This window comes from Clytia hemisphaerica, unplaced genomic scaffold (genome assembly GCF_902728285.1).
Source record: "Clytia hemisphaerica strain Z4C2 unplaced genomic scaffold, Clytia hemisphaerica genome assembly, whole genome shotgun sequence".
In the NCBI taxonomy this organism is placed as follows: Eukaryota; Metazoa; Cnidaria; class Hydrozoa; order Leptothecata; family Clytiidae; genus Clytia; species Clytia hemisphaerica.
Genome location: NW_027104039.1, coordinates 581,565 through 651,843, shown reverse-complemented (window position 1 = coordinate 651,843; position 70,279 = coordinate 581,565). Strand labels below are relative to the sequence as shown.

Below are 70,279 nucleotides of genomic sequence, written 5' to 3'. Positions count from 1 at the left end.
CACTCAAGCACTTTAAGCCAAAGTCCCGCAAAAGCGGGACAAAAATCAGTCTTTTGAAGTTTGCAAAAAAATGCCACATAGAAGATCTTTCATAGTGTGGTCGTGTTTGTAGGAAAAAAATAATATATAGTTGAAACTTTCTCCAGACCTTCTCTATAGGATGCTTATGCCTCAGGAAAAAATCCCCTAAAATTCCACTGGTGGAACATCCCTTTTTTGGGCAATTTCTTTTTTCCCCAGGCAAAACCCTAAGGTCAAAATTTTTTGAAAATTTCAAACTCTTTTTGAGACAACATCATGTATACCATTCGAAAGCTCTCAAAAAACTATATAGAAGACTTTTAGACGGGTATAGCCGATTTCATTACCTAACTCAAGATAATTCACGTAGAAGATGCAATTTTTGGTCAATTTTAGACCAAAATGTGGCGAAAAGTGGAACTTGCGCATGAAATATCTCAAGTTAGGTAGAAATCGGCCATACCCGTTTGAAAGTCTTCTGTATAGTTTTTTGAAATTCAGCCCTCGAATTTCAGGTCGGCATTCGGCAGTGCCGACCTAAAAGCCGACCAAAGAGTGCGTATGGTCGGCAGTTCATTGCCGACCATATTCATTGATTCTCTCGGCAGTCGACCATAAGTTATCTTTTAGGTCAGCAAAGCCGACCTTAACAGCAAAAAGTATTAAAAGAGAAAAACAATCTTTATTTGTCTTAGAGGTCTTTTATTATTCTTTTATCCTGTAACTGTAAAATGAAAGTCTCTAATAAGAACCATATCGCACTCAAATAAAAAAACAAACATTGCCGTAGCCTTTAAACAACTTTGCCGACCTAAAATATAGCTCAGATCGGCATTGCCGACCTAAAAACAAGCTTATCGGCCGGATTTGGACGCCACTTACGTGCCGACTTACTTTTACTTGAATTTCGAGGGCTGGAAATTTTCAAAATATTTCGCCCTTAGGGTTTTGCCTGGGGAAAAAAGAAATTGCCCAAAAAGGGAATGTTCCACCAGTGGGATTCTAGGGAATTTTTTTCCTGAGGCATAAGCATCCTATAGAGAAAGTCTGGAGAAAGTTTCAGCTATATATTATTTTTTTCCTGTAAATTATGCTAAACGACCCCACTATCAAATTCAGTATGTGAATAGAGCAGTAAAAAATACAATTTTTCTATTTTTCCTTTTTTTTGCAAAAGTTCTAGGAATGAAAATAAAGGGATAATGATGATTGAATACTATCCATTGATGACCCGCGGCACTATCGTAAAGTTAGAATCGCTTCGCATGCTCTTCGCTTGAGAAAATGATTGACAGATTGAAGTTTTTCACCCGCGCAGGAGTTCGCGGAGCGCTCTCGGCTCAATCCTCGGACCCCGCTAAAAATAGTAGACTGAGCTGTGATACATCATTTCAATGGAAGTTGTTGGAATGTTTACAAGGCTCTTGACAGAAAATCGTTTGTTTTATTGTCAATGATGACAGTGCGGTTATTAACTTTGTTATATCTGACAAATTGATGTTTGTAAGTGCACTTTATAGTTTTGATTCCCATTGAAGAATCATATTCTGGTTTTCATGTTATTAGATGCTGTTTTAGAGCTTTAGGTCTACACTGCAGGAAGATTAGTCTGATACAGAATTTTATAAACAGTCTGTGTGTGAACCCTTGTTGACAGACTTTCTGGACTTTAGAAACCCAGGCAAACACACATAATCAACTTACCATAAAAGCAGCTAGTTCGAAACGCAGGTCACAGGTCACAGGTCAACAGGTCACAGGTCAACAAAGTGCAGACCGGAAAAAAGATAATAAGATCATAACATATACATAACATAACATCAATACATAACGCATTAAATTACAAAAAAGTAATTTAGTAATTTAAAATGTTATTTAGATATTATAAAATGACAATTGAATAAAAAAAGCTGGTAAAATCGTAATCCTCAAAAATCGAAGTTCCAGCCTCACTGAATGACAATTTTTGACAAAAATGTTGACAGAATCACAAAATATCATGTCTTACAAGAGAAAAACACCAAAAATATTTAGCATACCGAATTTGATGATAACAATATGGCTGGATTTAAAATTACACCAATCAGAAGCTCGTGAGTTCTCTGAGAAGGTAGTTTTAGAGCGATTTGTTTTATTATATGTAACCATCATATAACATTACAAACATTACAATATGTAGTATACCTGTTATACGTATAATATGGTTTTAAATTTTCTGGTCTGCGTTATACACGGCGCAAACTGCGAAAGATCGATAAAAGCACATGGTTAAATTTTGATGTTTGAAATGGTTTTATATGGATGAAATTGCTTGAGAATTATGTTTTTGATAATTTTTTGTGTTTTCCAAACATTTTCCTCTGCAATGACATTGATTAGATTCAACCTGTCATCACTGACCTGTGACCTGTGACCTGTGACCTGCGTTTGGAACTAGCCGCCATAAAAGCTCTTTCACATGCTCTAAAGGCTATCAAAACTATTAAAAACCGCATCAAAACATCAGCCACATGTATTTAGACTTCCAGCCAACAGCCATTTTGTTTCAAAATGAATCCATGTTTTCATTTTCATTTGTTTTCCTTTTTTCTGCAGAGTCAGCTTTTTCCATAAATTATGCGCATGCATCGCAATTATCAAAATGCGTGCCAAAATACTGCTAAGTAATACGCACAAAATCTGGCCAATCAGACTGAACTTGCATTGCAGGGAAAAATCTCCCTGCAGGCGCATGGAAAATTCTAGTTGTCATCAACCATCCTGTTGTTTTGTTTCCGCAGAAATTCTAAGTCCCGAATAGCATGGATATTAAATTTACAGACCAGGATAATCAACCGTAGTGAAGCAGGTTCAGTGAAGTCAAGTTTGAAGATATTCTTTATTAGAAAAACAGTTAAAAGCAGTCAAAACGCAATTTACCTTACCTCCTGAGTTTGTCTTTGTTATGCTAAAATATAACAAACCTTTGTCATGCTGTCTAATTACAAAAACCTCCAATCACCACTTCTCCGTCATCTTGTTTCACTTTAAATGCCGTGTTTTAAAATTCCTTAGCTACATTAAACGTACGGAAAAGGTTTTCTCCAGGTTTTTTCAATCGCGGGATTAAACTACGAGGGCGGTTCCGCCCGCTTATTTTTCTTTTGGCGTTGAGCCCTGGGGATACTTAACAATAAAAGAGATTTTAAGATTAATGTTGAAAAGCATATTTTTCGATAAATTTAGGCAATACTCAACAAAAAATAAGGTGGTTTTTAAACAAATCTTTGACAAATTGGTGTTTCTTTCTGTTCTAATATATGCAAATCACGTTGAAAAAGAATATATTTCCGCCTTTACTTTCACTTTCGCTTTCGTGTTACGCGATTCCAATAGGATGAATACCGCTCGCTAACAAATTCTGATTGGCTGTAACAGGCTGTAAGTCTTTAGCTTCGGGATTCTGATTGGATCATTTCCCGCGTCACGGTTGAATTTTGATTGGTTGAAAGTTTCTGAGCGTGAGTTCTGATTGGATGAATACATGAAAAGTAAACAATAGTATGTAAGTATTTTGCTTATCAAAATCTAAAGAATTCCAGGGGGTTTTATTTACTTTGCATGACGATAATTAAGCCTACAAAACATCGAGAAAAAAAACCAACATAGAACAGGTGTATTTTGTAATGTAGAATATGATAGCGTGAATCTTTTTGAAATTCTATGTCAGGATTTTTTCTCAATGCCCCATAACTATGCCCGGGGTACCCGTTGCTAAGACCTTATGTTAAAAACGAAAGCGATTACGGCAAAAAGTAGCGATTTTCGTAATACCTCAAATATTGATACTTGACTGTACTGAGGTTACCTAATACGACCTCGGTCGGGAAACATTTCCCGTTTACGATTAGGAAACGATTTGATATTTTTTATCAAAACATATTCCCTTTGGGATATGCTTTTTAGACTTGATCTTCAAATCTTCAAATGAAAAGGAAAATTTTGAGAAAAAGGGGAAGCTATAAACATAGTGTCCTCCCCCCCTTTATAAAGGGGGGGGGGGCGAAACCAATTTTCCAATTTTGAATGGGTGAGGGGGGGAATAGAAAACAATGTTTTTAGGCAAATTTGGGCCAAAAAATGGCTAAAAACGGGTTTTTTGGACTTTGTGAAATATTGGATCATTGTTTTTTTCAGATTATTTTGCATGAAAGTAGGTAAAAGATGGCTCAAGCAGATTTATGTTAAAAAAGAATTTTTCAACCCAAAAAAACGCATATTTATCTATAAGAATCACTATTAATAAGCATACATTAATGTTCTTAGCCAAATTACTAAATTTTTTGATGAGATTGATGTTTTTTTTGCTCACAAAGTTTTGAATATGAATAATTTTGGTTTCGAAACGTTTTTTTATCAGAAACAAACGACTAATTTTAATAGATCGTCACTATTTGTGTTCTGAATGATTGTTTAACGGTCATGCTCACATAGATATCTATTATATATGTGTTAAATGCATAACCAGGTAGGTCCATAAAAGTATCACTTGTTTCTTTTGATATAAAGTGCTTCTTTAACCAATAAAATGTTCCAATTTGATGACGAGTCCAAAATTTCAACATTGTTTTCAATACAGCTCAAGTTGTAACTTTTGATTTTTGATTTCGTGAGTTTTCTAAGACCATGACGTAATTGTGTTGTGATAAAACTAAATTCAGGGCAACTATTTAGGTGAATCTGAATGGCAGAATTATGTTTGGGTGTAACGTTTCTCCATAACTTTCTTTCAAGATTTTGAAGTAGGCTATCATAACCTTCTCCAAAGTAAGTTAATTTAACCCAGATGTTTGATACTTTAGCAGTCTCCTCATTAGGTTTTCGTCTTACGTTATTCATAAGAACTTGATGAATAATCGAGTTACAGATATGCTTGGGAAGGCCATTCCAAGATGCATATTTGCGTATTTTGTTGAGTTCATTAGGTAATACGTTATCGGAACAAAGTCTGTTGGCGCGTGTTACAAGGCTTCTTATCCAGGATATACGGTATCTCCATGGGGCAAAGCTTTCAAAATTAATGTATTGGCCAGTATTTGTGTCTTTTCTGAATATGTTTAAAACCATCTGGTGTGATTTCTATATTTCGGACTTGCTTTAGTCTTATTTTACTTGAAGTTATCAGCTGGTCATGGCTTCGTGTAATTTTAGCCTATTCATTTTTGGTACAATGGATAAATGATTTAAAAATTATCAAAATTCATCTAGTCTAACATAAAGTATATTTTAAAGGGGCCGTTAAGATAGAGCTTTTCTTACGGTGTACCAGGTGTGCCAGAAATAAGTTACCCTCCTTGATTTGATATTGTAGGCAGTAGCAGAAAGATTTTTCAAAGATTGTTGTTTCGGAATCATTCAGAGGAAAGCCTAACTTAAAATTTGGTGTATTACTCAGGGGGGTACCAAGTTGTGGTTGTGGACCAGTGCCGAAAAGACCACTTAGTACCCTGGTACTAAGTTGAATTTACCACTTAAAGTAGGTATACCACCCCTTAATACCCGGTACAGTCTTGATATCACCATTGAAAAACGACATACCACCGTTAAAGTACCCTATACTAAACTGATTTTCGCCCTCAAAATAGGTATACCACCCTTTAGTTCTTAGTAGTTTACTTTCTGGTCTTTGGTTTCTGGTACTTTCTGGTACATATCCTTAAAATTTTCTAAAAAGCTTTACAACATTGTATTAAAAAACATTCCACACCACTCTGTACCACCCTTAATATCTCAGGAAAAATTCCTGTCAAGTTAGGTACTCTTAGGTGCCAAATAAATGCCCCCTGCCGCTTGTTAATTTTTCGAAAATTTTCAAACCCCCTCCGGACCTTATTAGGACCCCCCCTGTTTATTAATTTTTAAGAATATTTTCAGTTGGCAAAAAGAAGTCCCCTTATTTTGCTCCAAAAAGCCTGATTTTAGCCTATATTTACCTTATTTTTGGGTTTTCAGAAGTACAATTTCCAACCCCCCAGACTATAAGGTCCCTCCCATTTATTAGAATTTCGAATTTTCAACCCCCCCTTCCGTTTATTCGAACCCCCTCGCCCCGTTTATTTGGCACCTAAGAGTAAAGTCATTTTCAAGTCAATTTTTTTTTAATCAAAAGAAAGTTTCAATTTGTGAGAGCTACTATGTTCTGAAAACATCCTTCGTGTGCACAGAGTTGTTAAAAGCAAACTAACTTTTTTAAATGATCAATTAGGTCCATAAGATCACAAAAACGAGTGGTGAGAAAAAATTTGACCATTTTGCTGGTCCCCATGTGACGTCATCACTTTTGCTGGGGCTTGAAAATGAAAGTGAAAATCAGAAGCCCATATATGGCTCAAATGAAAGATATTTATCCAAGGATTCCAAAAAATATCACAACATATGCCTGAAAATCAATATTTCAGAAGCTATAAAGATAAATAGCTTTCAAAATGACGTCACCGATGATGTCATCGATAGTAAAAAAATCGTCAAATTCGAAAAATTTTTGTTTCGTTTGAAAGAAGACCATCTAGTGAACAAAAAATATTACTACAAAAAAATCTGAATTTCTCCTTATAAGCCCCTGTCAGCAAATTTGTAATTCATTAAATTTGCCTGCGATAGCTTCGGGCACGCCCTAGGCTGCACGCATCCCCTCTGATATGATTTGATATAGGGGTTGCGTATCGTCTAAAATATTTCTGTCTCAACCTTTTTTTCATTTTTCTTTTTTGATTATGCGTCATAGCAATACAATGACTTCTTTTTTTCTTTGTTCAATGAATGAAAATAATTATGAAAACAACAGCACAATGGCTTCATTTCTTTCTTTCTTTGATTGGATGTGATGAAATTATGTAAATTTATGCAAATTTTGGTTACCCCAAATTTGAGTTAACTCTCGGACGAGAATTTCATACACGATACGCATCCCCTATAACAAAATAAATTCTGGAAATGCGCGAAGCCTAGGCACGCCCAGGAATCTTTAAAAAGCTTGAGAGTCAAGTCAAACGTATTTAACAGAATAACTTCCTATCAAGTGAAATTCAAGGTTTTCCGTAGTAATATTTTTTGTTCCCAAGCAGGTCCTCTTTCAAATGAAACAAAAGTTTTTCGATTTCGATGATTTTTTAATTGCCGATGACGTCATCGATGACGTCATTTTTTTAGCTATTTTCCTTTATAGCTTATCAAACTTTCATTTGAGCCATATTTGAGCTTCTAATTTTCACTTTCATTTTCAAGCCCCAGCAAAAGTGATGACGTCACATGGGGGCCAGCAAAATGGTCAAAATTTTTCTCACCACTCGTTTTTATGATCTTATAGACCTAATTGATCATTTAAAAAAGTTTTTTTGCTTTTAACAAGTTTGTGCACACGAAGAACAGTGTAGCTCTCACTTTCAAATTTGATTGAAAAGCTTTCTCTTCAACTCATTTTCTTGCATATTTTCGTCAAGAGAAAGTAAAAGAACATTTTTTATGAGGCATCAAGTTAGTATCTGGTACTCAAAATCCTGCAAAATCACAAAAAATGTTCTTTTACTTTCTCTTGACTAAAAAATGCAAGAAAATGAGTTGAAGAGAAAGCTTTTCAACTTAGTATCATGTACTAAGTTGTTTTTTACTTGCCTTATCCGACCACCACCTGGCAATGGCCCCCACACACAACTTAATACCAACCCCCTGTATTACTTTTTAATTTTACTTCATTGTTTCAAAAGTTGTGTTCAATTTTAAAAATGTCAAAGAGGGTAACTTATTTCTAGCACACTGTTTTGGGTTTGGTCATAAGAAAGACCTCCCAGCCAGGTCATATCAAAGATCATAAAATTGTTCTTGATGGCATCTCTTTATGTTTATTGGAATAATCCGCCTGATATGTGTTAAAACATGATACCATCACACCATTTTCTTTTCTAGATGACACCAAAACTGAAATAACAAACCGTCAAACACATAATGGGCAACTCTAGTGGTAAAGACAGTGTGCCAATCAAACAAGATATTGATGATGGAGAGGATCTATTGGACCTGTCTGGCCCTTGCAAAGTGAAAAATATCCATATTGATGGTCTTAAGAAATCTCGCAATGAATTAGTCACTACAACTTTAGAGGACCTGTTTAAAGCAAATACCTTTGAAGATGTGATCACCAAAGCTCATTTATGTAAGCTGAAATTGGAACGATTGAGAGTTTTTTCGAATATTGATGTTTTCATTGATGTGGCGGATGAGTATAGTGACCAACATGAGTTTGATGTTTTTTATCTTGTCAAAGAATCACGAAGTTTTCAAGCCTCCGTTGGTACTACTGTTGGTAATAATGAAGGTAATATGGTGGTGACCGGAGCTGTTAGTAACCTCAAAGGAACTGGTGAATTGGTCAAAGCGAATATCTCTTACGGGACTGCACAGACCACTTCGTATGAATTCTCAATGGGTAAACCAATCGGCTATGATCCAGACAGGAGATTGTCTTTTAAAGTATTGAAATCTATTTCTGATTTGAGTCAATCTTTTTACAAAGATACGACCAAAGGTCTTGGTCTGGATTTCACTATCCCAAGCTCTATTGGTCTTCATACTCTTGGATGGGACTTCAATTGGCGTGAAAACAGCGTTTTGCCGTCAGCTCCATTCGAAGTGCGCGAGTTTTCAGGCCATTCTCTCAAATCAACACTGAAGCATTCGTTTGTCAGCGATGGACGTGACGATTGGGTGTTACCTTCACACGGACATTTGTTTAAACATTCAATCGAAGTCAGTGACTTTATCGGAAATGTACGGGCATGGAAAAGTAATGTCGAGTTGCAACTCAATAAAGAAATCTTCGACCGAGTTGTGTTGGCGGGCTCCTTCCAAGCTGGCGTTACTCAATCGCTTGACGATAAACCGCTTATGATCAATGACCGCTTTTTCATCGGTGGTCCTTCTTCTATTCGAGGATACAAATTCAAAGGAATCGGATATCAAGCCGAAGTAGATGGAATTAATTCGGCAGCACTCGGTGGTGACTTATTCTGGATGTCTGGCCTACATGTCTATACGCCACTTCCGTTTTTGAACTCAGGTAAAGACTCTTTCGGATCATTATTCCGAATGCATTATTTTTTGAATGCTGGTAATCTTACCAATATGAATCAAATGAATGCTAAAGACTTTGTGATGAACCCTAGATGGTCTTATGGACTTGGTATAATGTTTATGTTAGGTGGAATGGCTCGTCTAGAGATCAATTATTGCTTACCTAAGAATGGCAGACCTGGTGATCAGATATCTGAAGGATTCCAAGTTGGAGTTGGTTTGAATTTCCTTTAATGATTTCCCAGAAATTATCACTCGTCATTTTGACCATTTTGACCATTTTAGCGCTTTTTCTCTGATGGATTACACCCAAATCGGAGTAGGTTAGAATCTATGTTCAAGATTCTGGAAAAAGAGAATACATAATAGATTGCACCTTTACAATCGTCATCGTTTTGACCATTCTAGCTATTTTATTTTTCTCAACAACAAGTCAAACTTGTCGATATAGTGCTCAAACTTAGCGTTTGTTGTTTTTTTTGTTTAGTGTATCAAGCCCAATGTCGATGCTAACGAAGTCTTTAATGATAGAAAAGTTCATTTACTTGCATTTACTTCAACTTTGTCTCTTGAATACGTTGAAATGAAGTTAGGTCTTTTTCGTGCGAGTATATTTTGAATTTAAACTTCCCTTATAGTGATCTCAGAAATTATAAAACTCGTGCTCCGTTCTTCTGATTAGGATGGGTCTAGACTTTGAATTTTAATGCCTCTTAGATTAGAAACTATTTTTTGTTCTTTTTTATAGTTCTTGTTTTTTTCTTAGAGTGAGTACTGTATGCAAGTAATTTTTAGAATTATTTTGACAATTTATTATATTTTTTTGAAACAACTAGAAATAAATCATAGGCATTTTGTCCTTTCTCTAGAATCACTGTCTTGCTTTAAAATATTTATATCCAGCCTTTTTTCCTTCTTGCGTATTTAACGATATTTTTTCGATCAAATTTACCATAGGCTGCTTTATCGAACAAAACATTCGAAAGTATTTTTCATGTGCATTTTGTATCAAATTAGATTCCAATTCAAAAGTTTTGAGTCTTTCTAGCAACTGTGTTGAATTGGTTAAAGTAAACCCTCTCCTCTTGCAAGTTAAACCATTGCATAGTATGTTCCTTATCATTTTAGCATCTACTCAACAATATTTCCTCTTATCTCACATTCAGCACATAGTTGCATAAACAACTCAACCAAACAAAAACAAACTACACTAAACTTACGAACAATGGATGTTTAATTCTAAAAAATCTTTTATACAACAATCAAAAGATTTGTGCTAAAGAGAAAAACAATTTGCAATATTTTGTATGTTATAAAATCATCAACATGCTGCTGTTTGTTTTCCTTTTGTCTTTCAGTGTACAGAAACATTTGGTCAAAGCCAGTGAGGATGCTACCAACGATGAGATTCTTCATGATGATCGACCGATCATCGGCATCTTATCGCAAAAAATCACGGAAGAGTTCACACCGTACGTAACCCACGATTCCACTTATATTGCTGCTTCTTATGTGAAATGGATCGAAGGCGCCGGTGCACAAGTTATACCCATTCTCTCTACTTACTCTAAAAAGAAAGTTTTGAAATTGGTTCGATCAATCAACGGTGTCCTGTTCCCTGGAGGAGCTGCACCATTAAATGATTCGAATTACGCCAGAGCTGCAAGATGGATTTTCAATGAAGCCATACGTATTAATGATTTTGAAAAGCGACCTTTCCCTCTCTGGGGTACGTGTCTTGGATTTGAAGTATTGAATGTTTTAGGAAGTGGGTTAAGCCCTAATGAAATATTATCTGAATACGATTCTGAGAATTTACTTTTGGAAATTGATTTTACCAAAGAAGCGTTTGACAGTCGTTTGTTTCACACGATTGATATGGGATTGATGAGGAAAATGATGTTCAAGAAATTGTCCCTTCACATGCACCAGGCTGGCATTAACCCTGATGTCTATGAGAAGAATTCACGGATTCGAAAAATGTTTAAAGTGTTAGCATCCAATTTGGATAAAAAGGGGAAAGAATTTGTGTCTGTGATTGAAGGTATTATTCTTTTTCTACGTTATACCTTTCTTTTAACTATCAAAACAAAGAAAATCAAGTACACGTTTTATTATAAGAGCATCCAAAATTTTTGAAGCCTTAGAATGTTCTTAACATTTTAGCCATCGAAGCCTTATATTCCTATATATAGTTTGTTCTTATAAAAAAACGTGTACTTGTAAAAAAAGTTTTGAGTTGCATTAAGATTTGGTTTAAGCTATCGCAGGAAAAAAAATTGACTATTGCAAAAAATATTGTTGCTATTGTTTTCGAAAACCCGCAAAGCTTCTGATTGGTCAACCGCTGAAATTTTATTGTAATGTCACGTGACCTAGGAAAGATTTCCTACCTAACCACGGCACACTTTTCAGCCAAAGCACGACATGTAGCCCCTCTCGGGCTTTATAAATCTATAATTTTAACCTCTACAAACCGGTGTGATAGGGTTTTTTCTTCTTCATTTTTTGGGATTCCGGGACTCAGTGAAAATTATGACAGGAAAACGGTATTTCGTACCCCTCCAAACCCCCCTTTAAGGAATCTTTTTTTTACTTCATAGAGAGTCCACCTCTATTGATTTCAAGCTAAAAAACAACTGGAATTTCGGATTTTTATAAACAGGATGTTTGTATATTACCGTGGAATCCGACCTCATCACAAACAAACCATTCCCTTCAGATATAGAAAATTGACCCCCTCAACTTTAAATGTTATGGTTTTTTGTTTGGAGAAGCTTATAATATATTTAAAATTTGATCTCTTTTCAGGTAGAAAGTATCCTTTTTACGGCACTCAATTCCACCCCGAAAAGAACATATATGAATGGACGAGAAACGAGAAAATCAACCATTCCCCAGATGCTATACTAGCTGCTCAATATTTCGCTAATTTCTTTGTCAATGAAGCTCGTAAAAGTTACATCGAAAATATGCCAGTGCGACGGTTGAAACACCTTGAAGATCATTTGATGTTTCGATATTCTCCAGTATATTCAGGAGGTTCAAGTCTTTTCGAGCAAGTTTACACATTTAAAAATCAAACCATCAATAACAGAATCAAAGCTAAAGGGAATGCTTTATAATTTTTTATGCATCTCAGACTATTTATGATAAACATTCATAAGATTTATGGTACTGTATTTTAACTTTTATGGTACTGTAGTTTAACTTTTCAACGGACATTTTTTGTTTATATTAGGTGATCCTGGTTATTTTTTTTCTGTAAGCATACTTTTTTTATAAGAATGGTGTTTTTCTATTTCATCATTGATATTCTCAACTTTTTGGTCATCCTGAAATATTCTTAGGGTATTCTTAGGTTAGGACTCATAACCAACCAAGATACCTCACGCGAAACTTTGGCATTTTTGTGAAACTTTCTAGCTATGATGGGAAAAAATTGGCAATTTGCAGGTATAATGCTCTAAAAATTCTTAGTTCCAGTTGTCAAATCCCATGATGATGGTATTTTCAGCATATTCTTAATTTTTTTTGCCAATTTCATCATGGAATTTCTTTATTCGTTAGATAACCTTAAATGTATTAATTTTAACGTGTACTTGTGGAGGAGAATTCTAGACACTTGTAAATCAAAAAATTATTTGTTATCTTATTAGGACTCAAATAGTATTATTTTACTGAACTTTGACATTGTGGTAAACATTGTTTTATAATTTGTATTGTTAATGTGATGTAACTCACTACATGAACACGATATAAACACCACGTGAAAAGAAAACGGAACATGGTATGGACATGCAATTTTGTAATTCCTTTTCTCAGACGCGATGATGCAATGCTTAATTATTTGCTTGCCTGTTTCTGTCAAGCAAGACTTATTTGTCATTTTGGTTACTGTACTTGAAATGTTGTTTTGTGGTGTTATTTTCAATCTTTTCTTTTATATGAGAGTAGTGAACCATCAATTAATAGCCCTTTTAATAAATCGTTTTGAGTCACAGATCTGTAATAGGCAACTTTAAGGTTTCTCCAGCAAAAAAAGTGAAGCAAAAGTTTGACTTATTAAATTGTGTGCCGATGGATAGGATCAAGCATTTTAATTGTTTTTGGAGCGCGAGATCACAAAAAGTAGGCGGCAAACGCTATTTCGCATTCTAAAACCTGTGAAATTGCTTGTTGTCACGTGATTTCTTTGGTAGGAAATCCTACCAAAACTTGCTTCACTTTTCGATAAAGCCCTTCGGGCTTTACAGATCTGTGTTTTGAGTGCAAGGACTCGTTTTGAAACCATTAGGGAGCGGTCATTAAGTATGGCACATGGTAGGGTGGAAGATATTTGGGTAGGGTATGGAAAAAAGATTGTAAGTTTGGAAAGGGTATGAAATCTTTTGACAGCCAATATCTCGTCGAAATACGACGAGTTGGAAAGACGTTTTCAGATCGTTTAAAAAACCTTGTTGTTTTTGTTTTACATTTCCCACAGAATATATTTATACTCTTTCATGGAATTGCACTAATTTTTAATAAAGGGAAATTTTGAAAATATTAACTCACTTTTCATGGAACGAGACAGATGATGTGGAATTTTTTGGTTACAACAATTTTGCTCTTGTAGACACCACTTTTGCGTCGGTATTTCATGTACTCATAAACCTCGTTGGTAGGGTATAAAAGTTTTACCTCTCTTTTTGTCAGGGTAAGAAAATTTTGTGCGAATTTTTATCAGGGTATATACTCTCGGGTACCTAATAGCTGGGGGGTTTGGAATAAGCGGGGGGGGGGGTTGGAAAAAATCTCAAAACTTAATAAGCGGGGGGGGGGGGGTGGGGATGGAATAAAAATGTCCTGGGTGGAAAATTTTTGAAAAGGAGGCTAATACAGCAGAATTAGGACAAAAGAGGGAACTTTCAAAAACATTTTCCCAAAAATCAACAAGCGAGGGGGTTGGAATAAGAATGTCCTGGGTGGAAAATTGATTAGCGGGGGGGGGGGGGGGGGTAGACTGGAGTCGTTTATAATGCATGTAATACTAATAATAAACACAAATAATGATACGGGATTTAGTTTGTATAAACGACTGGAAGAATCCGGTGCTCCAGCCTTATAGATACCGGGCCTAGCTACGCAGAAACTTGCGTAGCGAGAAAACAATTTATTAAGCAACAACAAACTCTCAAAATAAAATCAACTCAAATGAAACATTTTTAACACACAAATCCACACACATTTTCTTTTCAAGAATTTTTTTTGGGCAGGAAAAAATTAGGTACCCGAGAGTAATTGAAAGTCCCCCTAAAAAAATATCTTCCACCCAGGTATGTGCTATACTTAATGACCGCTCCCTATACCAAGTAAGTATTACTTTTCAACTAGAGTCAAATTCTTTCTTATGAGCTCCTCTAGGAATCAATTTAGCAATTTTTTGAAAATTACTATTATATCATTGCTCTCCGATGGGCGAAGCCTGCTCTTTTATAGAGCTTTAGCGTGGGCGGTCACCAATCCGCCATCGGAATATCAGATAACCTTTCCTCTTTGTTTCATCTGGGTTTTACGATTTAAAAGGGGGGTCATTAGCTTCCTAAGCCTGAGGTCGTAAGGCCTTTGCCGTTTTAAAATCTTGAGAAATTCTCCAATTTTTCAAGCTATATGGCCGGCGGATATCACTGGAAAACTAGCTCCTTTGCTTATGCATATTAAATTCATATAGGGGCCACATAGCACATAGTACGGACGCACTAAGGTGGGGGGGGTCTTTTCAAAGTCAAAAGCGTATGCTTGCGTACAGGGGAGGGGAGGGGTCAAAGGAAAATGTATGTACGCAGAGAAAATTTTTTTCATAGCCCATATTTAATTGAGTGTAATTGACTAAGAAATAATGACGTTGATTGTTGAAAAGTTCTAAGCAATAAAGAGTGCACTGGGTGGTGGTGTCTAATACCCAATCATGGTAACAATAGCCCTATTCTCCCCCGGGGGGGGGGCACTCCAGGTAAGTGACCTACCGGACGTGCGTGCGTGCGGCCCTTAAGGGTAGGTTTTGTGGACTTTGGAAAGTGCACTGTAAGGGTTGTTGATTTATTATTTGTTGAAATACCAAATTTTGAGGTACCTTAAGGGAAGAAATTTTCGCGAAAAGAAATTTTTGCAGAAGAAATTTTCGCGGAATTTAATTTCGCAAATTTGGGCGTAATTCGTGAAATTAAATTCCGCGAAACACACCAAAATGGCTAAATCGTGAAATTAAAATCCGCGAAATTCGATTTTTTGGAGACGGCGATGAAGTTTAATCATGACTTATCATAGAAACATTCATATTTGATGTTATTATTTTGTTCTTAAAGTTTGTTAATGTGACTGAAATATGTCTTGAAATCGATGAAAAATATGAAAAACATTTTCTCTGTAAAAAATTTTTTTTTGAAATTTCTCATCAATCGCGAAATTAAATTCCTTGAAACTTTTGAAATCGGCTCATTCGCGAAATTAAATTCCTCGAAATTTGCCATTTTGAAACTCTGATTCGCGAAATTAAATTCCGCGAAAATTTCTTCCCTTAAGGTAAATTTGAAAAATTTGAACAAATTTTGTACTGAAAGTGAAAAGGACAAAAAATTTCGAAAAATTGCATTAAAAGGGTCGATTTTCAGCAAAATCTTTCCTGCGCTGTAAGGGTCCGATTTTAGAGACCTAATTTTTGGCCGAACGTACGGTCATTTTAAAAATCGAGTGCCCCCCCCCCATTCTCCCCACGGTATTATGAGGGGGGGTTCGGCTCATAATGCCTGTCCGGACTAGTCGTCGTGGGTCGGGTCGCCGACTTTCGAAGGTTGTCGTGGGTCGGGGCGGCGCCCTTCGAAAGTCGTCGTGGGTCGGAGCGGCGCCCTTCGAGAGTCGTCGTCCGACCAGGAAGTCGTTGGGAGGGACATCGTGGGAGCCTCTCTTTCATTTTATTCGTCCTCAATTTAATCTAACTAATTAATCTGGTCTTCAAAATATTATTACTATTTAAAATATTGGTCCGAATTGGCCCGCCGTCCTTCGAGAGTCGTCGTTGGCCCGCCGTCTTTCGAGAGTGGTCGTCGGTCCGCCATCCTTCGAGAGTGGTCGTCGGTCCGCCGTCCTTCGAGAGTGGTCGTTGGTCCGCCGTCCCTCGAGAGTCGTCGTTGGTCCGCCATCCTTCGAGAGTCGTTGTCGGTCCGCCGTCCTTCGAGAGTCGTCGTTGATCCGCCATCCTTCGAGAGTCGTACTGCGTTATACTTTGTACTTTACTTTATTCCCCAATAAGCTCTTTACGATGTCTTGTGAATTTTAACCGAACAAAACCAAACAAAGAAACTTTTGTGACCGACAAAATATCGTGTAATCGGACCAATATTTTAAATAGTAATAATATTTTGAAGACCAGATTAATTAGTTAGATTAAATTGAGGACGAATAAAATGAAAGAGAGGCTCCCACGATGTCCCTCCCAACGACTTCCTGGTCGGACGACGACTCTCGAAGGGCGCCGCTCCGACCCACGACGACTTTCGAAGGGCGCCGCCCCGACCCACGACAACCTTCGAAAGTCGGCGACCCGACCCACGACGACTAGTCCGGACCGGCATTATGAGCCGAACCCCCCCTCATACGGTTTTGTGGTGGGGTCCGCCGTCTTTTCAGCTAGACGAAGTGACGTCACCCGATCAAGGTACGGAAAATGTCAATCGGCCAGTCGGGCTCATCTTTATATAGCTGGACCCGACTGTGAACTAATTCCACGAAAAAATGGCGGACTATCTTGCTGTCTCTGGCTGTCTTGCTGTAGAATTGATGTGTCTTCTGCTGTCTTCTGTGTGGTAAAAAAGCTGTCTTTAGACTGTTAGAAGCGGTCTTAAAGTATCTACTAGAGGGGGTGAAAGGGAGCAGTCATTAAGTATCTTCTATAGTAGAGCCTATTAACATAGACCTTTTCGCCTTTGCGTCCGCCATATTGAATTGTATGCAAAAATACAGGAACGAAAATGCCGTGGTTGGATTTAGTTGGAATGTATGCAAAACATATGCAAGTTTACACAAAGATTAAAAAGACAACAAAGCATCTTATAAATAAATATTATAATCATTAGAACAATAAAAGATGGAATTTCTTAATCCAAAAGGAAATATTTACAGAACAACAATAAGCCTTTTAGGAATTTGTTCTTAAAGACATTGCATATTCTGTTTTCATGCCATTAAGAAATTCCACGAAGACGGAGTACACACATCAAACTTTCAAAACACGCAAACTGAAAGCAGTAATTATGACGTCACACTTTATCAATGTTTTGATTTGATCATTTTTGGCGGCTCTATTCCCAGGAGAATAATTTGCCGTCAGCCGAATAAGGATTGTTTTTTACCTTCGCGGGTGATTTTTCAGTTTGAGATTCTGTCTAATGTTATGGTCTTTTGAAGTGCTTGTTCTAAGAGATGAGTGAATATAATTGTTTTTAGTTTTCAAGAGAAGCAAATTTAATCTTTCTTCTACAAGATTACACTTTAATATAATGCCAATTATGAATGTAAGTTTTTATTTAATACTTTCTTTTTGCATGTGTTTTGCATACTTTCTAAGGGAATTTCACCACGGCAATTCGGCAACCATAATTTTTGCATACAATTCAATATGGCGGACGCAAAGGCGAAAAGGTCTATTGTTTTACTTATACTTGCAACTTGGAAACTGGCCAGACGATCTCAATCGAACCAGTCTAACCAAATCGAACGCAATCGACCGATTGAAATTCGATTGTCGAATCCTAATTGACAGTCGAGCACACTGTCATATTTTAAACGACAAAAAAATGAGTAATCACATCATTTAGCGCCACGCTAAACAAAAGAAAAAAAAGAAAGATCAAAGGCTTAAAACAAAAAGTACTTAAAACGTCCAATAACACGTCGTGGTGAAAACAAAAATACGATATTCATTTAGCGGCTCTTATAAGGAACACATTGATATATATATTTCTGCTACCCCACAACTTGCAGTCGAAAAATTGAGCAAAATATTGAAAATATTTCTGCGGTGAAGTTTTTCAAATTTCCTTATTGAAATCTCATGTTTGGCACTCCTACACGGTAGAAAAAGTGAAGAGATGAGAAATATGACGTAAACACGATGCAAAGTAGCAATTATATTATAAGTGATTACGAAAAGTTATTCTTTCAGCAATGGTAAGTTTTTTATTACGTCTAATAGGATGACGTCTTTGCAGATTCCTGTGAGAGTTACTTTAGTTATCCTTAAGTTCAAGGATATTATCTAAGGCCCTCTTTATATCACGATCAATAGGGGATAAAAGCAGTGGCGTGGTGGAAAAATTTCTCTGGGGTGGCCAAGGCAAATATGGCGCCCTTTTTAAAGATTTTTTGTTTTTGGCGCCCCTCTCTATACGCTCATTATGAACACAAAAAAGGGAGTGTGCGAGCGAAGCGAGCCAGAAAATTTTGAGTTTTTGAGGTGATGAGGGGCGCCGTTTTTGTTTTTTCATTTGTCAATCTTCGATATGGGCGCCTGAAAAATTCTTCTTGGCGTCCCTTATTTTTGGGCGCCCCTTCTCAAAAGAGCTCCACTGGGGGGCCTGGCCCCCCTGGCCCCCCTGTCACCACGCCACTGGATAAAAGCTTGCTTTTTTATGCTTTCTCACAAGCATCAGAAGCATTAATGTATATTAAGGCAACGTAAAAAGCTCGGTAAAATAGTGGGAAGAAATATTATTTTATCAGGTACGTATTATCCCTGCATCACGGAGTGGTATTTTAGCTCTCCCGCCTCCCGCACCCACCTGTGTCACAACAAAGGAAATATACCATATTACATCCCTGTCTCATGCGAGTGTGCGAATGATGTTTTGCTTTCCTATCTCCCTGTCTCACAACGAAGGAAATACACATTATGTCCTTGTCGGAATACACATTACATCTCTGTCTTGTGCGAGTGGGATTTTTTACTTTCTCGTCACATTTGTCTTAATGACGCGACTTAGAAGAATACCGCTATTATTACCCTAAGTCGATTAATTTTCGCATGTACTTTTTTTTAGAGAATTGAGAATTTTAAAAAATTCGCTGTGAAGCAGCCTCTTTTTCACTAGATTTCACCAAAGGATTTTATACTATTTTAATATGTATCTTTTCTTCTAGTAAAATAATTTTGTCATACACCCCTATTTAAGGTCGTTGACTTCTATCTAAAGATAAGCTCAATAATCTAATGAAGCCCTGAATATACCGCAAAATTAGTTTCATGACAATTTTTTTTTATTCATTCGTTGCCTTTTATAGGGACCACTGGGTGAACCGATAATCGAGATCGTTCTCGGGTAGACATGACTCTTAATTGTCAACTTGACTAAAACACGACAGAAAAATCGTTTGTTCACCATCGAAGCGCGAAGAACTATGCACCCGATTGTATCCACGGAGATTATATATACAAATTCTTTTATTACACTCCTATATCAGTGACCCGGTCAGCTCCACTCAATGATGAATTACCCGGTGAAAGAAATTGCATAGAACCCAAATCAAAGATCTTATTTATGGTCTTACCGTCTTACCCCGGTCAATCTCAGTTTTTTCAAGAATTCTTGAATATTAGTTGAAAGTCAATTTTTCCCTACCAGAGGAAGTTAAAGGTTATCACTTAGTGAGCTTTGTAGATCCTATATTAAGACCCGGTGGGTTTTAAAACTTCACTGGGTCACTGAGAAAGGGGTGTTCTATTATATATGAAATATAGAAAATGTACGTCTATGCGTGTTAGTAAATGTCCCGGGAAATTGGGGGTTTATGAATTCGGGAGAGAAAAACTCCATATTGAGTAATTAAGTCATTCTGAGGGGCTCAGATAGCCGATAGAACTTTCCAAAGGAGATAAACTTGAAAAATTTGGGGGGAAGATGAAAATTTCGAAGAGTTAACAAAAGTACACGCCGTCGCAATTTTTCCCCGACCATTTAAAACCCCAATTTTTCTTCCCCGTTAAGATATTTTGCACTAGAAATTTCCCGCTGTAGGTCCGCACCGGGTTCTGTGATACGAGAGTGTTGTGCAGATTATTATGTTCTTCAATTGCTCGCTTATTCTTCTGACATGTGATCTTCACAGCTTTGGTAAAAAAAACAAACGCAAAGCAAATGCTTGATGAGTTTTTTTGTTCTTATAAAAAGTCTTCGTTTCTTGCTTCATCTTGATTCCAAAGAAGACAGGCCCTAAAAATGAAATCGGAAAAATGATCAAATTATATCTAATCTCACTAATTATGCCAATTAACTAAGTGTTAATAACATTTTCAAGTTTCAATTTATACCGTTGCAAAATCAATTTGCTTGCGTGTTCTCGAGTTTTTGGATATCGTCGGATTTGAAGATTTCTACAGCCAATTCGATTGACTTCAAAATATGCCAATTTTGCCCTGTTTGCCAATTATTTTGCATTCGATTGACAGAAATTTGGCAAAGTTGGCAAAATTTGAGTGCCATAAATGCCAAATAAAAAAGATGTGGTGAATCTGGCATTCTTGGCATTTTTGGAACTTACCTCCATACGTCTCCATACAAAACACTGTTCCCCCAAGACCTGTGTTCTTTTCGCTCCAATTTTGCCACTTTTGCCAAAGATTTTGAAAAATAGAAGACCTTCCAATGCTAAAGCAAAACAATGCGATCGGCAATTTTGATTGGTTAAAAAACCGTTCGCTTTACAAACGCCGACAGAAAACTGCTGACTAAGCATCACAAAACGGAAATCATAATGGTGGCGTAGCGATGTACAAATTTGCCATGAAGCTGTGATCTTTTGACATTGAAATTGTGAATTTGGCAAAGTTGGTAAGTATGGCAAATTTGGAAGTCAATCGAAAGGGCTGCTAGTGTTTTAATTGCTTTGATAGATTCAAAACACAAGTTACTCTGCGGTGGAACATTATGGTGTTCTCATTCGATAGGTCTTTTTGCTTTTCTTTTTTGTATAGAGATGACTTGAAAAGATCGCTCAGTACTCGACTGATTGAACGCAATCGAATATCAATTGAATCTGAAAATTGCGGTAATATTCGATTGAGATTCGATTGCGTTCGACATACAATCAAATTTCAATCGGTCGATTGCGTTCGATTTGGTTCGACTGGTTCGATCGTCGCTTCCGTTCAATTGAGATCGTTGTTAACTAAGTTAATGTTTGAATCTGTAAAAAATAATTTAAAATCAAAACAAAACAAAAATTTTATAATTTATGCAATTTCAGTAAAGATTTTTCAATTTAATTTAATTTATTCATGACATCATAATTTATTTTCACTAGCTAATTATTTATACTAATTTATTCATGACATCATAATTTATTTGACCTTTGACCTTGACCTCACTTCTTAGGCTACCATTATGATGAGTCATCATGTTGGAATTGGCATGCCAACGTGGCCAGACGGTGTCAATCAAACAACTTCGAACAAAAATCGCAATCGAACCAATCGAACGTAATCGAACGCGATCGAATAATTGCGATTCGATTGTTGAACGTAATCGAATCTCAATCGAACGGCTGATTCCTGGGTAATATTCTATTGTGTTCGATTGCGTTCGAGTAAGGTTAGATTGGTTCGATTAATAGTTGACTATGTTCCATTGGTTTAATTACGATTATGTTCGATGAGTTTGATTGCGATTAAATTAAATTGGATCACTCTGTTAGAGCTTTTTAGCGTGGGCTGCCGAGCGCTTATTAAGTATCGTACGAAAGCGAATAAAATCTAAATCAATCAAACGTACTCGAACATAATCGAATACAATCGAATGTAATCAAAGCAATCGAGCGGCAAATCCTGGGTAATATTCGATTGCGATTCGAATGCGTTCGACAATCGAATCGCAATTATTCGATTGTGTTCAATTGCGTTCAATTGATTCGGCGTGCGTTCTGCGAGCATTCTACGAGCATTCTGCGAGCGTTCTTGGCTCAATCCTTAGACCATGTTAAAAATGGTTGACTCAGCTTTGACAGATCATTTCGATGGAAGTTGTTGGAATGTTTACAAGACTCTTGACAGAAAATCCTTTGTTTTATTATCAATGATGACAGTGCTGTTATTAGTTTTGTTAGATCTGACATATTGATGATGTTTGTAAGTACACTTTATAGTTTTGATTCCCATCAAAGAATCATTTTCTGGTTTTCATGTTATTAGATGCTGTTTTAGAGCTTTAGAGCTACCAGGGATCAAATTAGCGTATCGCATTTCGCAATTTGTGATGCGTTTTTGGATTACTTACAAGCTAAAAATTGAAAATTGATCCATTTTAGGATGCAAAATCATGCTTATCAAAAAATTGCGATGCACTTTCTATCCCTTATTACGTGGAAACTTGGAACTTTCCCGTGGGTGCGATTGGTTTTCGTGAAAATTTTCGTATTCTAACGCTAATATAATCTAGATAGGAAACGAATATCAAGTTTGATTCTTTTTTTGTTTGTATTTCTAAATTTCACAATAAAAAGAACTATTTACTACTTATTTTCTTTAACAGGCGCTGAATCGACATTGAAATATTTAATGATGTCATAATCAATGCCGTGCATATTTTGTCGGCACCGTGCATATTTTGTCAACATCCTTTTCATTGGATAAATACCACTAAAATATACAAGAGAAGTAAACATAAATTTATTGCCCGCGAGCACAGCTTAGCTAAGCGCACCTCTCTTATTCATTATCTAAGAATTGGAACGGGCAAAGATTTTCGCGCCGGCTGATAGCGGACAAAGGTTATTTGAAGATATTTTCAGTTATAACCCAAGGTAGAACAAACTAAAGATAGAAAGGGGGTATTTTTTAGTGCTCTATACGATGATCGGTATTTTTTTTGAATTCTATGCGCCCTGTTGCTAAGACCTTTGATTGAAATCGAAAGTGAAACCAAAATAATTTAGCGCACACTGCCATTCGCGTAATATCAATAAAGTGAAATGATTTCTTGACTGCCGGGGGCGTTCGGAAACAATCGTGTTTTTGATGACGTCACAAGCAGAACGAAAAGTTTTATGAAAGAAAATATGAACATATTATACACCCATCAGTTCGTCACACTAGCGTCCCGCCGAAATGCGTATCAAAGATTAATGCTGCAAAAGCGCCATATCGCTACCTGACTCTCAAGCAAAAAAATGCGCCACAAAACTTCTAAAAGGATTCATGAAAAAAAAACCGGCGTTTTTAAATGAAACTAACATCCTCAAAAACTATGAGAAATTGCCTAAAATTTGAGCCATAGATAAAAAGTTTGAGCCAAGCCAACCTTGAGAACTAATTTGAGGATCAACTTCCCAAGAGAAAGATCTACAGGGGAGACGGAGCCCACCTAGATCCGCGCACTGCCCAATAGGCTATTTCCTGGAAATTTTGCTGCACCTCAAACACTGACCCATTTACATGTCCAGAATTGTTTTTACTTTAACGTATAATTACAAGGCCTTAAAAATCGAAGCGTTGTCTCAGGAATTTAATGACAAATTTTGGTTGGTTGATTTTGGCTGCTGCACGTTTTATTTTGTTTCAAACTTTCAAGTAACCCACAATTCTTGCCTTAATTCTCTAAAAGATAAAATGCGTTTGCTTTAAGGTAAATATTTGTGGCATTCTCTAACAATACCCACAATTTTTTTCCAAATATCTTGTTCCCATAATGTACAACAGGGCCAAATTGAAAAGTGGTCAACCAAAACACAAAATCAAAAATCTTACAAACAAAATAAGTAGCTGTGATTTTTTTTAAAAATAACCCTTACATTTTCCAATTTCAACTTTTAAATCAACTGAGTCGCACTTTTAGTCTCTGTAATCAGGTGATTATATCGAAACACAACTAGTGAGGTTTGTCACGGAAGGACAAGTGTTAAAATATAATGGACCTTCTTTTGAAAAATAAATGATTAATCAAAAATGAAATGTTGTTTTAAAACAAGTACATACCCTAGTTAGTTTAATAGGTTTGTTCATTTTGAAATAAGTCAAACAACAAAAAAGTACTGCAAGCAGAAACTTTTTTCAAATATCGAATATTCCTTCCGTGACAATTTCAAGACAAAAAGTTTTTTCACCAGTTTTGTGCAAGTACACTATTCTTGATATTATTGCAAGTTCTAACTATTGGTACCCCCTAACAAAAAATGAAATTACATTCCAAAGCAACCTCCTTCATATTCACTTACAAGGTCTGAAATTATTGTCCTTCCGTGACACTTTCAACTTGTCCTTCCGTGACGGATTAAAAATATCTTGTTATTTTTAGAAATCTTGGACTTCAATGGGTCTAATTTATTGCAGGAGAGTGTCCTACGAGGTTTAGAACCATTGGGAACCAGCTCAACCCTGTATGGAGCTCAGAATAAGCTTAACTAAGGCTCCAGTACAGCGCTGTAAGCTCACAGCGTAAGCCCAGGCGGCTCTGGAGGCCTAAAAACCGGTTTTCTGGCAAAACTACTGTTCCCAGCGGGTTCTAAACGCTCAAAATCGCTTCAGCACCATGGAAATATGCTAATTAGAGCCTTTGGAAGTAGCTCACTTGCTTGCAAGGTTGCATTTTTACGTTTTTTGCTTAAAAAAGCCTTAAAAACGCTTAAATAGAGCTTTTTAAGCGTTTTTAAGCTATTTTAGTGAAAATTTGTCGGTTCTGCCCCCTTCGCTGGACTTCAATGGGTCTAGTCCATTGCAGGGGAGTGTCCTTCAAGGTTTATGACCATTGGGAACCAGCTCAGCCCTGTATGGAGCTCAGAATAAGCTTAAAAATAAGGCTCCAGTACAGCGCTGTAAGCTTACAGTGTAAAGCCCAGGCGGCTCTGGAGGCCTAAAAACCGGTTTTCTGGCAAAAGTACTGTTCCTAGCTGGTTCTAAATCCTCTAAATCGCTTCAGCACCATGGAAATATGCTAATTAGAGCCTTTGGAAGTAGCTCACTGGCTTGCAAGATCGCGTTTTTACGTTTTTTTGCTTAAAAAATATAATCTTTCCTGTAAAATTTCCTAATTATTATCACCATTATAATTGAACAATAAAAATACAGTTCCAAGGTTTTGAAATGAGCTGAATAGTAAAAATGGCTATGATTCATGATATGATGTGTCACTTCACTAGTTTCAGTCAACATTTCTTACGCTATTGCTGATTTTGAAAAATAGGAATTTTTTCCTTCCGTGACGGTGTCCTTCCGTGACACTGACCTTTCTCAGTTGCAAAGGCCTGTAGCCATTGAAATTAATTTTTTTACTCAGTTCTTTTTTCAATGACAAGCAGATAGACATAAGTTTCTTCTGGTGGTATTTTGGTTTTAAAATTATCTTTAAATTCACAGGAATCTGAATCAGCATACTTTTGTCTTTTTTAATGTCTTTGCTGCGTCCCTTCCGTGACAAAACCTTCAAAGTTCAATTATTCAACGAGGAAAAACTTTTATGAAATTTATTTTGGTTTGGAAGTAGTAGTACTATGAAGGCTTTAATTCAGGACTAATACTATTTTCATTAAGTTTACCATATTTCAAAAATAGACCAAAAAAGGCTCTGATTTCCTTCCGTGACAGAAACGGGACTTTTCAATTTGGCCCAACATGTAATACAAACCAAGCCATGTTGTAACCCACATGCCATTGTAACCCACAAAACTTTACCTGTGAAAAACTCATAAAATAATACCTAGTTACCCACATCCTTTTAATAATTATATCATTGGAAAGATTAACAATCAGGCTCTCTTTCTAAAGTCATTTAAAAAAATGTAACCCACATTCACAAAAAATTATAAAGAAGAATGTGAATCAAATAAGAAAGTCAAAAAAATGTCACAAAACCCCTCTTAATTTTTGAAACTGTTTGGCTTTCAGTTTGTTCATTAAAATGATGTGATCTACTTTATCGAAAGCTTTACTGTTGTTTATTGTACAAAGAACTTTGCATAAGTTTCAATGAAACGCACACTAACTAAGTAAGTAAGTAAGAATCCCCTGGGGGTATTAGGGTTGTGAGCTGACGGGGGTGTGAGAAACTTTTGAGAAAGTGTCATTTAAGGTAATTTTTATTTTTCTAAAATAAAAGATTGGTCTGTCTCAGGAAAAATTGAACATAATACATTTATCTAGTAATATATTTATTTTAAAGAGTATAACAAAAAAATATGTAAATTTTTAACAAAAGACTCTTGAAAAAATTAATTTACAATGAACACTGATGATGACAATATTTTTGGGGAAGATGAATCAACTCAATTGATTACAACTTCTGGCAAGCAAAAAGAAGCAGAAGAATACGAGAAAATTATTGATTCTGTTGGTTTTGGTTATTTTCAATGGAAACTCCTCTTCATATGTGGATGGGCGCTTGCTTCTGACTCAACAGAAGTACAAGTGAGTTTCAATTGATTGAACTGGGGTTTGTTGACACATTTCTCTTTCTGCTTGCTTAGCATTTTATTACCGTCGTTGTCAAAGCAGAAGGAAAATCTCAAAATGAGTCTCTTAATATATTACGAATCTTTCTGTAAGATGAACCTTTGACAATGAAATTGGCCCATTCAACTTATAGAGGAGAGGTTCATCCACATGGCCCAAAGTCGAATCTCGCTGTGTGTCAAAGGTTTATCTTATAGAAGAATTCTCACTTTCCAAAGATACTTATTTCGAGATTTACCCTTTTGTCTTGACAACGACTTTTACATATTGATCAGGTTATGTTTTTACTTAAAGATTGCACTACTTCAATTAATTATTCATAGTTTCCGCATCCTAAATTTAGTGGGGTTTGCCGCTGTAGGGTCTAAAATATGTTCTTCAATACACAGATTGGGAATTAGATTTTTGCGTAGCTTTTTGCTTTGATTCCATGTAGTAATTTGCACGAAAAATTCAATTATAGTGGGGTCGTTTAGCATAATTTACGGGAAAACAATAAGATCTAGCTGAAACTTTCTCCAGACCTTCTCTATAGGATGGTTATGCCTCAGGAAAAATTCCCCTAAAATCCCACTGGTGGAACATCCCTTCTTTGGGACATTTCTTTTTTCCCCAGGCAAAACCCTAAGGGCGAAATTTTTTGAAAATTTCAAACTCATTTTCAGACATTATCAAGTATACCATTCGAAAGCTCTCGAAAAACTATATAGAAGACTTTTAAACGGGTATAGCCGATTTCATTACCTAACTCAAGATAATTCACGCAGAAGATGCTATTTATGGTCAATTTTGACCAAAGTGTGGCGAAAAGTGGAACTTGCGCATGAAATATCTCGAGTTAGGTAAGGAAATCAGCTATACCCCTTTAAAAGTCTTCTATATAGTTTTTCGAGAGCTTTCGAATGGTATACATGATATTGTCTGGAAATAAGTTTGAAATTTTCAAAAAATTTCGCCCTTAGGATTTTGATTGGGGAAAATAGAAATGTCCCAAAAAAGGGATGTTCCACCAGTGGGATTTTAGGGGAATTTTTCCTGAGGTATAAGCATCCTATAGAGAAGGTCTGGAGAAAGTTTCAGCTAGATCTTATTTTTTTCCTACAAACAGCCTGTATTTTTGTAACACGACCACACTATTAAACAAAACAGAAGGTGGTTGTTCCACACATTTTCCCTTTTTGGCATATTGTTCGGATCGCTATAACAGCCAAAAACAGGCATTTACGCTTTTCGCTTGCTTTGTTTACTTGATATTTAGCGTAGTTTAATTCAAAACCAGTGTATTGAATTTTCCTGCCAAACCTTAGTCTTGAGTGCTTTGTTTCTAGAGGGCTAGAAACTATAGATTGATTAATTGAAATAAACATGTCCAACAAACAAAAAAGTATTAACCAATATCATTTTATGCTCTCCCGTTCAGGCCAGATATCATTACTCAGTGCCAGATAAATATATATTTTTAAGTCTGCAGCAGTACCATAAATTTACAGTTTTGTGTTTTCACTCTATTGTTTTGTTTGAAAATCTTGATGAAGGCTTTCTTTGCTTCTTCAACTTGGTTGTTCTGAAGAAAATAAAATGATTGTAAACATAGTATATCATTTTAATAACCAACAGGTACCTTCAAGTTCTCAAACTTTGAAATATTTAAGGCATCTAAGTCAAAAGATACAGTTAACAACATAGGAAACTGTCTATAATGAGTAATAATCAATCTTTTCACATATAAAACATTGCTCATTTAATTTTAGTTCCCCCTAATCTTATGTTATCATTATGATCATCACTTTTCTCTTTTGCAGGTTGTTTCATTTGTGATACCAGCAGCATGTGATTTGGGGATGACATCTAGTGAAAAAGGATGGCTAAATGGGATCATTTTTGTGGGTATGATGATCGGAGGTTATGTTTTTGGTGGAGCTGCTGATATCAAGGTAAATGAGGAATGCAAAAGATTTAGTACTCATTTGTGCCAACCTGAATTCAAAAAATTCAGTTGATATAGCTTTCAAACTTCTGACTCAGAGTGGGAGGACTCCTTTGAACACCGCAATGATTTCTCCTGTACGAAAGATTTCCTCCAAAATCTCACACTTTCTTCATTTTCTGCATTCTCTAAAATTATTTAGTTTTTGCCGATTTCTGATAAAAGATTCAAGAAGGGTGAAAATGGGTTTACCCATTAATATTTCAGTGAATTCCCTTATCAAGAGATTGGACTAAAAATAACTATTCCCCTTAACATTTTTGTGAGGGAAAGTGGTCTGCTATCTGGGCTCAAACTTTCCACAGTACTGGACTATTTTTGAAATGTTAAATTTCTATGCTAAGTTTGTTCGAGAAATGACGTGAGTTATCATTTTTAATGGCAATTAATGACACCATTTTTTGTCTTATTATTACTTGTAACCAGGGCAGAAGGTATGTGTTACTATGGTCAATGACAATAAATGGATTGTTTGGTCTTGCATCATCTTTTGCACCAACCTTTGGATGGTTTTTATTGCTAAGAATGCTGAGTGGAATAGGGTCAGTATTATTAGTTTTTTGTGATTATGTTGGGAGTACTAAATTAGGTCAAAGCCAAGTAAATTATTAGGCGATGTCTTTTATTGATATGAGCCCTCCCCATTGGGGAATGGGTCCTACTCCTTACGATGTAGGAATTCCTCCTTTTTTAAGTAGGAAATCGTAGCCTATCCAGACACCGCTGGTTCTGTGTACGTTAGACACTCGAACTACGCAAGAGAGTATATAGCTCGCCGCAGGCATAGAATGGGCATGAGTGATACTACGCAGCACGATGACTGTCTGGCATATCACCCACACTCTTGTATCAGAGTAGTGGTACCCATTTCCCCTCACATGTAATGGGTTCATCCGGGCACAGGTGTGTTCATTTGCCAAGTGAACTGTTGTACTAAAGTGGGAATGGAACTCGGACCTCGGATATTTTACACACAAAGGTCCTTTTTAAGAGGTGATTTTATTTTAATTTGCTGAGATGCAATATATCGTTTAATATTTTATGGTCAGTATTTTATAGTAAAGAAATTTGTTGCGCTTTTTTTCATTTTGTCAATGTCAGTGGAGATCCATGAGAAAGATTGTCCTCTGCAAAATTAATTTATTAAAAAAATATTGGTGTTCCTTAAATCCAAAGTCATTAGTATACCTCTGTAATGTCTAAAATAAAAAGCTTTGAGAATTCGGAAAAAATTACATATAGTTATTATTATTTTTGCTCTAAACTTATCGAAATACTAACTTTCGATTTCCGTCTGTTTAGCAATAATTTTTACTTCATCTACTACTCCTTACCTTAGTGTTGGTGCTGCCATGCCAGTTCTATTCTCCTACTTTGTTGAATTCATGCGAAAGGAGACACGTGGTCGTATGATCACTCTATTTGCATCCTTCTGGATGGTCGGTAATATAATTACATCAGCCATTGCATGGCTGCTCATCCCCAAGGTCCATATTGGTGGACAACTTGGCAGTATTTATTATGGTAGTTGGAGGATATTTGTTGCAGTTGGTTCATTCCCAAGTCTCTCATCAGCTGTCCTTTTCTTCTTTTTACCAGAAAGTCCAAAGTTCATGATGCAAGTATGTAAACAATTTGTTGATTAGATATCATCTTTGGAGGCCCGGAAAACTCGAGTTACAAAAACTCGAGTTACAAAAACCCGAGTTACAAAAACCCGAGTTACAAAAACCCGAGTTACGACAAATGTGACGTCGTAAGTCTCAAATTATGACGTCATAAGGAGACTTCTTAACTTGAAAAAGTTAATTTCTGTCGTTATGTAACTCGAATTATTATTAGTTTGACTCGGGTTTTCTGGGCCTCTCTTCTTTGTGTTAGTCTTTTTTGGTTTCGTCGTTTAGTAAATCCAAAAAACTTAAAGCCATTGACCTTTTACATAGTTATAATGTATGTTGATTCAGCAGATTGAAATAAATAGAATCTTTTGTAATGAATAAAGAAAAATGTGGAGCAAGATTTTTTTCTTCCTTTTATTTACAAATTTGAAAGGACTCTTTTGTTAAAATTTTGCTGACATCAGTTTCAGACGAGTCGGGTGAATATATTATTTTATTTATTTTATAGCAATATATTTCGCAGGTCTATTGACCTCTATAAAACAGAACTTTTGATTTTACATTTTATAAAGTTAAAAAGTTATTAAAGGTTTTATTTTCACATAAGTGTTCCCGTTTCATATCAGACACATATTTCACATCAGGACAGTGTCTTCGGTTATATTATGCTGATTATAAGCAAAAAAATGTTTTTCTTTTCCTCTTTTTAACCAAGCTTGCTCCACATCCGTATCAGTTCAATATGAAAAGCTTGTAAATTAGAATTGATAAGTAAGCAAACGATATCACTCTTATTTAAAAACAAAACCTTTAAAGTTCTTTGGCTTATTGTGATAGAATAGAATTTGATATCTGGAATCTGTTTTGATTATTATTGCTCATTTATAGAGAGTTTGTAACTGGTATCTTTTGAGTTAGATGTCTTAAGTATTTCAAATCTTGAGAGCTCAAAGGCACCTGTTCTTATTATAATGATATACTATGTAATCATTTTGTTTTTTAGAACAACCAAGTTGAAAGAGCAAAGAAAGCATTTATCAAAATTTTCAAACAAAACAATGGAAAACACTCTTCGGTGCCTGCATGTGTACGTCTTTTTTAGTTTTTTAATGCTTTTCAGGTGTTATGCCCCCGCAGGAGCGCAGCGACGAGGAGGCACTCGTAGCTTCACGCATAGATATTGGACTGGAATCTCGATTTTTTGCGTTTTTGTGCATCGTAATCGGCTTTCCGCCCAATTAAGTGTTCCGCAAAAATATGGTGGTAAATTATACAGTCGTTAATTATATGGTTGATTACATTTAGCTTAGATTTGTAAAGGACGAGCGGGGCGATAAATCCGTAAAGCCCGCTTTTTTGTAATCGCCCTGATGTAAACAAAAATTTATATTGGTTGAAAGAAAAGTATCGTACGATATTTTGATTGGTTAACAAAATATCGTACGAAATTTTTAAGCCAATCAAAATAAGAGTGTCAGTCGAATGTTTTTTTATAGTTTCGAATGTTTTTTTAAGTTTCGAGAAGAATAGCGATTGAGTGTTCTTCAATTCTTTTTTTGACCATATAATTGAAGCGGAATAACATGGTATTCTCAGGTGATTTTGGATATTAATAACCCCTCGTTTCATTGAAAACCTCGGGGTTATTAATCCCAAATCACCCTCTAAACCATGTTATTACTAGTACAAATGTTATGCATATTTTGATATTACCTTATATGCTATTACCATTATTACGTATTACATTTTATTAGTTTTGATTTAGCATTGAAAGCTGAAGCGAGTGTTATTTTAAATGCAAATAAACCAGCTGCGCTGGAAGCTCCGGCTTAAGAGATTAAAAGATGAGCTTGTTGAGTTAGTTGTGTTAGAACGTTGCCTAAAAACTGCTAATCAGAACAGATCAGAAAGCAAAGTAATAATTCTATTGCAGAGCGAGTATGAGAAATAATCTTAACGAATATATAAACCAGCTGGAAGTTTAGCTCTTCTAAGTGATTACACATGCACTTTCTTGCCTAAAGAACCAACCCACCCCCCCCCCCACCCACTCATCCTCGACTAAAAAGCTCAAAATTGGAGCTAAATGAGATAAACATTTAGAAGTCAATATTTCCAAGTTCTTGATTTGATTGTCCAGATAAAATTTCGGGGAGAAAAATAGCCTAAATTAGAGGCCATGGGCTTTTAGCTAAGCATTATTTTTTCTGTTGGGATAATACTTGGGGGAGAGTAGGATAAACCAAATAAAATGGTACAATAGTGTGTATGTAATAACTTAGTGGTATATTTTTATATGTATATTTAAAAACCTGTTTCGGGTTTGAAAAATCTTCAAAAGGAACGGTCGCCCCAGCCAATGAAATTACGACAAAGTCCAAAAAATATCATTTTCAGTTATAACACTGTGAAACTTTCTCCGATCTTGTTTAAATTTACACAGGAATTGTGTTTTAGTATCCTTTACTGAATTCTCATAGTGATATGTTTGTGAAAAATCTGTGCCAAGTTTGAAAAATCAAAAGGAATGGTTGCCAGCCGCGATGAAATTACGACAAAGTCCAAAAACGATCATTTTCAGCCATAATACTGTGAAAATTTCTTCGATCTTGTTCAAATTTACACAGGAATTGTGTTTTAGTATCCTTTACTGAATTCTCATAGTGATATGTTTGTGAAAAATCTGTGCCAAGTTTGAAAAATCAAAAGGAATGGTTGCCAGCCGCGATGAAATTACGACAAAGTCCAAAAACGATCATTTTCAGCCATAATACTGTGAAAATTTCTCCAATCTTGTTCAAATTTACACAGGAATTGTGTTTTAGTATCCGTTATTGAATTCTCATAGTGATATGTTTGTAAAATATTTGTGTCGGGTTTGAAAAATCAAAAGGAATGGTTGCCAGCCGCGATGAAATTACGACAAAGTCCAAAAACGATCATTTTCAGCCATAATACTGTGAAAATTTCTCCAATCTTGTTCAAATTTACACAGGAATTGTGTTTTAGTATGCCGTTTATGAATTCTCATAGTGATATGTTTGTAAAATATTTGTGTCGGGTTTGAAAAATCAAAAGGAACGGTCGCCAGCCGCAATGAAATTACGACAAAGTCCAAAAACGATCATTTTCAGCCATAATACTGTGAAATTTTTTCCAACCTTGTTCAAATTTACACAGAAATTGTGTTTTAGTATCCTTTATTGAGTTCTCATAGTGATATGTTTGTAAAATATCTTTGTCGGGTTTGAAAAATCAAAAGGAACGGTCACCCAGTCAAAAAAAGATGAATACAAAACAGGATCATTTTCAGCCATACACGAAACACCACAAAAACTGCTCAGACCGTTTTCGAATTTGCACTGTAATGTTGTAATTTTAGTATTCTCTTTCGAATTCCAATGGATGTGTGTTTGAAAGTTTCATTCCATTGTCAAGTTACAGAGTTTTATGGTTTTGTGTGTCCATAAAATATCTAGAGAAGTTAGCCATATGCAAGATTTAATCACTCGAGCAGCTGACGATTCATGGCCAAAATTTCTCCAAAGTCTTTCCAAATTGTTATAGACCAGTATGCATCAAACTTCTCATAAATCATGTCCAAAGCATTATGAAAAATGATGAAAATGATCACTATCTTTCACTGAGATTTGCAGCTAAGCCCACTTTCGGCAGCCATCTTTTTCTAAATACTTTCGCAATATTATCGAAATCCAGATAATCCGTTTTTATTAAATTGGAATAGATCATCGGATTAGATAAATAAAAAAAAATGTCTTGACCGTCGTTGTCGGAAGAGAGAATTAAAGGCCCCTAGGCCGGAGCAATTATAGAAAAAGTATAGTAATTACACCATCACACGAATTACAATATTACTTGTTCAAATCAAAACAAACAAAATGTCAGACTGGTTATGATGATGAGCTGAATTCATTGACTGGAAAAAGTGTTTTGTATGTCAAATTTTGTTTCTTGTCTTTGAAACTGAATACTAAATACTGTAATTTGGTCAGAAGTTCATTTCAGCAATGAGTTCAATTCTTTTTCTGGAATCTTTAAAGAAATTTGCTCAAGTTTTCAAATATACATTTGGTGTTTTTGTTCAAACTGTAATTTATCTTTGTCTGTTATTATATTAATAACTAGCTTTATTGTTTATAGAGCTTCTTGAGCTTTAAAGACCATCATATGGTCGTAACTCGAGAAAATCCTTCTTAACTTGGTAAAACAGAATAACGGCAAAGTACAAAAAAGTTGAATGTACGCATAAGTAAAGTGGTTGAATGTGTTGTTCAGTGTGGTAAATGTATTTTAAAAACCTGAAAAAAGTTTGTTTACATTCGTTTAACTTTACATGCGCACGTTCAACTTTTTCGTGGAGTTGTGATAGCCTAAATAAATTACGCTCCAGGGTTTGGTGAAATAGCTTTAATTCTGGCTTTCCAAGTTAGGAGGGACCTTCCCAAAGGCATTTAACGGTGGTTAGACTAGGCAAACAGACAGTCATACAGAAACACCATAAAGTGAGAGTATATATAGCTAAAAACTCAAAAAGTCTACTTTCCTGAAGGCTCGTCTCTTCATTGTCTGCGCTGCGATCATATCTTAATGGCTTCAATCCTTTCAGCTTGGAGAAAAGATTGCATCATGAAAAAGTACTATGCACTTGAAAGAATTTAGGTGCATTTCAACTTTTCGACTGTACGTTTGAACGGACCACAATGACATTCCTTCATTTTTCTTAATTAGGTCAATTAGGTCTCCCCCCGTTTATTAAAATTTCGAAAATTTTCCAACCCCTCCGTTTAATCGAACCCCTCCCCCCGTTTATTTGGCACCTAAGAGTACAGTTTCATTTTCAATCACTTTTTTAGATTCTTGGTATTGAGACCCCAGATGGCAATGAGTATAACAAGAAGCGTGAAATATCGATATCTGACCCAGACATGTGCACATTCTGCCAATGTCTCTGTGAGAGTCTAAAAACCTTACAAAAGGTAAGCGTGATGTAGAATAAACTCTCACAGTATGATTCTTAACCGCTGTGTAACGAGATTCTCTATAGTATAACATGAAATCATTCAACGTATCTCCTAACATTTGCTGACACAGCATCTTTTTCCATACTCTGTGGAGCAGCGCAAGCACAAATTTTGAGAAATTTTTGTTTATTCTGTTTTTGTCAACATATCGTAAAATAGCATATCTTAAGGAAGTTGAAAGTGGTAAGGTAAAGCTGCGATGGAACTCCAAAATGATAATTCTGGTAAATCTCAACATATTGCAAGAAACCAATTTTTTACATGTTTGTTTTTATAGGTTTTGCACTCAACATACGATTTGTTTTGTAAACCGTACACGTCCATTTCAATCATTCTTCTCTTCATATGGATCACATTGTCTTTCGGGTTGGTATCTTGCAATACAGTGCGAAAATGGCTCAAACCACTTTAACTTGGATATCTTGCCTAAATCGAATAGTAGCTTACCTTATTACACGAATATTACTAGGCAAGTGTTCAACGGTCTTAAAATTAACACGCTAAAAATTAACATGAATTTTATTAGCTTTTTCAGGGAGACCACGGCTGGTTTTACCTAAGGGGGGTTTTATTAACACGCAATTTTTCAATTCGTGTTAATAAAATGACTAGTAATATTAGTGTAATAAAGTAGTTCCTTCGGCTAACAGTCTCTCCTATCATAAACCAGTTTCCATAACTCAAACAAATCTGCGTTCGCCTTGTTTGTTCGTGGTGTTTGAATTATGGAGACCCCGCTGTATTACCCTTTTGCATCATGTAGATAATAAATTTTCTGCTTCTTAAGTTCAAACTTGAGGTCGGGTATTCAGGGATACACGTTTTTTTCATAAAAAACTAAATAAAAACATATAAGGCTTCGATGGCTAAAATGCTAAGAACAAGTAAAGTAAAGAACATTTTAAGGCTTTGCACCCTTAAGGGAAGAAATTTTCGCGAGAAGAAATTTTTGCGGAAGAAATTTTCGCGGAATTTAATTTCGCGAATTTGGGCATAATTCGCGAAATTAAATTCCGCGAAACACACCAAAATGGTTAAACCGCGAAATTAAATTCCGCGAAACACAAATATTCTCACAATTAAAAAAATTAAATTAAATAAAATTAAATTCCGCGAAACACATCAAAATGGTTAAACCGCGAAATTAAATTCCGCGAAACACAAATATTCTCACAATTAAAAAAATCACCCCTAAAATTGGTCTTTTTAGGGCAAAATAGGGCTTTTCGTAGACAAATAATTCCCTCAACCGCGAAATTAAATTCCGTGAAACTTTTGAAATCGGCTCATTCGCGAAATTAAATTCCGCGAAATTTGCCATTTTGAAACTCTGATTCGCGAAATTAAATTCCGCGAAAATTTCTTCTCGCGAAAATTTCTTCCCTTAAGGTAATATTTAATTTATTTAATTTCTTAAGAAATTAAACAAAATGGTGAAAATAAGAACTTTTTTAGAACAAAATTCAAAAGTTAAGAACATCTTCAAAAATTTTGGACGTTTAATAAAAAAACGTGTAAAACAAGTGCAAGGCTTACGTTAGTACCAATGATAAAAGTTAAAATGTTTCATTTCATGATTTTCAATGTCATGGGATCGCTTTGGATTTTTTTAATTATAGCCAAGGAATGTTTAAAACAAATGCAAACGTCATTGATCAAAAATTCAATGATTAAATATGATGCAGGACTTACAATTTAAAACTGTGTTAAAATCCAATCTTCTTTTCTTTTGCTCTATCTTAGATATTACGGTCTATGGATGTGGTTCCCAGAAATCTTTAAAAGGATAAAAGAAGGAAGGGGAGGGTGTGGCGGCGCCACCCATCATAATATGGGCGCGAATTTCACCACCTTTGATAATCGAACTTGTGTTGAAAAAGTTGAAGCAGAAACTGAAATTTATTTTCAATCCTTTCTCATTGCATTATCGAATTTACCTGGTAATATTATCTGTTATTTATTGATTGATCGGATTGGCCGACGAAACCTTTTGGGTACGTACTTTTTCTTTTCATAATTTTTTCCTTCATTCTATCTTCATTTTATCTATTGAAATAAATTTCTCTGAATTGCAGAGACATTCGAACTATCAATAATATCTAGTGATACTTTAATTGGGGATTTCAATTGAAATGAAAAAATTTCAATTTTAAAATGTAGTCAAAAATCAAAAAAGTCTGCGTCGGGTAGAGCCCACAAAATGCTCCTCAGATCCTTTGATAATAAACATTTTCAAATGAAATTTGCTATCCTCGAGAGTGGCTGCTCAAAAGTTGTTATGACTAGGAAGAGATTTTAAAAAGGCTTCAGATAAGTACTCCACACTCCCTCCAAATTGAAATCTCTAAAGATTCCTAGAGAATTACAATGTATCTTTTGCTATTCATTTTACAGCTGGTACAATGGTGTTATCGGCAGTCTGTGTATTTTTCTTCTGGTTTGTGGACACTAAAATCAAGATGTTGATCATGTCATGTTTCTTCTCTGCACTCTCTGTTTGTGGTTGGAATGCCCTGGATCCCTTAGCTCTGGAAAATTATCCCACTCATTTAAGGTAGGTAGACTGAAGTTTGACTGCGTTCGTTAAACTTTCGCAATTCGTTTGATATTATAACTGTGCCTGTGTTGCTTTTGAATGGAGGATGGAATGAGTTTTTCCAGAAATAGTCCGTGCCCAGGGGGGGCACGTTGTTGTTGTCTTGTTGAGAATATCAAGTGGATATACAGGGGGGCTAAAATCTACAAGGGAGCGGATATCCAGAGTGGATCTTTACTAATAAAGTAGGATATCCAGGGGTATCGATACTTCGATACAATATCCTCAACAGTGGGGGTAAAAAATTTTTCTGGAAAAGCCTAATGGAATAGAATTTATAGTAGCACTGACTACAGTAGTAACACAATATAAAGATATTTGCAATAATCTAGAACTCTTATTCTTAAGTTAATCTTTCCATTCAGTTCGTGCGATCGACAGTCGTTTTCGCCTGTTTTCTTTGAGCTTCACGGAAAAATGGGTTCCAAAGGGAACCCCTAGTTTGCGGCACTGACATCTCAACCATGATTTTTTGAGCTGGCGATCTTCAATCAACTCGTTTAAAATATTTTTTAGATCATCAGCATTTGGACTTCAAGCATCAGTTGGTCGTGTTGCTGCCATCCTTGGTAATGTAGTCTTTGGTGAACTGGTGGACCTGCATTGTTCCATACCTCTACTGTTGGTGGCTGGTATGTTAGCTCTTGGTGGATTGTCCTCCTTAAAGCTACCGAAAACTGAAGATACTGCATTAACTTGATGAGTTTTTCTTTTAGAACTAGAAACCAGCACATGCGATGTTTTTTGAAGCTTTGTCCATTGATTTTTTTCTGTGATAAACCTATGCAGTTTTATGGGTTTATTTTTACGTCCAAGGCAACTCGAAAGGGATGTATTTATACATGGTCTATTTAAGTTGAGAGTAAACTCAGTCTGTTATTTTTGCATCGAAAGAATTCAGCTCTACCGATGTATGATAACTAGCATTACTGCCATTCGATTTTACAACACTACTATAAATTTTTTAGGAGAATGTGTTGAGGGCTAGTCCCGTACAGCGACTTTTTAAAATCAATATTGCTTACAAAAATTATTCGTATTTTCACATTCAAGGATTTTAAAAATATTTTTCAATAATTATAATATTCTTCATTATATTGAATGAATTTTTTAATGACCTTTTTCTGATACTTGTTTTTAAAGAATGTTTTCTTATTTATATTATTTTGTTTTAATTAACAATAATTGAATCTCCGTGGCATCTTATCGAAAGACACGCAACCATACTCTCGGGTACCTAATAGCCTTCCTCCCCGCTAATTAATTTTTCGAAAATGTTGCATCCAGGACATTCTTATTCCAACCCCCCTCCCGCTTATTAATTTTTGGGAAAATGTTTTTGAAAGTTCCCTTTTTTGTGCTAATTCTGCTGTACTAGCCTTCTTTTCAAAAATTTTCCATCCAGGGCATTTTTAATCCAACCCCCCCCCGGCTATTAGGTACCCGAGAGTAAACTACCAATCAAATCCGGAACTGTGTAGAATCTAATTTGTGTAGAACCTGACTGACTGAAGACGACGGTAAACAAGTACTTTACCGTCCTTGATTTTGTGGATCAAAATTTTTCCAAATCGCTTCAGTCACTACTATTCTCAATAGTGCAAATACATAAGCTCGTTAATGCACATAGAAATCAGAAATACCTTTCTCGTATATTACGCCTTGAGAGTGTTTTCTAACCTGACCGCAATGAAAACATTGCAGTTAAAGTACAATAACAAACATCCTGAAACCTTTATGGTTAGGATTCAATTCTCCTTGTCATCGGTAAGGAAACTCGTCAAAAATCTGATTTAAGGGCTCTGACCATAGTTAAAAAAAATTTTCATTACGATTTTAAAATTTTCAGATTCAGGAATGATTGGCCTAACAGAAAATATATAACATGCTATAGTTTCGTTGGTTACATCAGGCAGAAATCTATATTTTGTACATGACAAATATGAAAAATTCACTATGGTCAGAGCCCTTAAAGATAATTTCAAATTTCCTGACTTGCTAACCATGCATTTTGGACCGGTATCTTTATTATAGATTTTAGAAAATTATTCATTAATTTGATTTCACATTATCATACAATTTTTTCATATATTTAAAATATTATCGAAAACAAATTTTTTATATTTTATTGTTAATGACTATTATTGAACGTGGGGACGAAAAAAAAAACACAAATATATAAAATACCTGAAGTTTTCATTAGAGCTAGAAGTGCTCTTTGCTCCATTTTATAGAATACGCTCATTTGGGATTTTCGTTAAAAGAGAGAAAAAAATCGAACTTTTAGTATTCGAATCTTGCTATAATTTGAACTCTCTTTCAGTTCCTGTCAAGGGGAAACTCTCGTGAAATACTTTCTATAATTCGAATCTCTCTGTAATTCGAATAAATTAGACTCCCCGTTCAAATTCGAATTCGAATTAGCGAGGGTTAACTGTAGTATGATTCTGAATATTTTTCGACATTTGATTTTCATTTAAGTCTTAAATAACTTTATTAATTATGCAGTAAGCACAATTAAGAAATTTGGTTGGTATTCTAAATTTCCATTTGATGTTTTCTTTCGATTTTAGACACATAAATGAAAAACATACTGCGGGAAAAATGAACAATGAGGAAACGAGCATCCTTCAAAACCAAAGCGAAAGTGAAAGTGAAACCTCGGATGACTTTTTAAATACTAATCAAAATTCTTCGCAATTCGATGTAGATGATATTGGAGAGTTTGTACACGACCATGGTATCGCATCATCTATGGTTGTTGAATATGAGAAAGTCATAGAAGCTTGTGGTTATGGATGGTTTCAAAGGATATTGCTGCTGGTCTGTGGGTGGGCATTTGTGTCTGATTCCATTGAAATACAAGTAAGACTGATTTCTCAATACAATCTTATTTTTTAAATATTTCCTTTCCAGAAGGAAATATTTGTTAAAACGGTAATTTTTCTCCTTCTCCTCCTCCTTCTCCTTCTTCAAGTCTAACGCCGGTTTTGGTCAATTTCGTGAGTTTTTACACGAGTCTCTTTTTAAATCAAGCTCCGGCGGTTAAAACAGTATTATGTTCTTTTTTCGAGGCGGAAGACGTCATTTTTTCAAGACACGTCGTAGGAAATATGCGTACGGTGGTCTATTCTCCTTGCTGATCGGAAAACGTCGCCCGGTTCGAAAGCATATTGTTGATCGGACCATACTGCTTTTTAACAGTCATAACAAAGATGGAGGCAAAAAATAGACAACAAATGTTGCTCTTTCGCTATTTTTCTTTGGTTTTTATGCTTTCATGAGTTGAATTGGATCATGTTTTTTGTACGATTGTCTGGATTTGATGTTTCGTTTACATACTCTTGGTGTGAGAGATACAATCTCTTATCTTGATGGTCTTGGAAAAGAAGGGGACATTTTGTCAACTTTCATGTTTCACAACAAGCTAACTTCAATTTTGCTTGTATATTTACCTAAAGTGATATTGTGGATAAATCTGACCATGTTATACCTGAAAAAAAATACTTGCGACATCAAAAAAGTTTGAACTCACTTTTATGGTATGCACCACCCAACCCACCAGCCAATGCGCAATGGTCAGATGGCGATGCGATATGGTTGGTGATGAACTATGATTTAGCTAGCTTTGAGCTAAAAATTTAAACATGGAGCAAAATTGACTGGTTTATTATTGAATTTCCCTTGGTGTTTTTATCTACAACAATGAATTAACTGGTTAGTGACAGTTGGTGAAAACTCTTTTTGTCGGGAAAATTCTGTTGCGGTTCACAGAACTGTAATTTCAAACTTTTTAAGCTGATATAACCGGAACACCTTGGCCAATATGAAGAATGTTAGCTCTTAAAATTTTGATTGTATTGAATATGGAATTAAACAATTGGAATCATTGTCTTGAACTTGGTACTTGGAGATATTTTCTTCCCCATGCATTTATAATGGTGCCGTGATATAGTGGTAGTCGACCTTGGCTTCTGTGCAGGAGGCCAGGGTTCGATTCCCACTCACGGCAGTTCATTTGGCAAGTGAACGTTCCTTCGCCCGGGTCAACCCATGCCATGTGAGGGGAATTGGGTAGTCAGTTCAAGGTGCTGACGGGACGCTCAGTAGTAAGTGTCTATAGTTGCGAGAATAGGCCTCTAAAGCCTCCTGCAACTCAACCAAATAGAAATAGAAAAAAGAAATGTGGAAAACTTTGGTCGTGGAGATTTTTTCCACGTGCGCTTTTAAACGTGGAAACTTTTGTTGTGAATTTGGAGATTTTCTTCCCCGTGCATTTAAAATGTGGAAAACTTTGGTTGCGAATTTGTAGATTGTTTTCCACGTGCGTTTTAAAGGCAAAAGGTTGAAACTTTTGTTATAAATTTGGAGATTTCTTACATGTGCATTTACACAATGGAAAACTTTTGTTATGAATTTAGTTTCTTCAATACGCGTCGAAAACGTGGAAAACTTTATAAATTTGGAGATTTCTTACACGTACATTTAAAAGATGGAAAACATTTGTTATGAATATATATATATTTTCTTCAATGTGCGTTTAAAACTTGACATTTTCTTCCACGTATATATGCATTTAAAAACGTATTTAAAAAATGAAGAAAACTTTGTTCTCAATTGACAATTTTTTCAAGTGATTTCCTGGCCTGGCATGACAACTTTTTTCCTTTTTGTCATTCTTTCATTTCAGATATTTCCCCTTTTTGGCTAATATTTCTGGCAATAAGCGCTTGAAATAAAATGATATAATTATGCACTATCCCAAGGCCTTTTGATGTGTTCAATAACACAACACTCTACTCAGCAGGTGCGACGCCGGGTGACGGCTAGTATAATACTAAAATCAAACTAAAGTCCACCTACTCTCGGGTACCTAATAGCCGGGGGGATTGGAATAAGCGGGGGGGTTGGAAAAAATCTCAAATCTTAATAAGCGGGGGGGGGGGGGTTGAAATAAAAATGTCCTGGGTGGCAAATTTTTTTAAAAGGAGGCTAATAGACCTTTTTTCAAAGAGGCCACCCTGTTGAATAATTATGTAGTCCAGCAGAAAAATAATGATTAAACCATGCAGCATAATGTATACAATATACATGATACAGTAATTATGCATGGCTCTATCATTGTTTTTATGGCTGGAATACAAAATTATTCAACAGGACGTCCTCTTTGAAAAAAGGTCTATACAGCAGAATTGGGACAAAAAAGGGAACTTTCAAAAATTTATAAGCGGGGGGGGGGGGGGGGTTAGAATGTCCTGGGTGGAAAATCTTCGAAAAATAAATTAGCGGGGGGGGGCGGCTATTAGGTACCCGAGAGTAACGAAAATTAAAGGTTGTCTAGCCAATTTGGTTACTGCATTGTTATTCTCAGTCGAGTTCAGCTTGGATATTCTCCGTAATCCGTAGGTTTGAACCTTTGTCATCTTAGGAATAATCCTGCAAATACTCAACCTCGTTTGTTCCTGGGTTTGAAACTATTGCATTGCTGTGTAACTTTGTAACGTCAGTATTTTTTATGACGTATTGTTTTGAGAAGTTCCCCCTTTGAGAGGAGGAACTTGCATCAGCCAACCAGGGTATTCTCTGGCGTCAATCAGTAACGTAAATAAAGCCTGGGATACACGGGGACGAGGTTGGCAAATACTAGCAATTACATAAACGAATTTTGAAATTCTTGTGGACTTGTGCTGCTAGAAGTTATCTGAGATAAAGCACTTTGAAGTCTTTTGAGGACATCAATAATTATTCTATCATTTGTAAAGGAAATATTTATCCGCATCTTTGCGGCTCTTGTTATACTTATAACGTTTATAAGGGGGGCTTATAAGCATACTTGGCTCAAATTCGGCAAAAAATAAGCATAATTCTAAACATACTTCCAAGCTGAAATTCAAAAAAAGTGTGCAGCTTTTCTAAAACGCTGACTTTTTTATGGTTGCTTTTAAAACTGTTTGAGCTTTCTTGGGTAAAAAATTTTCACCTGCGGCGCCAAATTTCAAAAAGAACTTTCATTCTTTGAGCCGAATCAATGTCCCGACTTAAGAATACAAAATTTTCTTGAACCCAAAGAAAATCAACAAATCGAAGTCCAAGCATATAAATAAGCATAAATTAAGGCTGAAAATGAGATTTTGCTAAGAATATTGAGCCTCGACCTGATTTTCCCGTATGCTTATAAAAAATGAGTGTATTTTAATTACTTGCTTCTTGTTTCTCAATGATTTCGCATTATTTTCCAAAATCTTTTCCAAAATGCAAATGTTAAGAGCCATTTTTTTTAAGAGTCTTCAGGGTGTGATACCTCATCCTCTTGGATTTTGATGAAATTTTGACCAAATGACCCATCACACAAGAAAATAAGACCCTGAAAATTTCACCTTGATATCTCAAGTAGTTTTGAAGATACAGCGTCTCAAAGATAGGCTACTAAGCGAAAATTGACCCCTAAAAATCATGAACTCTGGTGGGGAGCAGATTTTGAAAGCCAATGAATTTTTATTCAAGTACATTAGAAAGCTGATTTACAGTGGATTTCAAGAACTTTTTGTAGGGAATCAGAAAAAATCAAATTGAGTCTCCAAAATTTTCCCCAAAAATCTCTAGCACCTCCTGTAGAGGGCTTCAAACTTTGTGTAATCTGGGTTTGGAAGCACTTTTAGCTGTCTGCTGATGGTCCTTGAGACTTTTTTGAAGCAAACTTTTGACCTGGAGTGGTTTACTGGTGGGTTTTGGCCACAAAAATAACATTTTCAGGATTTCTATTTTTGCGTAACCGTCAAAAATGGCCGAAAAAATTGCTATTTTGGCTGATCTGGAGCAAAATTCAAGATGGCGTATCTTTTTTAACCTTCTACACAAATTTTTTTGAAACTTTCAGTAATGCTTCCTTAGTAGGTCTAGTTTATAACCTCAAAAAATCTCAGTGGGGCCTTGAAGTCTCTTAAAGATATGATCGATTGAAAATTTGCTTAACTTCGTTGTTTTTTCCCTCCTAAAATGCTAAATCAGGCCCACTTAAGGGCTCTAAAGGTAAATTTTTGTCAAAAAATTGGTTGATCTTCTCTAGCCAACTAATCATTGGCATTAAGGGAACAACTGTAAAAAAATTCAGGTCATTTCCATCAACAGATGACATTTTATGACTGTTTCTTTATTTTTAAGTATAGAATATGTAAAAAAATGAGACTGACATCTGGCCTTTCCTACCATTCCAGGGCCTATATTTTCAGGAAAAGCCTCAACCTTTCACAGTTTGGTGAATATTATTCCTAAATATAAGCAGGTTACTTCAACTAAATGGGTTTAACAGTACTTAATTCCTATTCAAAAACTTTTTAGACTCATTCAGAAATCCTACTTTGACAATAATCTGCGCTTTACCGCAAAATTTCTAAGTCCAAGTGTCGTGATTAACTTTAGACTGTCCAATATTTCTTGTCCAGAAGATTTAAACATCATTGTTTGCAGTATCTCATAAAATATCACCCTAGTAATGTTGCTTAGTTATTTAAGAATCAACAAGTAAGGCTGTCAGTGTACACAAATATAGAGATATTGGACAGTCTAAAGTTAATCACGACACTTGGACTTAGAAATTTTGCGGTAAAGCGCAAATTATTGTCAAAGTAGGATTTCTGAATGAGTCTAAAAAGTTTTTGAATAGGAATTAAGTACTGTTAAACCCATTTAGTTGAAGTAACCTGCTTATATTTAAGAATAATATTCACCAAACTGTGAAAGGTTGAGGCTTTTCCTGAAAATATAGGCCCTGGAATGGTAGGAAAGGCCAGATGTCAGTCTCATTTTTTTACATATTCTATACTTAAAAATAAAGAAACAGTCATAAAATGTCATCTGTTAATGGAAATGACCTGAATTTTTATTACAGTTGTTCCCTTAATGCCAATGATTAGTTGGCTAGAGAAGATCAACCAATTTTTTGACAAAAATTTACCTTAAGAGCCCTTAAGTGGGCCTGATTTAGCATTTTAGGAGGGAAAAAACAACGAAGTTAAGCAAATTTTCAATCGATCATATCTTTAAGAGACTTCAAGGCCCCACTGAGATTTTTTGAGGTTATAAACTAGACCTACTAAGGAAGCATTACTGAAAGTTTCAAAAAAATTTGTAGGGGGTTAAAAAAGATACGCCATCTTGAATTTTGCTCCAGATCTGCCAAAATAGCAATTTTTTCGGCCATTTTTGACGGTTACGCAAAAATAGAAATCCTGAAAATGTTATTTTTGTGGCCAAAACCCACCAGTAAACCACTCCAGGTCAAAAGTTTGCTTCAAAAAAGTCTCAAGGACCATCAGCAGACAGCTAAAAGTGCTTCCAAACCCAGATTACACAAAGTTTGAAGCCCTCTACAGGAGGTGCTAGAGATTTTTGGGGAAAATTTTGGAGACTCAATTTGATTTTTTCTGATTCCCTACAAAAAGTTCTTGAAATCCACTGTAAATCAGCTTTCTAATGTACTTGAATAAAAATTCATTGGCTTTCAAAATCTGCTCCCCACCAGAGTCAATGATTTTTAGGGGTCAATTTTCGCTTAGTAGCCTATCTTTGAGACGCTGTATCTTCAAAACTACTTGAGATATCAAGGTGAAATTTTCAGGGTCTTATTTTCTTGTGTGACGGATCATTTGGTCAAAATTTCATCAAAATCTAAGAGGGTGAGGTATCACACTTTCTTTATTCTGAAGATTTTTAAAAAAAATGGCTCTTAATTTTTTTTAATGGCTAGCCGAGTTATTGATGCTTGGAAAGTGGACTTTGACTATTAGATTTCAGTAAAATAAACTGCAAATGACCGAAAGAAGCATCTTTGATAATAGAATTACAAAAGTGAGTCAAAAATATTTTTTTAAATCATGTTTTTATTTTCTTACAGGTTGTTTCGTTTGTGATACCAGCAGCATGTGATTTGGGGATGACATCAAGTGAGAAAGGATGGCTAAATGGGATCATTTTTGTGGGTATGATGATCGGTGGTTATGCTTTTGGTGGGGCTGCTGACATCAAGGTAAGGAAAGTTTCCAAGTTGATACAGAACGTTATAACAACGTTGATACAACGTGGTTTGTACGTATCACGGCCATATTGTGATAGGTCGTGTTAATAAGAGTGATATCGTAGGTAGTAGTCGTTTTGTACTTGCCGGTTTCCGTAATAAAAAGAAAGTTGTTATTGTGAACTTTGAACATGCGTTAAATGGAGGTATTTCCACTGACTGACGGAAGAAAATTTTTTAATAAATTTCACTCAATAAATCAAAGGTCACTGTCATTGGTCATTCTTGTCAATAAAAATTTATAGATTTGAATGAAGATTTTCGAAGCCATTTTGAATTTGGTTCCTGAATGTCACAAACAACTTTCGATCTTTCAGAGGGAGTGTAAGAGGGAGTGTAGTGTAAGCTACAAGTGTAGTTCCGAGGTGACTCTGTCTACGATAAAGTGAAAAAAAAGAATTATGGAAAGGGATTTATAAGGCAATGGATGAAATAAAACATATTCTAAATCTTAAAATATTTAGAACACCCGAAGGCGTGAACAATCTTTTTTTGGCGTTTTCATAAAATACGTATTTAATTAGAGAAAATTTGTGATCTTGAAATTACTAATCGAGACAGGACAGGTTTCATAAAGAGGTCCACTCATCCAAACGCTTGCATCGTAAAACTGCCTCGCCTCTTTGTTAACCGCAGAGCCAATCACAGTTCCGTTGATTTTGACCTCGAATTTGTATTCACCATTGCTCATGTATCTTTGTTGAATCCAAAGCCGGATTGTTTGGTTGATTTTCAACTCAAAAAAGTTGATTTTGAAATTATGATCATTATTTACTGCTGATGATATGACCATCCTTTGATCTGATTTTTCTAAAGATATTTGAGGTGTACGGAAACCATACAATCCAGGTTTTGCAGCCTCCACATGAATGATATTACATCTTGGTACTTTAGGATCTCCTCGTGGTATTTCTGAGCGCATGCGTAGTGAAACAGATAATTCCCACTCAGTTGATAAGCGAGGTATGAGAGCAGCTAAGCGGCCGTTCGTTACTTCAAACTCTAAAATAAGAAACACGGAAATGATGTACCCATTTAACGGTAGGCTGCATGTATCCCCAAATTAGTTTTGATATATATCAAAACTTATCAGAGGAGATGTGTGCAGCCTAACTTAACGGTAGAAAATTTGTCGGTCAATAATATGTCGTGGTCAAAAAATTCCCACACTAAAATCTCAGACCGACAAAAATATAAAAATATGAAAAATTCCAAGATGGTGATATCCCGTAGTCTACTTCACTGGACTCGATGCCATTAAAATCATCAGGAAGAAAAGTTCAGTCAGAAGTAGAATCTAGTCTAGTCAGTAAAAAATGACTTCAATGGATCGTTGAAAAGAGCACCACCCTCCAATGAAAGATTCTAAGAAAGATTCGAAAAATCTGAACACAGATTTAAAATTGCCTAAGTTTGATGTCATGATTTTGAACCAGTAGAAAAAATCTTCATTTTTTTCATCTTCATTTTCAAATTTTCAAAAATCTTTATTCTTAATTAATTAGGTTATTTCACTTTGAAAAATATTTCCAACGGTGTACAGCTTTGAAATATAGCATATGGTTGCTGAGAAATTGTTAAAAAGATTAAGTGTCCACATACTTTTGAGACATATTAAAACCCAGAGGCTTCTGAAATAACGGATTTCAAAATTGGAAAATAACGTCGCCCTCAAAAGAGCGCAGCGGTGACTATTTGAAGCCCGACGCGAATTTTATTTAAAATAAAAAGAATGTTCGTAAAAAAGAATGTTCGTAAAAAAGAAGGTTCGTAAAAAAGAATGTTCGTAAAAAAGAATGTTCGTAAAAAAGAATGTTCGTAAAAAAGAATGTTCTTAAAAAAGAATGTTCGTAAAAAAGAATGTTCGTAAAAAAGAATGTTCGTTAAAAAGAATGTTTGTAAGTACACGTTTGAAAATTTTCTCTTACCTTCATTTCCGACAAAAACTGCTGGCTTTCGCCCATGATTATTTTCTGGTGTCCTTTTAATACATCTCTGAAACAGAAATGTATACTTTTAAAAACAGTAAACTCACTTTGAAGTTTGTGCACGTTGGAAAGACTTAAGGAGTACTTTCCTTATTAGCGATCCTTCTCAATCAAACTTATTATTTTCTCAAAGTTGCCATCTTTCTTTTCAAGATTTAGATACACTAAAAGATACTCTTCCATGAAGTTATTATAACCTTGAGTTAATATGACTGTTGCATTGACAAAGCGCCTTAAGTGTATAGAGCTATTGCTAAATAAACGCCTACAGTACATTATTTGAAAAAGAGTGTTTGCAGGGTAATGTTTAGTTCAATTTTGGAGGCGGTCAACTTTCTAGTTTTTTTTCTTTGTTTTTCTTCAGTAGAAAGTTGAATGCGTTGCCCAACGTCTTCTTCGTACCCAATCTCTTTTTTTTATTGAAGTGCAAATTTTTAAAACCTTAATTGAACCCATTTTCTTTATGGGTCCAAAACCTGGTCTATGACTAGGGCTATAGAAAAGAGTATTGGCGGGTGTTATACAAATTAGCTAAATAAGGTGCAGAATTTGAACTGGGCAGACCATCCGACCCTAAATGAAATTTATAACAACCTACTTCGAATTCCTCACAACCTCACTAGTAGAAGATTACAGTTTGCAGGTCACTGTTTCAGAGCAAAAGAAGAAATAATATCTAAACTTCTATTCTGGCCACCATCTGGTCAATTAATACTTTCTTTTCCTGAAACTTTGAAGAGAACAGATTTAGATCGGATTTTGTGGGAAGGTTGTTCACATTTCCGACGTAAGTCGAAATGAAGTGATGAGTTAGGTCTTGGTCTTACCTGGTATGCTTGTAAAGACAAAGTATAAGTAAACAATATCAAAAGTAAGGAAGGCGTCTTTACGGTCATAATGACCTCTCTCTCTCGTTCCTACTGAATAATAATTTTTACTTCGCCATTACACCTAATCGGAAAGTCAAAAAAAGAAGAGGTGTAAAAACACTCGACATAAAAGGCTAGATGGACCTTCAAAAACAAATTCGCGCGTCCGGTATAAGTAGGCGTCGTAACTTAATTTTAGAGTCTTTGTATTTTTGAGTTTCCTATAAAATGTATTCAGTTTCGATTAAATATTCATAATGGGATTTGTAATCAATCAGAATATTAAATATAGAGCCATTACAATAGGTCAATTAAAAAGCTTTTAACAGAAAAAAGGTTTTTTCCCAGATGAAATGATTGCCAAGTTAAAATTCAGTTTCATTTCACACCTTCTGTTTGACTTTTTTGACCATACTAAAAACATACATCCATTAACCAGTTAAATACCAGGTCTTAAACCTCCTTGATAATTCATGCCAGTTATAATCAGCACTTGCAATATTCATGAAGTGTTCTTTATTTCTAGGGCCGAAGATTGGTTTTGATCTATTCATTGGCAATAAACGGAATATTTGGTTTATTATCATCTTTCGCATCAACTTTCACGTGGTTTATCGTTTTTCGATGGGCTAGTGGAATCGGGTAAGTCATACAAGTAACATCATTGATGTAAATCCTACCAACTTTTTTAAACAATAGAAAGAACAACTTTTCTACCCCTTCCGCACTGCGCGATCACAAATTTTGAGAAATTATTTTGTTCATTCTGCTTTGTAAGCGTAAGGCGTAGTTTATATGGCCGGTTTTTTGCCGTGTCTAATTCAAATATATAAAATCGGCAAAAACGAGGCAAAAGTTTGATATTAATTGAGATCGACAGTATAAACTGAAAATTTATTTGAAGTCGACTTTAAATAAGCTTTTTTATAAGCATCTCTATCAAAAAAATAATATTATTGAATTTTGCAGGAATTGGATTGTGAATTCTAGTTAAGATTAAAAAGCAAGTAAGAAAAGTCCTTTCGCTTTAACTGTGCTTGTTTTTCTTACCTTTTCAACTAATACTTCATTTAACAAATTGATAATACCATCGAAGGTTTACAGAGAAAATCTGGCAAATCCTAACCTTATTCTGGTCAAAACTGAAGAACAAAATTAAGAACCACCAAGTCTTACATTTCGGAAATGGTTTAGGAATTCTGAGCCTCAGCCAAAATTTACTGACTCTTAAAAATTTGTGTGTTTGTTAGAATTTATTCAAATAGTTTGGATGTTGGATCAAGGCTTCATTCTGCAGTAGCGTAGATAGGAGGGGCGCAAAATTTGTGTAGGAGAGCAGATTTTTATGATACTTTAATTATATATTTGTGATATAAAAAGACAATTTCTGTGTCATAAAAATCTGCTCTCCTATACAAATTTTGCGACCCTCTTGTCTTACGCTACTGAAATTCTTATGCTAGTGTTATATCTGAAGGGTCAATTAATGAAGAGTTGACACTTCCTTCTAAGGAATAGCAATGAAAAAAATTTTCCCGGCATGCATTTTTAAAACTGACCATTATATACCCCTTGACAAAGTCTTTTATCGAAGTTTTTTTTGAAACTAATACCCTAAAATGATAGCACTTCTCAATGTTGGTGAAACATTTTAAACGGAAAAATGCAAAATGACCCACATCGAGTAGTGTTTACTATTAAGGTAACACTTTTCTGAAAACTCTAATTAAAAATGACGAACATAGCTTGGACAAGGGGATATTATAGTCAGTGTTTTAAACCCTCACATCCAAAATAGATGCTGTAAAAAAAGGCACGACCATTGTATTAGTATTCTTTCTTTATTTATTCAGGGTCGGTGCTGCTCTTCCCGTTTTATTCTCTTATTTTGCTGAATTTATATCACGTGATATACGTGGACCAATGATTGAAATGCTTGCTAGTTTCTTGTTGCTGGGCAACATAATGACTGCTGGTGGGGCGTGGTCAATTATTCCTTATAAGACGTTTTGGTTTGCTGGATCATCTATTCGGTCTTGGCGCATTTTCGTTGCTTTGTTTTCGTTACCGGCACTTTCGTCAGCTGTCTTGTTTGTTTTCATGCCTGAAAGTCCGAAATTTCTTGTGAGGGTATGTATTTATTTTCATTCGATGGTATACGTAATTTTTCCGAATATTTATCAAATTTATGCGCGACTGTTGAAAAAATTTTAACCTTTGGCCGACTTGAATTGAAATTTATGGCTAAAACGGGCAGATTCACCTGTTTAAGTAATTGCTAGGAATAAGAATTCCAGTTTATATGGAGAAAAACTAATTTTGACTTAGTATTTCGTAAGGTTAGAAATTAGGCTTTTAACAATAACTTTACCTCTACCTCTCAATTTTACGTATAATTCTCATAATATTTTAGATGGGGAGAATAGACGAAGCCAAGAAAGTGTTTCAAAGAATTTGGAAAACAAATCACAGAAATAAAAAAGATTTACCACCCCTTGTAAGTAGATTAATTCTTTTCCTGTTTTGCTAGTGCTATGAATTTTGTAAAATTTGCTATTTTTTACTCTAAGATATGCAACGAACAGCCGCAGATGACATGGAGTTTTTATAAGATACTTTAATAATTGGTCATTTGAAGTAATAAAAATGACGCGTTCTTTAGAAAAAGTAGCAAAATTGTTTTATTGCTGGTTCACGACAAACCAAATCAAATAGTAGCCTGTAAAAACTCCATCTCGTCCCAACAGTGGAGAGTTTTCTTGTGCATCGCATTAAAAGTTGGCAGTGGCGCCAGACACATGAATAATTTTCAAAGAATTTTTCTAATTTCAGATACAAAATATGTCATTTTACGACGAGATCAAGGGAAACTCAATCAACATTTCAATGCATAAGGTATTGTTAAGAATTTTTAATAAATTAGTCAAATAGCTGAGAAATTTGGAAAATTTGGTACCATATTTTCCGATTTCAAAGGCCTTATTTTTGGCCGCACGTACGGTCGTTTTTGAGTCGAGTGCCCGCTCGCGGGATTTTTACAAAATATTTTCTTCTGTACGATAGCGTGATTTCTCCCCTGCTTTTCTATTGTTAGGTATTTTCATCAACAATGGAACTATTTGGAAAATATCGAAGAAAATCTACATTGTCTTTGCTGATCATATGGTTTACAATGGCTTTCGCGTATGTATACGATTAGATGCAACTTCATCAAAATATAATACACCCTCTTTTCTCACAGACCCACTGGAACCCCTTCCCACTAGAAAAATTGGCCAAAATATTACCCCCGGTGGAAAATTACCCTCCAATTTTTTGTCTCACTGATAATAATCAAATAAACCAATCCTCACTGCAAAATAATTATGCCATTTTACCCATCCCCACTGAATTTCTGACTTGAAAACAAAAGAATTAAAATTCCCAGCCCTGAAAACTATGATGGGAATACCAATCCCCATCGAGTTCCAGTCTGTTATTTTTATCCCCACTGTCTGAAAAAATGCTACCGGGTCTGTGAGAAGGGGGTGTTCTTACACATCTTTCTGTTGTCTTTTTCGTAATTTTTACCCAGTTTCGACGGGTGTTACTCCATTATGTATTTTTACTTATATGTTTGCTACAGATAGAGAATTCTGAGTGTAGAGTATAATCATAGAGATAAATTCTATTTAAATATTCGAATAGTCACAGATTGATTCTATTTGGTTCAAAATCCTATTTAAGCGCGTAAATATGATATACCACACTAAAGGCTTGGGGACACGAGAAGCTTTTTTCGCGTTGGCGCAATGCAACATGCTCCATCCCACCAACACAAGAAAAAAAGTGCGTGTCCCATGGTTTCTTTTTTTGTTTCGGGACAAAAAGTGAGGGAAATACCCAAAATACAGGTTGATTTTGTCAAAAGTGAGATTTCACTTTTATTAGTAGAAAGAAAAATGGGGTGGAGACACGAGAAAGCGTTTCAGGGTGATGGGATGGATCCTGTTGCATTGCACCAACGCGAAAAAAACTTCTCGTGTCCCCAAGCCTTAAATCTTTTGGAGTATTATGTTCCTCGTCAACCTCACAATCAGCAAATGTTCAGAACTTTGTTATTTTTTATGTCTATATCTCTGTTTATTTGCTTTCTATCAGATACTATGGGCTATGGATGTGGCTACCTGAAATCTACAATCGAATGGAATCGTATCAAGTTTCAGTATGTCAAACACCTATCCATATGAAAATTAGTGGTTTAAAATTCACCAGACGATCCAATGATACTTTCAACGACACTATATCTCCTTGTCAAATTGAAGATTTTTCACCGACCAATAATGATGTCTTCTTGAAGACATTTTTGATAGCCATTTCAAATATTCCTGGGGCTCTTCTTACTATCTTTGCTATTGATAAAGTGGGACGCCGTAATTTGTTAGGTAAATCTTTAACATCACTGAATTTTTCCCAAAGAAAGTCTCAATGGGGATAGAAGCTCTATTGTTCCTGTCTAAAATTCAGTGGAGATGTTTTTTGGGTGCAACCGTTTTTCTTGGAATTTCAAATCAATTTCAATGTCAATTTGCCAGAGGGGCTGGAGTTTTAGGTTAGTTTTCCCACCAAGGACGAAATTTTGGCCATAATTTCCAGTGCGGGGTGGGGGCTTAGGTCTGCGACATGGGTGGGGGGGTGGTTCTTTATTTTCTCTAGTCGATCTATCGAATTTTACACTCTTTAGTGTGTTGACTTTTTCTAAATGATAAGGTTCACCAGATATGGTAAGGTGTGTCTATTCGAAATTATTGTTTTTAATATTCTAAAAATCGACAAGTGAAATTAGTTTCACCGCTCGGGACAATGTTTTCAAACAAATCAACACTCATTCGAAAAAATGAACTAGTGTTCCTTTCTAAAATGTGAAATTGATTCATCGTATAGAGAGTCGTTTAGAATCACTAAAAACCTATACAACACTGGGATCATGATGGTTAGAGATTTTTTTTCCTGGCAGATTTTCTTTAGATCATTACTCCTACACGGTTTTTACGTCAAAATCCTCTTATTTTCTTGCTCAAGAGTAAACTAAACAAACTTTAGCTTGAATGCATCCACTGGATTTTGGAAGGTTTAATAAAAGATATTTGGAGGTTTTTACCTAAGGTAGGGCCATTAAAGGAACCCACCACATCTCAAACTATCTAATCATCCCTCAATAGTGTACTATTATTTGATACTTTTCAATTTTTATCATTCCATAGCTTCTTCAATGTCATGTTCTGGTCTGAGCGTTTTATTTTTCTTACTGGTGAGAAATGATATTGAGATGATGTCTATGTCGTGTGTTTTCTCTGGACTGTCGGTTGTTTCCTGGAATGTATTGAACGCTATCGCCCTCGAAAACTATCCAACACATCTAAGGTGAGGACATTGAGTCATACTTTATATCGGGGTGAGCTAATGTTTCCTGACAAAAAAATCATTTTCAATTGATAGGTTGTGACCGATTTCTTTTGGAAAAAATCACCACACTGGACTATTGTACAAGTTTTTTTTAATAAGAACATCCAAAATTTTTGAAGCCTTCGGACGTTCTTAATCTTTTGAGTTTTAAGCCTAAAAATATTTTTAACATGTTCTTATTTTCACCCTTTTTTGGTGAAGAAATTGGGTGTTTTAGAGTCTGCAAAACCTTAAAGTGTTCTTAACAATCTTGAGATTGTCACCAAAAGTGGCATGAAACTGCCAGTAGCAGAATAAAAATGTGTCTTTTTTTCCTGACTGATAGAAAGTTGGTATAGAAAGTCCAGTAAAAAACACACTTTTATTTCATTCAGGTCAACAGCATTTGGTCTGCAAACATCAGTAGGTCGAATCGCATCTATCCTTGGAAATATCGTATTTGGACTTCTAGTAGATGTTCAATGCACAGTTCCTTTAATATTGGTAACTATATCCTTCATCATAGGAGGGATTGCATCTTTTCTGGTACCGAAGACTGACTATAATCTTCTGAGCTAGCTAGAATCTAAAGATTGAAGAGATTCAACAACTGTTATGTTACTTTTTGAGGCCCCCAACGGACCTTCAATTCACGCAATCACGCAAATTTCTTTCCCAAATTCACGAATTTACGCAATGGGCTTTTCCAGAAAAAAACCGTATACCCCCTGTTGAGGAGGTCCATTTCCGTTCCAAGGGGGTAACGTTTGATATGTGGTGGAATTCCATAGGGAGATACAAAAATCGGTCAAAAATAACTGGAATTCCATGGGGGTAGCTTTTTAAATCCTACTAAAATTCAGAATTCCGGAGGGTTTAAACCTGAAATTGCCTGGAATTCCAGGGGGTTACAGCATTTCCAGCCACAGAGGGATGGACCTCCTCAACAGGGGGTATACGGTTTTTTTCTGGAAAAGCCCAATGTTTTTTCGCAATTTGCGCAATTTTTTTTAAATTTTTGTTCATGCAAACTTTTCCAATTCACGCATTCACGCAATTTTTTTTTAAATTTTCATGCATTCACGCAAGTGAAAAATCCCATCCATGCAAACCGCTGGGGCAATTTTTTAAATGTTTATAGATGTTTATATTTTTGGCTACACATTTTATACACTTTTTATAATAAATTTACAATACAAAGCTTATTCATATATCATAAGTTTTTTTTGCACTTCTTCAACTCTTTTTATTGGGGAAACAATCTCTGATTAGAATATCGTGTTACTTCAAATATACTAGCCTCCTAGAGGGCAGGCGTTCATTCAAAGGGGTTTTTATCTGAGGAGCGGGGTGCTTATTGAAGATTTTTAATCATAGGATAGGCCTTTCTTTCGAAGAGGGCGTTTAAAAGAAGGGATATGTTTATTCAAAGTAATATGCGTATAAGGTTATGATTTTTCGAATTATAGTAGAGGGAAATTTGTAAAATCACTCGATTTTTTAGTCAAAGCACTTGTTATACATTTTTGGAAAGCTAAGGGGTAAGGGAATCAAAAGAAAATGGGTGACAATCTTTTTTCGGACACTTTGGTGTGATTTTCGGACAAATACGACGGTCTCAGGCAAAAATTATGGGGTGAAAAATTAATGAAAATTTTAGCTTGAGAAGACGAAGACCTGTTGTATATTTTTGGAAAGCTCTCAAAAAATTAAGATATATGTTCATGGTGATACATTGCGAGTATAGGTGATTTCTTTACACTCGAGATATTAATCCTTAAAAACAGTGTTTTCCAGTGTTTTTCAGCCAGAAACAGCTGTTTTGTCCAGTTTTTGCGCTTTCGGAAGCTCAATATCTCGAGTTACGTACTGAAATCACCTATACTCGCAATATATCACTAATCTTAATTTTTTGAAAAAAAATCGAGCGACCTAAAAAAAACGAACAAATTTCCCCCTACTATTACCTAAAGTTCACACGAGTTCACGATATCCTTTGGTGCATACAATACATTAATTAGAATATATGGACCAGAATTTGTACTCTGTTTCCAGTCAATACAACCATCCTCTAGTCTAAAAATTATTTAAAACAACAACAAGAAGAAACATTCAAGATTAAAACATTTTTTAATGATCGTACACAAGCAATGAAAGGTACGTACGGTAGCGCGAGAGAGGTATGGAGGGATTGATTTTTTTAAAGCGCGTATTGGAAGTAAATTGCTATTGTATTAACCACACATGCGATCTTCTCCTTCCCATCAGCCCTGCTGCGCCGAGCGCCTAGTATGGAGCGGTATCCGTGTCAAAAACATCCAGTTTAGATAACGGTCGGAGGTTTGTAACTGATTGGGTCGGTTTGAAAGGTGATTGGGTCGGTTTACATAGTGATTGGGTCGGTTTAAAAGACGATCGGGTCGGTTTGAAAGGTGATTGGGTCGGTTTAAGAGGTGATCGAGTCGGTTTAAAAGGTGACCGGGTCGGTTTAAAAGGTGATCGGGTCGGTTTTAAAGGTGATCGGGTCGGTTTTAAAGGTGATCAGGTCGGTTTAACAAGTGATTGAGTGAGTTTAGTAATACTACTCAGTTTTAAGATCAATCGGAAGGAGTGCCGGTTTAAGTCGCCGGTTTTTTTCGGATTTCCCCGGGAATCGGATTACTCAATCCTCTAAGTCTGGTCTGGAGAATGTCACATTTCACTGGCCAATTTCACTGGCCTTTCACGCGCCAATTTCTTGTAAAAATCATTTCCAAAATACCAAGCTAAAAAAAATACTTTAACAGATACAAGATTGGATGAAATGGATGCAATTAATACAAGATTGAGTGAAATTGAAAACAGGCTGGTGCCAAATGCAAGAAACTTTCGGTAAGCAATCTCTTTACTTCATACTGCACTGTCATTTCTTAAACACTACCTCCGCTCACACTTGATTCAGTGTCAGTGGGTTGTGTTAGCGTGGGGGTGGCAGACCAGAGCGAGCGTGGACAACCTTTTTTGAAAGTGCAACCACCCCTTGGCTGGTTTTTGACTTTATCTGCAGATCCTCCATGCCAGGAGATGTCAACCCACCCACAGACCCAAACCCTTAATTTTCATAACCAGACAGCGATTGAACGGGATCAACGATCGAATCAATCAAACCAAATCGAATGCAATCGATGAATTGAAATTCGATTGTCAAACGCATGGAATCTCAACCGAACAACCATTCTGGGTAATATTCGATTGGTTCGATTGAATTATGCCGTTCGATTGCATTCGATTACTCGTGGTCGATCATGTTCGATTTCCGTCGATTATATTCGATTTTCATTGATTATATTCCATGTTCGCTGATTATATTCGATGCTTGTCGATTATGTTCGAAGTCTCAATCAAACCGCAATCAAATCCAAAAATTGCGGTAAATTTTGATTGAGATTCGATTGCGCATTCGACTATCGAATTTCAATCGATCAAATGAGTTCGATTTGGTTTGATTGATTCAATCGTCAATCCCGTTCAATTGAGACGTGAGATTGTCAAATGATCAGACTTTACGACCAAAACGCATTTTTTTTACCTCCCTTGAAATTTTAGACACAACGCTTGAGCGCTTATATTCCCGGGCCAATTCTGAGAAGTTTGAATTACGGAAAAGGTGTATTGACAATCTCAATCAAACAGGATCAACAATCAAACCAATCAAACCAGATTGAACGCAGTCAATCAATTGAAATTTGATTGTCGGAGGGCAAAATTCTGGGTATTATTTGATTGGTTCGATTGAAATTTGCCGTTCGATTGCTCGTCGATCATGTTCAATTTCTGTCGATTATATTCGATGTTCGTCGATTACGCTCGATATATCAATCAAACCAAAATCAAATGTGAAAAATGCGGTAATATTTGATTGAGATTCAATTGCGTTCGATTTGGTTTGATTGATTTGATCCTTGGTCCCGTTCGATTGACATCGTCTGGACCTATCGAACTTTGCTGTAAAATCTTCAGTTCAATTTCAATTATAAATTTGGTTCAGGAATCAAACACCTATCGTTTAATATTGTTCGATTGATATCATTGATCATCGGTCCTCTTATTAAAAAGTAGAAAAAAAGATTAAGGTATGTGAAATTTGGCATAATTGTTGTTTAGTCCCTCACGGGGATCAAATTTTAACAGTCCAAATTTTGACTTCAGATCTCAACACAAAAAAAAAGAAACTTACTTGGAAAATACAGTACAATACGATTTACATAAACCGGTGACCGGTTAAAAACACTGATTTACACTCAGAACATTGTGAATTGGAAAACGTAAAGGGTGTTTTAGTTTTTTCTCAAATACCCTATGATTTGCTCTGATTAATCTTGAAAATGAAGGATTTGACAAAACAAAGTTGAGATTCGTATCATATAACGATCCACTCTTTATATTTGAATGACTAATTTCACATTTTACGACAGCTTTTAAATAAATTTCTATTACATGTCTATAATAAATAAATAATACAAAATACGAATCATATAGGTCACTGATTTTCTTTCTCGTGCATTGCCAAGTGACAAAGATATAAAACATTTAATATTAATTTTACTATTTTACTACTAGTTTAATCCCGACTTAAAGTTTCTTATATAGTAATTGCAGCTTAGTCCCGAACTATGGTTTCTATATATATAATAATTGCAGTTTAGTCCCAAACTATGGTTTCTATATAATAATTGCAGTTTAGTCCCGAACTATGATTTCTATATAATAATTGCAGTTTAGTCCAGAATTATAGTTTCTTCCTTCTTATCTTTTCGGGATCGAACTTTAGTCCCCTGTCGGGATTAAACATCAATTATGCCTGAAATTTCTGAAGAAAAAAGTCTTTACAATTTTTATACATTTTTATTCAGGAGTGTTTATCAGCCAAATCAAGGTGGTCCACCTGCAAAAAGATCCTTCACTCCCAAAAAGACATGGACAGCAACGTTTTTTTGTTTATCAGAAAAAGGTGCTACACACACTCCATCATCCTCCCAATACTTTTTATATGGTAACGCAGGGCTTGGGAAAAAAAAACGAATACAGATGCCCAACACAGCAAGTCACCTTGACTTACAATTAAACTTGGAAGAGGAGTTTCCAAAGCTCTGCATTTGTTCAGGGCGGTTTATGCTGTACAAAGCAACTGGTGGTGGGAGTGGTAAGCGACAACTCCAACGGATTGAACTTGGTCCTTGTGGTTACTCTGTCCCATATTTAAGGGATAACTGTAATGTATCTCACTCAACAATTTACATTGTACCAATCCAGCATACTCTCGACATGACAGCAGTAGTAAAGGTTAGTTTCTTTTTTTCCTTTGTATTTTTTATAATGAGCAATTGAAACCCTTCTCTTTAGAAAGATTCTCTTCTTTCTTGGTAAAATTTGTTAGAACAACTATAAAAAATTAAACAAGTGTGAAAGTCTAACTTTTTTATATTTTTAATTTTCTTTTTTTTAGCCTTCTTACAATTCACCAACGGTTGATTGTCAGTTTTGTGGAGATATAATCGAACTAGCCCTTTTAGAGGAACACACCAAGAGTTGCAACAAGGTATTAAGAATTTGCTGTTCTACGGGTAAATCGTTTTGAAAAATATGGGTCGGTTGGTAAAATATAAAAATAAGAAAAATATGATTCTTTCAAATAACTACTTTGTAAAATTTACTGCAGTAGAATTTTATTCTCCTTATTTGTTTCAGTTTGTTTGTAGAAAAGTTAGGCTTGGTCTGACCCCTAGATCATTCAATTAAATTGCTCTCACCATGGTTTTATTTTTTAAATTGCTATCAAATATAAATTTGAGCCTCAAATATACTTTCAATATGCAGTAATTATTTTCCCTTTTTATTTTAGAAACCTTTGTCTCCTAGAAAAGAAGATGATAGCAGTCATTCCACAACAACTAGAAATGCATCAGTGTAGGTTTTGATTTCACTGATCTAATGTTTTGTTCATCAAAACAAAAAATAACACAATTTTTACGATATGTCGACGCTTATGTGTCTTTGTCAAGTCAATGTTTTGTTCAGATGACCATGATTTCTTTTCAAGGAATTACATTCACAAATTTGAAATGAATTATTGGAAACTTTTTCTTTTTAGAGCTAGCAGTCATTCCACATCAACAACATCTAGCAGACTTCAGACATCATTCCATACAACAACTAGAAATGCATTGGGGTAGGTTTTTGTTTCACTGTATCTATGCTTCTTCTCGGATGACCATGTTTTTTTATCAAGGAATTTTCTTCTCAAATTTGAAATAAATTATTGGAAACTTTTTCTTTTTAGAGCTAGCAGTCATTCCACATCAACAACATCTAGCAGACTTCAGACATCATTCCATACAACAACTAGAAATGCATTGAGGTAGGTTTTTGTTTCCTGTATCTATGTTTTATTCGGATGATTATGATTTTTATTTTTTCAAGGAATTTTCTTCTCAAATTTGAAATGAAGTATTGGAAACTTTTTTTAGTAAACGTCTTTTAGTAAAAAGGAAGGCATTTTTCTTGTTTCCATGAAATGAAATAAGTATTTTGTATTAGTAGACCCTAATTGGAGCTTGTTTCCAGTCATGAAATTCAAGAAATTTTTTTTATGTTTTTACCCCTATTCTCTATTTTATGGCACCATGAGGTAGTGGAATAAGTTGTGATTCATCTTTTTTAGCATAGCAAACTTTAAGCTCTTTTATAGTAGTCTTTGAGCATGATTCTTGGCAAAAATAATGTAAACTTTTTCGTTTCAAAACTAGGCAATCTTCAAGATCGACAGCTGCAGAGACAAGAACAACCAACACAACAACAAATTCATTAATGAACACACAAGCAAGACCAATTTCACCAGTGTGAGTTTTAATCCTCCTCTTGCATGCAACATTTTCTTGATCTATACACAGAGATGAAGTTTTTTGGAAACATGAAACATTTAAAATTTTGGTCTTAAAATGCCTGAAGTGAAAACGTTTGAATTTTTATTTTCAGAATTAGTCAATCTTCAAGATTGACAGCTGCAGAGACAAGAACAACCAACACAGCAACAAATTCATTAATGAGCACACAAGCAAGACCAATTTCACCAGTGTAAGTTTTAGTCCTCATTTTCCATAGTTCGACCCCCCCCCTTATTTAAGGGGGGGAGACACCTTCCAAAAAAGTGAAGAAGGGGGGGGGGATCAGAAATTTTCACTAAAAAGGGGGGGGGATAGCAAGGAGGGGGGATCGTTTAAGAAGGGGGGGGCTTACATATATTGTAGATTATTTTCCAGCACTGTTATGAAATTTGGTCTGCATGAAAGGAAGTTCTTTATTTTCACTAAAAAGTGGTATATATTTGCCAGACTTAATTTTTCTTTACTGTTTCCCTTCCCTTTTTACCATAAAAAATTTAGCCCGAAATCCTTGGGGGATAGGTATTTTTAAAGGTTGGGGGGGATGCCAAGAAGTGGGGGGGGGGATCATTTTAAGAAGGGGGGATCAGACCCCTTTCCGCACTATGTTTTCTTATGGATATTTTTACATTTTGTTGGTGTTGATGCTCCAAATAATCAAAGAATTTTTTGGTTGTACAGATGGTACTTTGTTGCTTTATCATCTGTTTCGGATTAAATTCCAGGGGGGGCAATCAGTCACTCTAAAACACTATGACAGTTAATACTGTGTGGTGGTCCACTATTTGATTTTTGAAAAGCAGTTACACTGCAGACTAAGGGTGACTAAGGTTTAACAATTTTATGTAGTAACTGCCAATTTCTGTAGTAACTGCAAAAAATTTTGTCCAGTGCAGTTTTTTAATAAATTTGAAAGATACTGAAGTTGAAGCTGTGTGGCTAATATGTTCAAAATATGATATTATGTTGAACAGTTCTACTTATACAGATTGTCTTTTATTATTAAACTAAATAACCTTAGACCGTTTCTGTATTGCACACTTTTTTAATTTTTAGTGAAACTGGCACTATTGACGCTACTTCTAATCTTGCAGCTGCTGTTTCCCGATACAACATGATGTAAGTTAAAAGTCTATATTTTCTTCAATACAGGTTTTTATTAACTGGTGTATCGCTTTAAAGAAGGTGTTGTCTCTGGTTGTCTGATAAAAATCTGAAAATTGGTGTTTAAGGTTGCACCAGCATATCTTTGCTAAATATTGGCAATGCATATTTGAAATTCTTTCAAAATTTTAGTAGCCCAAGCAACGAGAAAATATTCCAAAATTATTCAAAAAAAAACAATGTACAATATGTAATTTTGTATAGGTTGATCCTACCAAAGGTTTTTAAAATAAAATTAAATAACAGAAGCTTCATGTTGTTTTTTGTGAAAAAAAATTTATCAAACGTTTCTGTAAAAATGATGGCTTTTGTTTTTGTCAATTGCTAAGGAACATTTTTACTAAGCAATCTTTGAGCTAAATTTCCTTTTTTTCTTTATCTTTAAGATTTACAAACAAAGATTTTTATTTCTGACAAAACTGTTCATAGCACTTTTATATACACGTTTTCAGAAGCTCGATCAATTTTTTTTCGTTGAGGGTGACTTTTTTCTTATTTTTCTATTTTTCAGAATCACTTTTTTGTTAACGAAGGTGTATCGCATGCTCACAATGCCCCCAATTCTTGATAAAGTAGTAAGATAATAGGTACTTGCCGACTCAAGCTTAGACCTTCTTTAAAATTTTCTTTTAATAGGAAACCTGCCATCAAGGAATGGGCAATTTGTGACATTTGTCGAGAAGTGATTGATAACTCGCCATCACACCTGATATCCTGTAAATGCAGGTTTCACAGTGAATGTCTAAATGAATGGATCGAAAGAAGTTTGAATTGCCCAACTTGTGGCACAAAGTCATGCACGAAATATGCTGATAGTGAGATGTATGATGAGATCATCGAACTTTGGTATTATAAATTTTCAGACACTGTCAACATAGATATTAAAGATCGATCTGACATCACAATAAGACGGTCTAAATTATATGAGGACACAACCGCAAAAATTTCAAGAATCTTTAAAAAAGGACTCGTTCCTCTAAATCTTGATTTCACTGATGAAGATGCTGCAGACAATGGTGGACCAACCAGAGAGTATTTTTGTGAACTATTCGACCTATATATAGGTAAATTGGTCCACGGAGAGACGAGAAGATATACATTTGTCCACGATCTGGTCAGACTTCAAAATAAAGAATATCAAATTTTTGGATACCTAACTGCACTGGCTTTGGTCCACGGATGTTGTGGTCCACGGTATTTTTGCCAGTCTTTGACCGATTTCATTTTAACCGGAAACGCAGAGCCAACCATTGACGAGATTGCGGATCCAGAAATTAAACAGAAACTTCAAAAAATCGCGGCATGCCATGATGAGAAATCTTTTCAAGAGCTAATGGGGGACTTTATGGAAAGATTCGACTCTGGTTATATGGCTTCCACAGTATCTTTTTACCAAAAAGATGAACTAATTAAAACCATGGCATACCATTATGTCATTTCATGTTCGCACCAAGAAATCAACCAATTTTAATTTTTAAGTGGTCTTGAAACTGGTCACGTTCTTTCGACATTAAAATGCCATCAAGAATTCAGAAAGGAGTTTGTGTATGACGAAAAGCTAATAGGTGCTGACCCTGTGAAAAGATTATTTAAGGTAATTCAAATAACATTCGAGATATAGTACTTTTGTGTTCTCAAAACCTGGGATCAGTACAAATAACAAAAATCTTCTAGACGTCAATACTTCTGAGCTTTAGTTATAATAATATCATCCTGAGAATTTACGAGGTTAGCAACAAGGAAGTATTTCGAGATAACTCATTAATGGCTTCGTCAATGCTTGCTAAAATTTCGAAATGATTTTGATTTGATTTCAAACGATTTTTATGTGAAAATTTTAACAACGGTTTACAAAATCTAACTACACCTTGAAAAATGCCAATCCCCAAGGTTTATGTGCTTTTCAAGCTTGAAAAATACTGCATGCTTTGACTGCCTACCAATCAAATGTCACACTAAAACTGCCTTAAAAATTGGAAATGCATTGTAAATTGGGCAAATTTCCCCTTTGAAAGTACTAAAATTTAAAAAGATACACAATCCTGACCAGAAAAGAGGGCTTCATTCTGACCCCCCCCCCCTTATCCTATATTTTTTGAGGAAAATTTCCAGTCCCCTTCGGTTTTTTTGGAAGGCGTCACCCCCCCCCCCCCTAAAAAGTGGTTCAAATGTACATTTGTAATGGATAATAAATGGCTTTTAAAGTGTTGCTCGCACTGAAGGCAATTTAAAAAAAAATTAAATTTGGCAATGTTTTCCCAAAAAATGGAAAGTGACCCCCCTACAATTAAGCACACAAGAGTTCTTCTTAAACTTGGACATTTTTATCGTTTTATTTTTAGAACAACATGACACATTATTCTGAAGACAAGGAAGAGCGTCGATTGGAGGGAAATGTTTTCTTCAACTTTCTAACCATGTTTGAAAAATTTGGAAGATTCCCAAATCGAAGTAGATATGCAAGAGTTTGAATCGGAGAAGATTACGATCAAAATTGTCTCTTTAGCCGATGTATTGAAGTATATAACCGGTTCAAAGTACCTGCCGTTGTATAGTGAGACAAAATACTCAGTGAAATTTATCCATTCTCAGCCTGGGAGGCGCAGCTCTGCTAATAGCTGCGCTTGTGAGGTTTCGCTACCCATCACGCCAAGGTATTTGAACGAGAAAGAATTCACAAATAACTTTTTGGAAGACATGGTTATGAATTCAAGCAAATTTACACTTGCTTGAGTGAACTTTTATTTAACTTTTTAGCTTTCGACTTTTAGAGTTCATCTTTGTTTAAACATTTTTATTTATTTTTATGAGGGGCCCGTTCATAAGAGACGTCAGAACCTTAGGGGGTATGGTAATGAGACACTAGCAAGTAGGCGTGGGACGGACATATTTTTATAAATAACAAATTGAAGTTACTTTTAATAAAAATTCGATATTTTTTTCATGGTTTTAATGATGACACCTTTTTAAAAAGTTTTTGAGTTGTATCTACTCTCAGGTGCTTAAAAACGGGCGTCAAATTGAACGGGGATGTTGGAAAAATTTTTTAACTTTTGTTCATATTTACTATTTACTATCCGGTACCTTAAAGGAAGAAATTTTGGCGGGGATTTAATTTGGCCGATTGCCGGAAAAGTTTTTTCAGAGGAAATTTAATTTGGCGGATCAGCAATAAAACTAATTTTGGCGGATGATGGATTTTAAAGTTCAAAATCAAGGTGAAAATGTTCAAAATACACCCTTTTTGGGCAAAAATAGTGAAAAATTGAACAAAATGGCGGGAACTTGGCAGATTTTGGCCAAATCCGCCAAAATTTCTTCCTTTAAGGTACCATAACACAAAAAAGGATAATTATTTTTGTTATCATTTTTGCTTGCTGACATTTTCGCAAAATTGAAAATTTTCTGATATTTTTATTTACTAGAACAAGCACGACTTTTTTAATCTTTTGTTTATATTTATTGTCCAGTGCCGTGACACAAAAAATGATATTTATTTTTGTTATCATAAATCGTTTTTATAGCGGCTTTGTTACTTCACTTTTGATGGTTTTAAAATGTAAATTAATGTTTTTGGTACTTATTATCGTTGTTGTATATTGTTTCAGTATACTTTCGGCGTACAAATTTTCCCAAGCAGAAACTTTAGTGTGGTCGAAGAATTGCGAAATTTACGACATTGGCAATGAAAATTGGCTTAACATGACAAAGGCTTCTTGTATCCGATTAAAACAGTTGTTCTTTGAGGCTTTCAGTACTAAAAATATGCTGAAATTTTGATCAATGTTATCATTTTCATCTTTTAATAGAATTTTAGCTTTCATAAACTTTAGCGAATTGCCCTGTTAAGAAATTTCAAATACATAAATTTAGCTAATATCGCGAAAGTTTTAGCTCCCGAAAGTTTGTACGCCTAAAGCATACCCGTTACTGATCAGAAATAAAACGAAAAGTTAGAATCTGACGAATTCTGTTTGTCTGTCTGTCTGGTGATCGACCCGTGACTTCTGGCAAAATCTCACATGTTGACACTTCTCTTACCCATTGTTGTAAATACTACTGTCAAAATCCGGAATCACCTTTAACCGGAGCATAGCATTTTTATAAACTCGTTATCACCTGAGGAAAATACCTTGTCATTTTAGAAGACTCGTTTCACCGTGAGGAAAATACCTTGTCGGGGGATGGTCGGGGAAGAGTGTCGTAAACGTCGAAGTTATTCCCCGACTAATTAAATAAAACCATGACCATTTTTCCCCGATAAGGTATCTCAAGAGAAGAAATTTTTGAAAATTAAAAAAATTTCACGGTTTAACGCATTTTCGGTCCGAAATTTAGGGTAATATGACTTAAAAGTGTTAATTTTATTATTTTTTTTCGCGAAACTTTCTTCCCTTAATGTAGTTATTATGTTCTAATACTTTTTTTAAATCGAGAAAAACAGTCAAAAATACCGCCGTTTTTTGGGTGAAGAAAGCAACAAAATGTTGGCCACCAACCCAAAAATTATAAAACCAATTGAAAGACATTTTTCAAAAGCAGTCTAACAGCTAAAATTGTGTATTTAGAAGAAAGATCAATTTTCAATAGATTTTGAAACTTTTTGCAACCCCAAACTATACCTTATTACTAGTCATAGCTTTCACTAAATGCCCACGCAGAAGATCATGTCATGCACTTGTAAAGCTTTTAATGCTTTAAAGATTAAAGCATTAAAAATAATCACGAATAATTAAAATTGATTGATTTAATTATCGAATGATTGATTAATTGATTGAGGCATATGCTTGAAAAAAAATTATATTCCATTAACACAATACTTGAAGAATTCATGCAGCTTGATAATTTGATAAAATTTAAGGAAAAGCTTTTCAAAAATATATTTCGAAAAATTATGGTATCATTAGCTTACTGGTTTTCACATCTCCTGTTTGTTTTTTTGTCCTAGTTTCTTTCTTACAACAATATATGTCATGATTATTATTCACAATAGACCTTTTCTGATAATGCCGCAGACATCTTAGATTGTAGGCAAAATATATAGCGGTGAATAAGGGAGCGGTCATAAAGTGTGGGGGGGGGTTCCAAATTTTTTTTGAGGGTTTAGGGGGGGGGGTTCCAATTTTTTTTGGGAAACTCAAGAGAAAATGTAGGAAGTCTAATTTCATAGTTTTACGTTTCAAGATTTCCAAAATTTTTCAACAACTCATAATTTATCTTATTGGATATATGTACATTTCATATTGGCATTATTTGGGCATCATCGCCTTGCCCTTTTGGTTTGTAACATTGAGCTAGGTGAGGGAAGTAGATTAGTGGCTCTAGCAGAAAGAAAGAAATTTGTCAAAACAAAGTGTCTTTTAGCTAAAATGGTGGTGAAAAATATTGAAATTTTCGACCGTCGGCGCAAACCATGGTTGCGCCTCCTTAGCATCTGCTAAAGTCAAAACACCTTAACATTTCAAATTACAAAAAAACAAATTCCAAGTTTCTTGACTCAAAGATTCCGGGCGTTACTTTCAACCATACTGCTCTTACAGTTTAATATTTTCACTTAATAATGGAGGGCGCCAGTAAGGACAAAAAATACCAGGGGCGCCAATCTCATAGTTTTCACCGCCAGAAAATTAAGCCAGGTCGCTACTAGGGAAAATAAGCCGTATTTTTTTCCAAATTTTACAGAAGCTCAGAGAAAACCACTTGATGATTCTTGTCTTAACCCTGTTATACTTTAACTTAACAGGGCTAAACTATCTCCCTTACCTTATTTTGACATAAAAAACTGTCATACAAACAAATAATACTCGTTGTACTGCATCTGGATGAATTCTTTTCCGCGTAAAAATTTTCTTAGTAGGGGGGGGGGGGTGCGAAAAAATATTGGGCCTTATGAGGGGGGGTTCGAAATTTTTTTCCAGGTTAGGGGAGGGGGTGCGAATTTTTTTTTGATTTTTCAAAATATCCTCCGCCCCCCTCTAGTAGATACTTTATGACCGCTCCCTAAATCAACAAGGCAAGCAATCAGAAATAGCTTGCTTTTTTTCATTGGCTGCTATATTTCAACAATTCTCTATTGCTACTTTGCCTAATAAACAATAGTCAAGAGAATACTATGTATAAAATTTATCAAAAAGTTCTGCGCCATCTTAAATTGGGTGAAATAGAAACCAATCCTAGTTAAAAAGGCCCGGGCTCCTCTTGTGTACGCTGTGATTGCACTTCTCAAGCAAAATCACTGGAGCGTAAGTTATTTAGAAAAAGTTGAATATGCGCATGTAAAGTTATTAACAAACTTTTTCAGGTTTTTGAAATAGATTTTACCACACTGAAAAAACAGTGAATACACTCTAAGTGAGGTATATAATTCTATTTTGAAGACCAAAAGAAAAAGTTTGTTTACATTGATTGACAACTTTACATATGGCCATATGCCATACATTCAACATTTTTGTACTTTGCCGGTATCTTGTTTTACTAAGTTAAAAAGGACTTTCTCGAGTTACGAACATATGATGGTATTTAAAGCTCAAGAAGCCATATAAACAATAAAGCTACTTATTAATATAATAACAGACAAAGATAAATTACAGTTTGAACATAAATATCAAATGTGCGTACATTAAAAAACTTGAGCAAATTTCTTTAAAGATTCCAGAAAAAGAATTGAAATCATTGCTGAAATGAACTTCTGACTAAATTACAGTATTTAGTATTCAGTTTCAAAGACAAGAAACAAAATTTGACATACAAAACACTTTTTCCAGCCAGCTCATCATCATCATAACAGTCTGCCATTTTGTTTGTTTTGATTTGCACAAGTAATATTGTAATTCGTGTTATATCATACACTGTTATAATTTGCATTTATAACACTCGCTTCAGCTTTTCAAAGCTACATCAAAACTATTAAATTGTAATATGTAATAATAGTAATAGCATATAACGTAATATGAAAATATGCATACTACTGTCCCGGAAAAAAACCGAACATTTACGGAAGA

At 35.3% G+C, this 70,279-nt stretch overlaps 7 protein-coding genes and 1 long non-coding RNA gene across 8 annotated transcripts; 7 read left to right on the top strand and 1 right to left on the bottom strand.

The window, feature by feature from the left end:
- The first annotated feature begins 7,941 nt into the window (after positions 1 to 7,941).
- Positions 7,942 to 9,997, top strand: LOC136811799 (sorting and assembly machinery component 50 homolog). The gene has a single exon (XM_067068426.1). It carries the CDS (start codon positions 8,002 to 8,004, stop codon positions 9,358 to 9,360), a length of 1,359 nt encoding a protein of 452 aa, XP_066924527.1. The 5' UTR covers positions 7,942 to 8,001; the 3' UTR covers positions 9,361 to 9,997.
- Positions 9,998 to 10,307: 310 nt separating this feature from the next.
- Positions 10,308 to 12,878, top strand: LOC136811796 (gamma-glutamyl hydrolase A-like). Its single transcript, XM_067068424.1, has 2 exons — positions 10,308 to 11,170; positions 11,938 to 12,878. The coding sequence occupies exons 1-2, from the start codon at positions 10,453 to 10,455 to the stop codon at positions 12,249 to 12,251; spliced, it is 1,032 nt and encodes a 343-aa protein (XP_066924525.1). The 5' UTR covers positions 10,308 to 10,452; the 3' UTR covers positions 12,252 to 12,878.
- Positions 12,879 to 26,316: 13,438 nt separating this feature from the next.
- Positions 26,317 to 38,914, top strand: LOC136811795 (synaptic vesicle glycoprotein 2C-like). Its single transcript, XM_067068423.1, has 10 exons — positions 26,317 to 26,551; positions 28,399 to 28,530; positions 29,010 to 29,125; positions 29,923 to 30,205; positions 31,206 to 31,289; positions 35,077 to 35,199; positions 35,522 to 35,610; positions 36,988 to 37,238; positions 37,639 to 37,798; positions 38,357 to 38,914. The coding sequence occupies exons 1-10, from the start codon at positions 26,366 to 26,368 to the stop codon at positions 38,538 to 38,540; spliced, it is 1,608 nt and encodes a 535-aa protein (XP_066924524.1). The 5' UTR covers positions 26,317 to 26,365; the 3' UTR covers positions 38,541 to 38,914.
- A 1,503-nt stretch (positions 38,915 to 40,417) lies between these two features.
- LOC136811756 (synaptic vesicle glycoprotein 2C-like) lies at positions 40,418 to 52,969 on the top strand. The gene is made up of 7 exons (XM_067068374.1): positions 40,418 to 40,705; positions 46,734 to 46,865; positions 50,297 to 50,412; positions 51,624 to 51,900; positions 52,184 to 52,267; positions 52,603 to 52,665; positions 52,865 to 52,969. The coding sequence occupies exons 1-7, from the start codon at positions 40,445 to 40,447 to the stop codon at positions 52,967 to 52,969; spliced, it is 1,038 nt and encodes a 345-aa protein (XP_066924475.1). The 5' UTR covers positions 40,418 to 40,444.
- Positions 47,365 to 49,834, bottom strand: LOC136811753 (uncharacterized). The gene is made up of 3 exons (XM_067068370.1): positions 49,729 to 49,834; positions 48,842 to 48,908; positions 47,365 to 47,915 (listed from the first exon to the last, which is right to left on the bottom strand). The coding sequence occupies exons 1-3, from the start codon at positions 49,795 to 49,797 to the stop codon at positions 47,434 to 47,436; spliced, it is 618 nt and encodes a 205-aa protein (XP_066924471.1). The 5' UTR covers positions 49,798 to 49,834; the 3' UTR covers positions 47,365 to 47,433.
- Positions 52,970 to 53,909: 940 nt separating the features above from the next.
- LOC136811794 (synaptic vesicle glycoprotein 2B-like) lies at positions 53,910 to 56,413 on the top strand. The gene is made up of 3 exons (XM_067068422.1): positions 53,910 to 54,194; positions 55,014 to 55,173; positions 55,590 to 56,413. Exons 1-3 carry the CDS (start codon positions 53,927 to 53,929, stop codon positions 55,771 to 55,773), a joined length of 612 nt encoding a protein of 203 aa, XP_066924523.1. The 5' UTR covers positions 53,910 to 53,926; the 3' UTR covers positions 55,774 to 56,413.
- Positions 56,414 to 57,485: 1,072 nt separating this feature from the next.
- LOC136811755 (uncharacterized) lies at positions 57,486 to 64,749 on the top strand. The gene is made up of 10 exons (XM_067068373.1): positions 57,486 to 58,065; positions 60,087 to 60,516; positions 60,680 to 60,772; positions 61,076 to 61,140; positions 61,325 to 61,402; positions 61,514 to 61,591; positions 61,980 to 62,072; positions 62,209 to 62,307; positions 63,171 to 63,233; positions 63,915 to 64,749. Exons 1-10 carry the CDS (start codon positions 57,998 to 58,000, stop codon positions 64,747 to 64,749), a joined length of 1,902 nt encoding a protein of 633 aa, XP_066924474.1. The 5' UTR covers positions 57,486 to 57,997.
- A 4-nt stretch (positions 64,750 to 64,753) lies between these two features.
- LOC136811793 (uncharacterized) lies at positions 64,754 to 67,242 on the top strand. The gene is made up of 2 exons (XR_010847273.1): positions 64,754 to 64,872; positions 65,621 to 67,242. It is a non-coding gene; the product is annotated as an uncharacterized lncRNA (long non-coding RNA).
- The last annotated feature ends 3,037 nt before the right edge of the window (positions 67,243 to 70,279 follow it).

Excerpts from the sequence above, each read along its gene's own strand:
- LOC136811799 (XM_067068426.1), top strand. The coding sequence starts at position 8,002 with ATGGGCAACTCTAGTGGTAAAGACAGTGTGCCAATCAAACAAGATATT.
- LOC136811796 (XM_067068424.1), top strand. The coding sequence starts at position 10,453 with ATGCTGCTGTTTGTTTTCCTTTTGTCTTTCAGTGTACAGAAACATTTG. Across the intron at positions 11,171-11,937 it reads ATTTGTGTCTGTGATTGAAG|GTAGAAAGTATCCTTTTTAC; the intron begins GTATTATTCTTT and ends ATCTCTTTTCAG.
- LOC136811795 (XM_067068423.1), top strand. The coding sequence starts at position 26,366 with ATGAACACTGATGATGACAATATTTTTGGGGAAGATGAATCAACTCAA. Across the intron at positions 29,126-29,922 it reads AGAATGCTGAGTGGAATAGG|TGTTGGTGCTGCCATGCCAG; the intron begins GTCAGTATTATT and ends TCCTTACCTTAG. Across the intron at positions 35,611-36,987 it reads TGGATCACATTGTCTTTCGG|ATATTACGGTCTATGGATGT; the intron begins GTTGGTATCTTG and ends GCTCTATCTTAG.
- LOC136811756 (XM_067068374.1), top strand. The coding sequence starts at position 40,445 with ATGAACAATGAGGAAACGAGCATCCTTCAAAACCAAAGCGAAAGTGAA. Across the intron at positions 40,706-46,733 it reads CTGATTCCATTGAAATACAA|GTTGTTTCGTTTGTGATACC; the intron begins GTAAGACTGATT and ends ATTTTCTTACAG. Across the intron at positions 52,268-52,602 it reads AAAAAGATTTACCACCCCTT|ATACAAAATATGTCATTTTA; the intron begins GTAAGTAGATTA and ends TTCTAATTTCAG.
- LOC136811753 (XM_067068370.1), bottom strand. The coding sequence starts at position 49,797 with ATGACCGTAAAGACGCCTTCCTTACTTTTGATATTGTTTACTTATACT. Across the intron at positions 48,909-49,728 it reads TGTCTTTACAAGCATACCAG|AGATGTATTAAAAGGACACC; the intron begins GTAAGACCAAGA and ends TTTCTGTTTCAG. Across the intron at positions 47,916-48,841 it reads AGTTTTTGTCGGAAATGAAG|AGTTTGAAGTAACGAACGGC; the intron begins GTAAGAGAAAAT and ends TTCTTATTTTAG.
- LOC136811794 (XM_067068422.1), top strand. The coding sequence starts at position 53,927 with ATGTGGCTACCTGAAATCTACAATCGAATGGAATCGTATCAAGTTTCA. Across the intron at positions 54,195-55,013 it reads GGGACGCCGTAATTTGTTAG|CTTCTTCAATGTCATGTTCT; the intron begins GTAAATCTTTAA and ends ATCATTCCATAG. Across the intron at positions 55,174-55,589 it reads AACTATCCAACACATCTAAG|GTCAACAGCATTTGGTCTGC; the intron begins GTGAGGACATTG and ends TATTTCATTCAG.
- LOC136811755 (XM_067068373.1), top strand. The coding sequence starts at position 57,998 with ATGGATGCAATTAATACAAGATTGAGTGAAATTGAAAACAGGCTGGTG. Across the intron at positions 58,066-60,086 it reads CCAAATGCAAGAAACTTTCG|GAGTGTTTATCAGCCAAATC; the intron begins GTAAGCAATCTC and ends ATTTTTATTCAG. Across the intron at positions 60,773-61,075 it reads ACACCAAGAGTTGCAACAAG|AAACCTTTGTCTCCTAGAAA; the intron begins GTATTAAGAATT and ends TTTTTATTTTAG.